Raw genomic sequence first — 60,948 nt, 5'->3', positions numbered from 1 at the left:
CATGCAGCCAGAACGGTTCAGAGGTGGATTATGAGGAGACGTTAGAAGTGAAGACAAAACAGAAAACAAGTGGAAAAGGTTGCTGTTAAAATGACTCTTCTCTCCTTCACAGACTCAGTGATGCACTCTGCTGGTTCTAGTGGGGTGCTTTTTTCTTTTCTTTTCTCTTCTTTTCTTTTCTTTTCTTTTGTTTTCTTTGCTTTTCTTTGCTTTTCTTTGCTTTGCTTTTCTTTTCTTCCTCTTTTTCTCAGTGCAGGTTGCAGTCTGTTAGCCAGATGTAACAGGAAAAAAAAGCATTAAAAATTTGCAGATTGATCCTTATTTTATATATTGACCTAAAATTTGCTTAAAATTAATGTGCATATGATTATAAAATGTAATAAGAAGAAAAATAAAAGATGCCGCCAATGACACCTTACAGTTCCGCGGGCACTGGGTTTCCTCCCACCTCACATCCCAGAGTGAGTGGACGGTCTAAGATAAATTTCCCCCATGCCATGTGTGAATGAGTGTGTGAAGGTTTTCCTGTGTCCAGTATAGTATAGTCTCCGGATCCACCATAACCCTGACCAGGATAAGACTGTTACTCAAGGTGAAAGAATTTCAATATAATCATTTAATGGTCACAACTCCCTAGATAATTTGGAATATCTAAGCATTCTTTCTTTACATTTGACTTGCAGAAATGTAAAACCATTTGCTATAGAGAGTGTCTAGGGAATTAGCTGCAATTACACAAATCCTGAATTTGCATTTCTGGTGCATTTATGTAAATTAGGATTTGTAGGTTTTGATATGATATGATTATTGTTGTTATCACATCACATTTTGGATCCAAATACACTTGCAGATTGCAGGATAACATCAGGCTAAAAATTGTTGTGTTGAATTTATTTTTCTATTTACAACAAACAATACATAACAGGGGGAAACAGTGCTAGCTTAGGTGTTTCAGGAAGGGGTTGGTTTTCATCCTTTATTTGAAGACAGTCTGTGATTCAGCTGTATGGACATCTAGGATAAGATCATTCCACCACCTTGGTGCCAGAACAGAGAAGAGTCTAGATGTATACCTACCACTTACCCTGAGAGATGGTGGGACCAGTCAAGCAGTGCTAGTAGATCAGAGAAAGCGTGGTGCAGTAAAGTGTCATAAAGTGTCTTGAGCAATTGTCATTAAGTTGTTGAGCCACTCTGAGGCCAGTGTGATGATAGTGGTAGACAACGCTGTTTACATTGCTCCTCTGAAATCTCACATATGTGCTCAATTGATTTGATTTGATATATTAAACTATTTACATAATCTATGTAAATGCGAACGATATTACAAAGTTACTGAAACATGCTGTTTATTGCAGCATCCGCCTTTCCTTAGTACACTTCCCTGTACGATCACAAGAGGGCGCCCCAGCATTATATTCTCACCCCACTCTCAGTGACCTTGTTATTCTCTGCATTATCTCATCCTCTGTAGGAGTGTCCTGTTCAGCAAAAGTGCTGATTATATAAAATTATCCACTGGTGTACATTAGAGAGGAAGTGAGAGTGATGTATAATGTGAGGGAGTGTGTTTAAAACCAGTTACTCAGAAACATACTGTTCTTACATGCTGGGTGGAACAGTAGTTTCGTGGTTAGCTCTTCTGGGGTTCGGGGTTCGAGTTGCAACTTTGCCCTGTGTGTGGAGTTTGCATGCTCTCCCTTTGCTTCAGAGGTTCCTCAAGTTAATAGACATGCATTATTGGTTGATTGGTAACTTTAAATTGTCTGTAGGGTGTGAATATGTGTGTGTGTGTGTGTGTGTCCAGGGTGTCCTTCAACTTGTGCCCCTTGTGTCTCCAGGTTTCCTGTGACCCTTTGTAGGATAAGTGGTACAGGAAATATAGATGGATGGATTGTTCATGATTATATAGGATGTCCTGCATGTCCAGAATAATAATAGGAATGTGGTAGCTTAGTGGTTAAGGTGAATTTGAATCCCAGGTCCACCAAGCTGAAACCATTGGGCCCCTGAGCAAGGCCCTTAATGCTCAGTTGTATAAAGTGAAATAAATTATACGTTTCTCTGGATAAGGGTGTCTTGAAAATTCCAGAAATTTAATTAATAAAAAAAGCAAAACAATTATTTTGTTGTTCCTGTGATCATCTTCTTCCAGCTCTCTTAGACTCTTGGCTGCTTCTCTGATTACTGACATTTGGTGGATGGCCTCCGCTGATTGATTTGCATGTGCAACTGCTTGCACTGAAACACATTTAGGGGTTTTATGGAAATGGTGGTGAATGTTTATGCAATGACAGAGTTTGACATTTTTTAGAATGTGCAAATAATGTTGCAAACTATATTGATTTGTTGGCTGACTTTAAACCTATGAGCTATGGGATTTTGTGTAGATGTATGAATATATCACTTTATGTGGATGTGCTTAGTGACCTCTGGATAAGGCTATCTGCCAAATGCCAAATGCCATGAATTGTACAAGTATTCACAGCCTGTATTCAGCAAGCTTACTGATGCTCTTGACCATTTCTAGAAACACCAATCAGGCATAACATTATGATCATTGCCAGGTGAAGTGAATAAGTGAATCTCCTCATCATGGTACCTGTTAGTGGGTGGGATATATTAGGCAGTAAGTGAACATTTTGTCCTCAAAGTTGATGTGTTAGAAGCAGGAAAAATGGGCAAGCGTAAGGACTTGAGCGAGTTTGATGAAGGGCCAAATTGTGATGGCTAGACGACTGGATCAGAGCATCTCCAAAACTGCTGCTCTTTTGGAGTGTTCCCGGTCTGCAGTGGTCAGTATCTATCAAAAGTGGTCCAAAGAAAGGAACAATGGTGAACTGGCGACAGGGTCATGGGTGGCCAAGGCTCACTGATGCACGTGGGGAGTGAAGGCTGGCCCGTGTGATCCGATCCAACAGACGAGCTACTGTTGCTCAGATTACTGAAGAAGTTAATGCTGGTTCTGATAGAATACACAGTGCCAGGTCAGGGCTGTTTTGGCAGCAGAATGGGGAATGTTATGCCTGATCGGTGTATGACACTGTGTCCAGCCTTGTTACATATTGCAGAGAGATTCTCAATGCTGTTATTCTCTTCAGGTAAAAGAACACTGCTTTGTGAAGAGCAGACACACATAATATACCCACACATATATTTAGGAATTTTTATTTGATGTTACTTAAAATATCAACTGATTAAAAGTATTACAGATCATAACTTAAAAACTTGGCCACTCTTACTCAAATATTCTCCGCATTATGAGTCTGTAGCACCATTTGGGACATATACAGCGCTGATGGGCAGAATAACTGAAATTTATTTATCTGTTCAGCACTCATTCATAAACAGTACATGCATGAAGTTCTATGAGACACGAAACACAACATGAGGACACATTATAAACAGAAGGCTGTCTGTAATTTAGGCTGAATGAAATCAATCTCACTCTCCTCATCACTATTCTTTCCATCCTTTCATTGTTGTTCGTATCTTTCCTCAGATCCATCTTTCACTTTTCATTTCCTCTCATGCACCTTCACTACCTTTGAAGCACTGCCATCTTAGATTTTTTTTTAACCCTTTCTTGTTTTGGATATAATATACAAAAATTATGAAAAGTAAATATGTGACACTCGTATATATTTTTACTACATCAGTGCAATTGAAGGGCATCTCTGCTGGCTTAGATACTGCTTTCCAGTACAGAGACTTGAGATTTTAGTATCTGCTGCAATGTTTCTCCATTAATTCATGTTACACAAATTGATATTTTATTGTCATGCATTAATCATACACAATACTGAAATGTTATAAAGAACTCTTAAGTGGCAAAACACAGTCCAAAATCCTATATGCAAATCATTTTAAACATAGAAACGAACTATACATGACAGGACACTTGACAACCACAAGGAACGCGAACGATACCCAAAAATACATTACATTTACACGAAACAACCTGGAATCATTCCTCACAGTATTATATTAGGATTAGAGGAAAGTATCAAAGAAAAAAAACAATGCACGTCGTGTAAATTTCACATGGAGAAAAGACAAAGTGATTGAAAACAAACTTTAATTGTAAAGAGACTATTGATTACTAATGTAGCTACTGCATTACACTTAAAATTAAAATCAAGTAGGAGGTGGCTTTATATCGATTTATATTATTTTTATTACTTATATGAAGTGGACTTGTGTGCTGTTATGGAGGTTGCCATTTTGGTAGGATATCATCATTTGCGGTGTGAGGGATAGGAACAAATCGAATTTCTTTTTCATTTATGAAGTTATATCAAGGCACTTGAAGTGCTCAAGTAAAGCCAATATGTCTAAACACTATAGAAGTCACATGACCACTCAACCTCACCAGCACACCCCTCATTCCCGTCACTCTATAGGTAAATAATTTCTGATACCAGGATTGTATCACTGTCTAATAAGCGGAGGTGGCCAATATTAGTCTGTTAAACGCATAGCAAAGTGTGAGTCCACAAGGCAGAGTCCCTCTGCTGTTCCTTCCTCCTCCACATCCTTTCATTTATCTTCTATCTGGCTCGTTCTCGTGTCGGTCGAGGGCTCAGAAGATGGTGCTCCAGCGTTTGGGTGGAGAACGAGATCTACTTTCTCCCTGCGTTCAAAAAGAAATGCAGGTGAATAGACGTTATGGGTTCTTGATTGCGTCGTATCGTGCAGCCTTTGTCCAAAATCTGCTGTAAAGTGTATGATTATGCTGAGCAGGAAATGAAATATCTGAATGATAATACGTTCCAGCTAGCGCTAACAATTCCTGAGGAGCACTTGAATAGGAACATAAATAGAGGTAGAAGAAATTACAGCCATCACTTTGATCACGTACTTCCTTGGAGTGATGAGTGCAATTTGGGGCGCTGCTCATTTTATAGCCTGAGATAAGTGTAAAGGTACAAAGGAAGATTGTTTTTTTTCTTGTAAGGATTGTCATGTACTTCAAAGGAGGAAATATGTGCATTAAAAGCTGAGGTAGGTCACAGCAATTATGTAGACTTGCATTCTATAACATAGTGGAATAAAAATATATCTGACTTAATGCACAGTTTAGATATAATTCATGACAAGGATTTTATCCCACTAATTGAAATGAAATGAAATGAAATGAAATTAAATTAATACACAACAGATAACATAATGGATTTCATCTGTAATACATAAAATATATATATACATTTCAAGCCTTTTTAGGAAAATTATCCAATAAGGCATAGTGTATTGTGGCGTAACACAAAGCTGAGTCACCGTTACCATCCCCAAAGTTGAATATTTTCCTGAAACAGCATGTCTTGAAGTGTTTTATTTCACTTATACTACAGGAATTTGCTAACAACTATGGTTATTAATTTACTAAAGAACAACATAACATACCTTTTTATCCATTTATAGCTACAACTCAGTTCTGAACTGTCCACAAAGCTAGTTAGTTCCTGTAAACACTTTCAGCAGCTGTAAATAGTGCTTCCCTCAGTAGCCTCTCTGTTTTCTCCTTCTCTAAAAATGTCATGCTTGCCTTGTTACTGAGAAGATTTTGCAGATGAAAAACTTCCTACTCTAAAGACTCCTTCAGTAAATGTCAAATAAAAGTGAAACTCCTTACAGAAAACTCCACCATCTGGAATTACATGCTGGATTAAATTATTTCTAAGCTAAGTATCACATTTTGTATCTGTTTATTATCAGCCTCGGAATTCCGAGACCCTGTGAATTAGCTGTTATAGGAAATAATAAGATATTGGATTGAAGGCAACATTTCGCAAGCCATTGTCAAAGCTGCTATAATAGAAAATGAATCAACACCTTCTGACCAATCAGATTTGAGCACTCTGGTATTATGTTCTGTATTTAAGAAAAGACACTGTTTTAAAAAGTAGACTCCAGTAATATAAGGATCTCTGGTGAAGCAAAATCACCCTAAAGCCCTAGCAATCTAGATATAATTTAAAAAATCAATAAGCTAATTAAGATTAGCTATTTTAGTTAGAGGAGAATCCAGAATATTAATTTAGATGTTTTAAAACAAGACGATTAAAAGACAGTTAAAGCTCAGATAAGGAGGAGTCGTACATAATGATACCATTATAGTTAATAAGACAGACTCGCAATCAAAATACACAATTAATGAATTAATATGAAGGAGAGTCTGAAAAAAGAGAGTTGAATTAGATTTTTCCTAGAATGAATAAATCATCAGGTTGGACACCATGTAGAGCAGTGTTTCAGCTTCCAGAGCAGGTGTCCAGCGTGTCCCTGGAGGACCTGGAAATGCCATTTGTGTTAGTAATGGAAATGTGAAGATAAGCATCAATGATCAAGGAACAGTGATGCAGAATTCAGTGGAGGGAGGAAAAAAAATTAAATGCAGAGACTGGTTGAAGATATAATGAATAAGGAGCTTGGGGATTAGTGTCCAGGGCTTAGGGTCGTGCAGGTGGACATGCAGGCAGGACCGACTGGTGATAGACAAGGAAAAGGAAAGTCAGGACAAAGGGGCTCTAGGGACAGAGAGTCACATATAGGCACTTTGAATGTCTTTGAATGATGAAAATATATTTACATGAAATGTTAGGGTTGTTGTTGTGGTGTTTAATAGGATATCTAGCATAGTTAATGTTAGAACCTAAAAACATTCCTTAAAAACAAACAGGACTTATTTTCATTTCATGTGAGTTGAGTCTGAAGAAAAGCTCCTCCCTCTCTCCTGATCCCTAGCTATAATCTTAATCGTTATCCTAATTTATCCAGCAAGTCAACTCATGCAAACTGTCATGAGTCTGCGGTCGTGTTGTTACAGCAGGCTCACCAGGTTGAAGATTCTGGAGAGTGTGTTCTGTTCTCTGCGGCGTCTGTGGGGTGATCTGATACTCTCTGAGCGACGTGCTGATGGTGAAGCCTACAAACATATCTTACATCAATACACTGCGAGCCCAAGCTGGACACTCTCTTCATTCTTATTGTGATTTTAAGTGTGATTTTAAATATTCTACAATTGTGTATGCTCTGTAATTACATCATGTTATACCATGTGATATAAAACTCTGGGTTTCATAACTATCCTTAATATGTTCTGTAATTCTACACTCTAAGGTGTTTTTAATGGTTAAGTGGCTACAATGACACCTGCATTAGCCCTTCATAACAATGGAAATAAACCTACATAAACATTTATAAGGGGCAACTTCAACAAGCATCAGCTGTCATAAACACTAAGAAATTTGGCGTCAAGAAAACTGTCAGGTAATGTGGTCCTGATGGAAATCAACTTAACCTGAGGCAACTCAGAGAGCAGAAATGGGTTTGATATCATTATTTAATTTGAAGATCTATACATTTCTTCGAATAAATACTAATCTTCTTTATTTTTTAAAAACTTTTTTATGGATATATTGAGCCTTTTAGGCTAGATAAAAACAGAAATACTTATAAATTCAATGCTGAACACAAAAAACAGGCCCAAATTCCATTTTTTGGCCTCTGGGGCGAAGAGTTAAAAGAATAAGAGTTATTTGAATTTATCTCTTACTTGCAAAACTGTATTACATCATCATCATCATCATCATCATCATCATCATCATCTAATATAGCAGAAATACACTGGGCTATTCAGGATATTCTAACACAAGTCAGCCCCTAAAATGTCAACAGGCTTAAGTTTGACATCAACTAAATGTCAAAATGAATGAAAGTATATTCTTTATCTCAGCTGATGCTTATTATAAGCTTTTGAAAAGCAAATATTTCTGTAGGTTTATGTCAACTATCTTGAAAGGCTAATAAAAAAAATTAAATAGTTAACAAAGTAATAAATGCTATTTAGAACTATTTAGAGTTTTCAGACATTAAAATGTTTTCCAAGGGTGAAAAAAAGCATAAGAAATTATACATGAAATAAAGACATTAAAATATAATAGAAATTCTAAAATATGAATATGAATAAATAAAATAAAATATTTAAGATTAAAATTGTATTAGTTAAATAATCAAACAGAGAATTGCTAAAAATGTAGCTTGAAATGTTAAGATTAAATCTAAAATACAGGGGGAGTGTAATTAAGATAAATAATTGCTAATAAAATGCCAACCCTGAGCTGCTTACTGAAGATGATTGCCATATTGCTAGTCCATTTAAAGCGTTAAAACAAACACCAGTACATTACATCCTATTCTATATTTAACAGTGAAGTACTATCAGAAGGTCTTTTATGGATATAATAACTATTAGAGTTTGTATGTGTAAAAATGTGACCGTGATTTTGAGTAAGTATTGAATAATATCAAATGAAGGCTTATTGTGCTGTAAATGGCTTTGATGGTGAAAAGCTGGAAGGAAAAAAGGTAACGTTAAGAAATGAAGAGATGAAACATTCTTGACTCGTCGTTCATTAACAGTAGAAGGAAACGTGACACACAAGTGCTGAGGTTATCACGTGTACACAGAGTAAACACAGAGCTACGTTAGAGACGTGATGAACGTGGCATAAGAGTAAAATGACGCTCCATAGAGATTTTATCTTGCATTTGTTGTTCGTTTAGGAAAGTTGCACCGAAACGTCTCTTTAACAGCAAGGGTTTTAAGATAGTCAATAGCTACGAATCCATCCTGATAAGTTTGTGCATTTTTCTCTTTTGCCACACATTTCCTCTGAAAGAAGGCTTATATAAAGGAAAACTGTTGACTCAGGCAGCACATGACTAAGCCAGAAGGGGGTGCTGAGGAGTAAATGATTAAAACAAGACACTTCCAGACACAGATGAGAAAAAAAGCAAGGGAGCGTGAGCTGTTGGATGACTCAGAGATTGAGCACTGTCTCTAGGTCCCTAGAGGAGAAAACTGCTTTACTGGCTTCACCTCAGGACAAAAATAAAAAAAGCTGTGCTGTCTCAAAGTCATCCAGAAGCAGAGAGCAGCTCTGGATCAGAGTGCCAGAAAACAAATTCAATTTGAGCAAATATTGACCCTCATACTGCAGAGTAACAGTGTTTAACAGAAGTGACTCTGATGCTTAGAGCTAAAGGATACAGTGGACTGACTGTGGGGCACGTAGAATAAACCCTACATACTCTTTATATACGTATATGTCTTTTTTTTTTTACATTGTGTCCCATCAACATCCAGTCATATATGTAAGGCAGTGAAGGTTTTTTATTTCTCATTTAAAACAGTATCTCTGAAGCATTTCTCTCCTCTTATACAGCAGAAATTCGCCAATTTATTTCTTAAAGAACGACCTATCATATTAAGAGTAAGTCAAATAAAAGTTCCTTTTCCTGTTCCTTCCTTTTTATCATTTACATTATAGCAGCTATAAGCAGAGGCTCCCTTACCACCCTTTTTTCCCCTCACTGTTTTAATAAATAAGAAGAAAATGCTTGTCATGTTACCAACAAGCTGCAAAGTCCTTTTTTTTTTACCTCTGACTATTATGAAGCACTAACAGTGGAGACAACGTCCTTCTTCACAGAAATGATTACATAAATCTTTTGAATATGTTAACACGATCCCTGTGTAAGTTGCTACTATAGAAACAATAAGATATTAGAGCAAAAGCATTAATATAAACCTATGATTTGACTGATAGCTGTCACTACTGTCAGAGCTGCTGTTAAATTGCTGACTGATTGGGATCGTGTTTTATATATATATACATATAATATGCTTTTAGTTGAATAGCGGAATAATAAAACAGGGGTTTATTCCCATGTTTCATGCATTAGATCATATAATGTGGTTTAAACAGTCTCAGTAATAGTGTACAAAGGCCAATATTAAAGCTATCTCTGCCGATGAAGAAGCTGTTCTACAAAAACAAAATCATTTTGTTCCAATCATTTGAAATCAGCAACACAACAATCTCTGTTTTGGCGATTTGCTCCCTATAATAAATGAATAGAGCACAATAAAGCTGATGCTCTTTCCTCAAAAGATTATGAATAACCCCAAGCTCATAAAGAGCTCTGGAAAGCATGTGTCAAGTTGACAAGAGCACCAAAAGGCAAAAAGCTGCAATTATGAATAAGTCATTTAGTTATTTCACAGGGAAGAAAAATGGCTGTTAATGAAGAAGACACATTAGAAACAATACAGAAAGGAAAGGAAAGCTGACTGCTCAAGCCATGAAGGTCTGCCTATAGAAATGACTGTGAACGCAAACATGACTTAATTTAAAGCTGGAGACATACCAGGCCCAAGAGTTCTCTCCACTGCATATAAAAAAGACAGAGAGAGAGAGAGAAAAAAAAAAAACAATAACAAGATAGAACAATTAGGTTTCCACATAGCAGGAAGAAAATCTCTTTAGAATTATACGCTGTGTCTACACTGTCTGTACAAAATCTGCAGATCTGGGATTTGAAGTCACGTGCATTCACACACATGATGTGGATTTGGAAATGAATATTAGGAGAGGTTTGATGATCAGTCATAAGAAATATTGCAAAGACTTTTAGGGAGAAAAGCTTCGATCTAGAACCCTTACATCCTTACTCTGGGTATCTGAGTGAATATAGGCTTTCAATGTAAGAACAACCCTTATATGTCACAATGTTCACTTTATTTGTTATTTTTTATTGAGTGTACACTAATAATTCTTTATTTTATCCATAAACTCAATAATGGTTATTTGGCACATGGACCAATGTATAAAATTTGTTCATGTTACTGGTAAATTTCACTCATTCTAAATTGTGAACTCAAATCAATCAAATCTGCATTAGATCAGACACAGTTTTTGTAAATATTTGATGGTATGATTACAAATGCATTTGCAACATCACATCCTAGTGGCATGGATGGCTTATATTATTTACACCGACCCTGGGTAGGTTACATAAGTAATGGAAAAAGTAATGGAAAAAGAAACTTACCCTTGACTTAGGGCGAGGAGAGGACACCTGCGGGGTGATAAAAATCAATGTTCGGTTACTCACTGATCACATAGCAGAACACTTGTATCTAACATATCTAACGAAATACACGGTGCCTAAAAGCAGTACACTTGCTTGTTTAATCCTATTGCATCCACTAAATACAACAACCTTTGGAGATTTGCATGCAAAGTTTTGTTGTTTGATGGAATATAAGATCAAGGCTCGAAAAAAAATCACCAGAGATAAAACACTGGTTAAAATCTTGCTTCCCAGACAGAACTTTTCATGAATATAACATTTTTCCGACATTAATTATTAATGTATATACCACAGCACTGCTACAAACTCTATTCTAATTGGTGAGATAGTTCCGATTTATTTTCTATCTCAGCACCATCAGCAGCAGTAACGATGTTCAGAGGGACTTGTATGGCAGACGGAAAATGAGAAAAATAACATCCTCGAATAAGTTAGAAGACATTTATTTAACATTTTGGGAGAGTAACTTTGTGCTTTCTAACAAAGGAAATTCTTCAGGATTCTGTACTTGGTGCTTACGGGTTTCTCGGAAGCTGTTAGAGATCTTTTATGGAATGTTGAAACGTTTTTTAATGGTTGTTCTGTAGCATTAAATACAAGTGTAAATGAATAAAACGCTTGATTTGCCATTACTGTTTGGTGTTATTGCAAATTCAGATTGATAACCTTAACACTAACCCATGGTTGATTGTTTTTCTATAAACAACAGCTTGCCGCAAGAGCAAGATCCTTATATATAAAACCACTACAGAAACCAAGACTAGGTTTAGTCTGTGCTACATCACAGCACATTACTCTTACTACACTACTTCAAGCATTCACAAAATCCCCTTTCAAAAACCCACGATCTAAAGCATCTGCATAGCAACAAGACATGAGTGTGTGTAGTCATTTCTGTCTGGTTGGAAAAACAAGCCTCCAGCACTGAAAGTCTGCAAATACAAGCTATATGTTCTGACATAATGACAGCCTTTGGACTGTTAATGTTACGTAGGCTGCAAATGGCTCATGCACTCACAAAAAGAAATGCACTGCCAGTGGTTGTGGTTATGTGTGGCTCTATTTTATTTTTTTTTCAAATAGAAGGAACTCAAGGTGGCTGAATCGTCTCACTGGAACAGTGAGGAATACATTTTCAAGGCATGTAAGAAGACTAAATTCAAAAGACTGACGCACCAAAAGGGCATGGTTGAAACACAAAAGCACAACATGAAAAAGAACCGAATGCCTTTTCAATGGAAATATAGGCTGCTGCAGTGGCTTGTGGAAGATTTTCCCCCTTTTTTTATAAAAGATAACTAGCCAAGATAATTCTGCTTTTAATATCAACCTGTTCCCAAAGTACGCAATCAAATGAGCATGTGATTTATGCACTTACAAAGCTCCTGAAGAAATGGAGGACAGGGTTCACATCTCCACGGCGTCGGGATGAGGAATGCTGAGGTCTTGGGGGTGAGGAAGACAGGTGACCACGGAATGAACCCTAAACATAATGTCATAGGTATTTGTTATAGATTAGGTTTTTTAAAATGTTTCCTCAGTGAGTCTTTGGATACATTAGTGTAGTGTTCTTGAGTACACAAAAACAGAAAAAGTAAGGTTTGCAAGGTTCTAGATGAATCCCTTAGACCAAAAAAATATATATTTTTTAGGGTGCATAAATATGTGCATAAATAAAAGGAAACTCACTAGAATAGTGAATAAAGTGGCACAATAAAAGAAAAAAGCACAGAAACAGAAACTAATTGAAAATGAAAACTATTGTATTAATTAAAAAATATTTAAAAAATTACATTTGTTAATTAATTAATTGATTAATTAATTTATTTATTTAAATTAACAAATATATTCAGAAATTTTAAAATATTTTTAAATTATTACAGTAGTTTAAAATAAATAAATAAATAAATAAATAAATGTTTTCTATATTTTTCAGCTGCAAATCAAATTAAGGAATATTGAATTATTTTTTTTTAATATATATATAATTTTCTTAGATCTTTAAATAAGCACAAGACCAAATACAAAATGCTGCTTCTGCTTATTCGAGGCCATCAATGAATAACTCCCAGATGTAAATAACAATCCCAACCTGAAGACACCAGAGTGCAGAATCTACTCTAAACACTACAGACTACAATAAAAAGGCTGAGGAATAATAGTAAAATATGCAGAGCTTTTGCTACTTTTAAGGCGTGTTGCATTATTAGGGCACTTCATCTAGGGAATGTAGATTTCGAAAGTACTTTTCTATGCAGTTATTGAGACACACCCAAATTACACACCCACAGCATGCAATACTTTCAACAACAGAGTAAATTCATGACATCATTGTATCTTACAATACTGTTCAGTTCGATCAGATCTTTCTTTCTTTTTTTCTTTCTTTATTTCTTTCATTGAAATTGTCCTACACTGAAGCATTCTGTCTTATACTATAATTCTGATTGCATTCACAGCAACAGACAGCATTACTCATCATACATGAAACACTTAATCTTGAAATTCCCAGTTCTTTGTCAAAACAAGGTGTTTTCAGCTTCATAAAACTTGACTTCATCAAGTTTTCTTCATTGGCAACAAAAGCTGTCTCATTCTGATATAAACTACAATTGCAAAAAAACAAAAAAGCAATATGCATTTCCACTTTCTATATCTCTGCAAAATGCATGCACTGATGCATCTGCCCTCATCACTCACCTTTCCTCTTTTCTTCTTATCTCCTCCAAAGAACTGGCCGATCTGATCCATGAGACCAGGAGACTTCTTCCTGCGTCCCAGCCCTGAGGTGCCTGCGGTAGCCATTCTGGATGTAGATCTTCTGAGCCTGGGTCAACCTGCCAATGTCCTTCTCAGTACAGCCCTGTCTCCGCTCTGAGGACACCACAGCAAGCTTCTGGATAGTCTTTGGTGCATATGAGGCGGATGGGCTGGCCTTTGAAGGTGTGGTTCTGTCAGTCCCGGGCAATCATTGGAGATAAGGTGGGTCTGTAATAGCGTCAGTGATTCTGGTTCTGTGCCAGGCATTCTTTACAGCCTGTGTACCCTTGGAGTCAGTCACTGCCCTACTCTCTGTTCAAGGAGCTGCCATTGTTCTTGACCACATCTGCCCTGGTCCTGTGTGGCCCACAACAAGGCCTGTGTATGTGAGAGCTACAGCGCAATGCAAAACAGCCTTCAGCACAATCAAACGATTGTTATAGTGATTCATATCCTTTATACAAATAATTTATGTTGAAATGACATGTCTGTGCCCTGTATCATTTTGAAATCTTTTAATTGATTCCAAAATCTGTTTCGTGATATAAGACAATGTCAAAGGTATTCCAAAGCGTAGACATTATTTGAACAGTTGAGCAATTTTCATCTGATGTTTTTGGGATATATTTACTTATTGTTTAAAGTCGCAGATGATTTCCGATCATTCCCTTGCGGTGCTAAGAAATAAAGCCACACCTTAACATTTGTATATGAGCTGTAGAATTCTAAAGCAGACTAGTATAATTCGTAAATACTTCATACTTTGTCCAGAGATTTGAGAGTTTAACTAAATAAATAGGAACAAATGCCTCAAGCAATGTTAGAAATGCTTAAAGATGTGTTTATTATATTGGAACATTTCAAATCTTACCTAATCAGAAACCTTTCATGAATCATACTGGGAAATTTAGACACGCTACATATTCATGTTTTACAGCTAATACTAACATCATCTCTTTTCTATATAGGTTTTATGTTGCACTTCCTGCATGGCAGCTGATAATAAAGCTCTTACTCTGCATTTTATTAAGAACATCAAGCACTTAATACGGTTCACAACCATACAAGTTTCAGTATTTCATTTTTAAATGATATTCTGTACAATAATAATAATTCAATTGTATTAAGACATCCTCTGGGAGTTCAGAAACCTGTGACTGGTGGTGTACCGAATGCATCTGTGATATGAATATGTTGCCTGAAATGCTTTTTATGTCTTTTATGCTTTTCTTTAAGTTTTCAAAACTGAATTGTGTCTTTATTTCAAATAATAATGTATAAAACACGTTGTATTTTTAACAGCAGGCAACTCTTTAAACTCCCAGAACCTTTATAACTACATGCCTACTATACTGCTGCCTGGATTAGATCAATAACTTTTTAAGAAGCCCAGAGCTGAAGATAAAGATGTATGTTCCATGGATTAAAAAAATCATTTTCAAGAAACTATATATGTTCTATAACTGCAATTACGGTAAATATTGTAGCATGTATGTAAAATATACATACAATATACCATATATTGCCTATCAAATAAGACCTACAGCAAATTTAAAGAGTCTCTCATTAAAAAAAACCTATAAAAAAAAAACATTATCTAGACAATATCCGTCCACAATGAAATGGAAATATCCTCGTTTAGCAGTCTGAGCCAAAACTTTCTCTCTCCTTTTATAGCTTCCTCACTGGCTCTATAAATGGAGCCCAACATGGCATTTGTTCTTTCTGTCATGTCTACAGAGGCTCATCTGTTGGGTGAAGGGCTTGCTATCTCTAAATCGCCCACAAATTCTTCGAAGATAGGGAGCAGGAATGCAGGGAGTGGGTAGCCTGCATTTCAAGTACCCTTGTACAATGAAGACGGCAGGCTTTGTTGGCCAGAGAGGGGTGAAAAGGACAGAAGAGGAAACAATACCAGCCATGGAGTAACGTTTGTTAGACACAAACACGGGAGAAGGCCCAAAACCATGATAAGCATGTGCACCATAACCATAACACCCACAGAGCAGCTCTAAAGGGTTTCACAAGGCAGTGTGGTCTCCAGACGCCAATACAGAATGTTGTATTGGAACTTATAACAGACTCTATCTATCTGAAAGGGTTCCAATTAGACCAATTTTTAGAAAATGGGAGCATTAATTAATTAATTAAATAAATTAATTAATTAATCCTAGGAACCACTAAAGAGCATTTTTCAGAGTATACAACTGACTGTTTATTATTAGACATCAAATCTATGGCTAAAAAGCAATTATTACAATATTTTCTCATGACTTTTTAATTTGACTTTTTTGAGCAATCTTCCAAAATAAATCATTAAAATGCATACAAGTAAAAAGAAATGATGCTGTTACAGTGTTAACACTTCTATGAAATCTCCATGCAGATTCCTACAGCCAATGGAGAGGAATGATATTGTTGAAACATGAAACAAACGGTGGCATTATGCTGACATCCAGCATAGAAAGTGTTTGCCAAGTGTTGATGGAATCGCTGGCCCTCACTAGGGAATTAGCATTGCCTTGTTTACCAGTCTAAGGGGACAATAAGGACAGCCGCACTGACCTCAGGCACCATAATAGCAAAGTATATTTTGAGCCACAAGGATTCCAACATGCATAGTCACAACTATTTTGTGTGAAAAGCTTTTTCATTCATCTGAAACTGAATGGAGTTTAATCACGTCATGCTTTCTCGTTGGGAATTCAATTTTGTATCTGCTTGAATCTTATTAGGTTAATTAGGTTGATTACTAATTACATGACTTGTGCATATATTGTGGTTGTACATTGATGGTTAATTCATTCGTAATTATGGTCAAATTTCAGAATTATACAGTTATAGTAAGGATTTTAATCTGATGCCCTTGAGAAAAAAAAATAAATCTACCATTAAATTAAGTCCTGGGAGATTTAGCTGATCTACAGTTATATTCTTGAACTCTAATTATGTTAGTTTCACTAATGGATATAGACTGTAGAAGGAATTTCTTAGTTTTTGAGTGTAAATAAATTCCACCATGGCCTTGTGAAGGGTGGACTTGTGTACCAAGTTAAAGAGTTTCTCAAAGCACCTTTATCCAATATCCCCAGTCATTTTTGTTCCCCTCATGAGGCCCCAGTTTTGCCATGAGGTTTGCCAGATCATCTTATGAGCCACTCAAAATGCCTTTTTTTCCATGGTCTCTCCATCTACGTGATGGGAGCTCTCTTGCCAGGCAAATGATGGACACAGTCAAACCAGCTGAGCCTGTCAAGTGTGCGTGGCCTCTATTGACCATGCCAGCCCACTATATCATTCTTGTCAAGGGCCTGCTGATGTGAAGGCTGCATGTCCCTCACTGTTTGGCCCCCTCATCATTCCTCCACGGGTTCACTATCATAGCAGTAGAATGCTATGTTACAGCCATATCATGGACTGCTGGCTAAACCCAGCACAGTGTACCTCCTTTTCACTCATTTCCCCATTATCCCCTTCAGCCAACAAGACCAGCGCTAGGTCTAGCTCATGCTGTACCTCTTCAGAAAGGTCAGGGTATGCCTGCCTCACCAAGGTTTTAAGCTCAGCAACCAAAATCCAACATCTTTCCTCTTGAACTGAACTAGTAGCAGGGGAAAAAACTTGTCCACTCTAGGGCCTTGAGAGTGGACAATCTAATCTTGAGTACACTCAGCTGCCCATACCCTGCTTTAGAGATGTCCAGCAGTCTCTGCAGTGCCTTTGCATCTGCTCAGCTGCATCACTGTCACCTCAGTCGACCACCAGTTGCATCACACCACTGGGTTCAGTTTGACTGATAGGGATATTGCCATTAGCTAGTCAGGTATGATATCTCTGTGGCTAATCCCTGTGGTGTTTTAAAAAATGTAATGCCTGACTTCATAAATCTTAGAGGAAACATGTACTAGTTCTCGCCCTGCACAGATGGTATGACTGATGAGAACAGGCTGGTCATTGGGAATTTTCAAATGACCAAATTTCAGAAAAATTGGGGGAAAAAAACAGCACAGACATGTTCAAAAACTTGCTCTCTTATTGCCAAACACATGAGTAGTAGAAGTTTGGTGGTTAGCCACAAATTAATAAACAATCAATAAATAATTAAATGAGATCACAATATTATATTCCTAAAAAGTACTGTGCATTATTTTAGCCTTGTACATTATCATTAACACCTCCTCCAATAAACAAACAAGGTTACCAACACTCGGTTGAGCCGCTTTAACATAAATCATGTATATCTCATCTGCAACAGTGTTTACTAAAGGACACAGAGAGTGATTGTGGGACTGTAAAATGTAAGGAGAACTACTGAGTACTTGGACTGGAATTCTGTTCAGCTTCTGATTTGAACTAGATAACCATCACCACTAATGACTTGGGTAGGGGTTGATAAATAGTAGGGAGGAGAGGGGTGAGGTGGTGGGTGTGGAAACTTCACACTGGTGGGAAAAAATGGAGAGATGGGAATTTTTGTAAGTTAACTATGAAAAAGGCAGCGATTCAGGTGTGGCCTTTATCCCAACATTTATAACTCTATACTGTAAATGGTGAAGATGATATTTATAGAAGGATTATCAAGGTATGGATTGCAATAGTCATCTTATTGAGTAAACCGTGATGCTGTAGACAGGATAAATGAATATGTACAGAGGGACCAAAATAACGTGATACCAAAAAACCTAAAAAGCTGTCCTGACCTTGTTCCCTCAATTACCTTATACCGTTTTGTTACTAATGCTGTGTCCTCTAATCAGGATTACTTGGAAGCCACAGATCCTACAACATACTGCCTGTCAAAATAATATGTCAAGGAAGTCTAGAGGATTGCAAAAACTGTAGCCTTTGTCAAAGAAGGAAAGTGTCTCCCTGCAGGCTGCATAGGACCCAGGGTGCACAGTGTGGCCATTGTGATGCCATTCATGTCCTTGTTTGTTGCCCCATGCTTCAGAAACCCTCTCAGAAGAATATAATATGATCCCGTGGGATAATTAGATAGTTAGGTATATTTTATGTCCAATTGTTAGCTCTACCATGATGAGTTGCTTTTTGAAAGCAGCATTGTGAAAGAGAGTATGCTTTATAATTACTAAAAGCATTGAAGATTCAGAATAAAAACACCACTTGCTTGCTTTTTTGAAGGTATACAAATTCTTATCATCATGTTCATCATCATGTTATGAAAAAAGAAATCCAACAGTAATTACCAAAAAGTATAAGACATGACACACTGTATAATTAAAATTTTATATTTAGTCAAATATTTTGGCTAGTTTGTGGTCCAAAAGTGCTTTGTATAAGAACGAATCCAGGATGATCTGTCTTGGTAATGTTACTTCTACATAAACTAAGAAACCGAACTGTAGTGTGCTAAACTAATTTCTATTTGACTGTCTGATATGTCTGGGTCCTGTGGGTCTCTCCTGTGCATTAATCAAATTTTCCTTAGAGGGAAAGATACATAGCCGCAGAGGGTGAGCTTCTGTGGGTTCAAACATAAATCCATTTGATGTAATCAGAGTCAGACCTGTTTCAGCTCCATACACACTTGTGAGATTAACCCTTTGTATAATGCTATTAAATAAACATTTGGTATCACTCGTTATGTAGCAACAAGCTATTGAAGTATGACAAGCTAGAAAGAACAATTGCTCGTCTGTTTCTCCATTTTTTTCTTCTTCTTCTTCTTCTTCTTCTTCTTCTTCTTCTTCTTCTTCTTCTTCTATCTTGGCATGAAACAGAATCCAGAACAATAGAGCATATAGTCTGAACCCTGCTAGTTGATTGTAATGCACAGAGACTCCCTCACTCCCTCATCTGTTCAGCAGAAGTTCTGCACCATCACTTCTCTACAGTATGTGCTCTCCTTAGAAAACACTCCAACAGGTAATGAAGCAATACCCAGCATTCATCCTGAGACCATTTTAGAAGCTCTGCTTGGAATAGAAAAGAAAAAAATTACTGAAATCATAGAAGAGACCCTTAGGAATAGATTATTTTCCATTGCAAAATTGGAATATCTGAGGCAAAGGGTTTTAGATTAGTAATACTGTCATTAAAGTATCACCACTATCTATATATGTATCAGTATTAACTCCAGAAATTTCTATCTGTGTCTGAATTTGGAATTAAACCAAAAATTAATTGGTTTTCTTTTATAGATTTGTTCCTTTATCCCCAAATATAAATAAACTAGCCTAAAACAAACCATCAGAAACCTGACCAGGCAGTTACTCAGAACAACTAATGCTGATTTTAAGGAACTTGACGGGCAGCACGGTGGCTTAGTGGTTAGCACAGCAAGAAGGTCCTGGGTTCGAATCCCAGGTTTGAACAGGCACGGGGCTTTCTGTGTGGAGTTTGCATGTTCCCTGTGTGGGTTTACTCTGGGTCTTCCGGTTTCCTCCCACAGTCAAAAAGCAGGTACATTAGGCTGATTGGTAATTCTAAATTGTCCATAAGAGTGAGTGTGTGTGGTTGTCTGTCTACATGTGTGGCCCTGTGACCTATCCAGGGTGTACTGCTGCCTTTTGCCCAATGTGTGCTGGGATAGGCTCCAGCAGACCCTAATTAGGAACAAAGCGAGTATAGACAGCGGATGGATGGATGAACATCTTTGTCAGTCAAGTAAGTCTCAAACATTAAATATTTAATTTTGAGAGCATTAGCTTCATATCTGACCAGCGCCTGCATGAAAGTCTATTTTCAACAAGATGCCAGCCAGAAACAAAAGAAAATCAAATATTTTATCTGTATAAAATCTGTAGAGGTGTATGTTGATTTTGAATAATATATTTGTGATTTTGTAAAGATTGTGCATTGTGGTTTAAATTTTCACACAATCCTTAAAAAAATGTTATACTGTAACTGCAATAGAGTTTTCAGTAGTTACTAATATGAAATTAATATGAGGGATATGAAGTTAAGAACAACAACAGATTCTGGAAGTTTACAGGGTTAATTATCTTCATCTTACAACATGGTTTTTGTCATTGTGAATTTCTACCAGTACCTGCCTAGTCCATGGTTCATTCCCTCAGGTTTTCAGTGAGGTTTTTGGTAAATGTAACTGCTGTTTTTTTGTGAAAAAACTACTTGAATTATTGAAATTGCAAGCACAAGATTCTTCTTTTAAACCCCTACCACTGAAGACACATATGTAATTATTTTTGTATGATACATTACATTTACATTTCTGGCATTTGGCAGACGCCCTTATCCAGAGCGACTTACATTTTATCCCATTTTTATACAACTGAGCAATTGAGGGTTAAGGGCCTTGCTCAAGGGCCCAGCAGTGGCAGCTTGGTGGACCTGGAATTTGAACTCAACCGTTCGGTAGTCCAACATCTTAGCCACTAAGCTACCACTATCCCCTAATGATAGCTGTACTCATGTTTAACACATGTGAATCAAAGACGGTTTTGGCACAACGTGTCTTGGCCCAAATCTGCAGAAAATCTGTGGCAATTTTGAAAAATTGCAATCTCCTCTAAATACTTAATTCACTTAATTTTGCTTTGATTGTAAAAATGTGAAAAATTCTGGTTCAATAAAGTCTTGAAAATTGGTCCAAATTTTTTTAACACCAGATTTATACAACTATTTGTCCAGAGAAAAAACACATACCTAAAAACAATTACTGGTTGTGAATTAAGATTAACCACCTCAGAGCTTTAGTGCCATTGTGTCCAAATTCTTTTGCAGTGAAAGAATCTTTCTTAATAAAATCTCAGCAGATGATTACCAATACAACATTATCTAACTTACAACACAAAACTGAATGCCACTAATTCAGTATACCACAGCTTGTTCCTTTTTTATGTCACCCCATTTTCTGCACTAGCCAGGATTGTGCTGAGTGATGTAGGCAATTTTCTTTCTATTGGTAGAGGATCTTCATCATGCAATCTGCCATAGAGAGCACATGCTATAGTGTTCAATGGAAATCTTTATTGTGATTGTCTCAGACAGTGTGTATTTAAAAATGTGAATTTTAGTCACACAGTGTTTAAGTTTCTTTAAATATTGTATCAACGGTTTTAAAGTTAAAGGTGTGAGGTTTAGGATAACGTTGTCAGAGAGGTTAGCTAATCTTACCGATTCTTACTATTGTACTCTAATAAGCTTCCAGGTTTTCAGCCACTAAAAGAGCAAACACACCAGTGGGTCAGTATGAAAATAGAATATGAGCGTGTGGAATAAAGCGACCTGCTTTAAGAGTTTTAAAAAAAGAAAAGAAAACAGGTACAGTAAGCACAGTGACTATTGAATTTGCATTGTACACCATTGTGCCTTGGGGCTCGGATGCAGAGCCATGTGAAGTGCAGGCAAAGCAGATGTATCACTGTCCATGGTGCTGAAAGTACCGTTAAATAGAATACATCCTTCTATGAGTAATGACCTATATAATGAGCATGGATGAATTCTCTGTGATTCACTTGACCCAGAAAAACAGGATCAGCTTCTTTAGCTGTGATCTATGACACAGTTTCTTTCTTTTTCTGTAACACACAAACACACGCACACACACACACCCTGTTCTGTTCTCAGGGAAGAGGCAACTGGTCACCATGGTAACATCACTACCTTAAGCCCAGCATCAGTAACATGTGGAGTCAAAGTACAAAAGAACAAAACAGGAGACATTCTCTTATTAACAGATACATCAGTCTGGCAGTTTAATGTTTCTAACTGCAAAGTCTATATAGTATTTCTCTGTATATTACATTTTCAAGGTTAAAAGCAAAAGTAAAGAAAAAGGCTTCATACTGAAAATAATGATTAGTCTGTATCTAGTTCTGCTATTTAGCCTGTGGCAAAGATCTTTAGCAGGTATTATGCAATTTTGTTTTTTCATTTTAAATGCTAATTTGAGTTTAGTTTCAGTCCTAGCCTGCTGAAAAATCCAGATTGGTCTGAGCAACTACCAAATGGCAAAACACAGGCTATGTTGGTAGATCATCTTTGCCAGCTGGTGAATATGATGGACTTCCTTTTTTGTTCTGAGATTTAAGCAAACTGACTTTTTTCTCAAGCACTCAAGGGAAGAAGAGAAAATTACACAGCATGCTCAGTGCAGTCTTCAAAACTGTCTTGTGCCTAATAGCTTTTTTTGTATACCATGTACCTAGTAATAGCCATAGTGGAGCCAATTAACATACTCGTCTTCCTGTTATTCAGCTTTTCTCAAAAGCTGCTATGTTTGAAGTGGAACATACATTCAAAAAATGTTCATGTTAGCTTTTTGGTCTCATGTCTTTATCTGTCTTTATATAGAAATTTATAGTTAAATAGACACGGCAGTTCAAAAGATAAAGTCATGATTGGATGATGTTGAAAAACAAAATGGTCTTTTCAGATAATAAAGTTGTCTTTCATTCTTTCATTACTTCAATGATTGATTTACATATACGGCAATTGGCAGGCACTGTTATCCAGAGTGACTTACATTAATCTCTTTTATACCTCTGAGCCGTTGCTCAAGGGCTCAGCAGTGGCAGCTTGGTGGCCCTGTGATTTGAACTCACAACCTTCTGATCAGTAGTCCAACATCTTAACCAATGATTCATTCATTCATTCATTCATTTATATTCCTTCTATTAGTTCATATCCATCCAGATGTCTCTATCTCTAGCCACAACTCTGGCATACAGTCTCTCCAGAAGGTTCTGGGTCAGCACACAGACTATCTGTCCAGTGGGACATACTTAATCTTTATTGAGAACTGACAGGAGGTTTCTGTCTGAACCACTTCATTTACCTCCTCTTGTTTGGGACAAGCAGTGGCTGTATGTCAAGGCTCCCCTGAATTATAGTTCCTTGCATTATCACAAACAGTAATAACCTCATTTACATCAGCTATACTGGTTTGCTATGGACATTAATTCATTACATTTTATTAGAGTAAATTACATACAAATTAATAGCTACCACTATGTTATTTTCCAGCTTCCTTATTAACTTGCTCAATAAATGGGTGAGATTTTCTAATTGTCTCACTGTTATTTTCTTTAGGAGCAGTAAATCTGGCAAGAAGCTGGCAAAGACTTACCGGCTCAGGCTGTGGTTTGGCAGCTCGTAGCCAGTCAGCTGGATTTTGCAGCAGTTTAGTCTTTTGTTGGACCTAGTATTATTATTTTAGACATATTTCAGTCCTTAGGGTATATTATTGACATTAGTTTAGATGTTATTGATGAAAACAGCAATTTAGGAAAACAGGATGTAGAAATGTGTTTAGAATATTGTTGTAGAACCTTTCTAATGACATCTTTTAAAACACCTTAAAAGACATGTTTTTTCCACATAATTAAAATCAATTCTCAGTTATCAATATAATCAGTTATCAATGTAAAAACTTACTCTTTATGCATAGACAGTAGTGTTTCCTCTCCAACTTCCAAATCTTTATATGCACTTTATTGTGGAGTAGCTGACCTCATCTGGACTGTCTAGCTATGCACAAGATGATACCAATACTGTCATGAGAAATAAACAGAGTAACAGAAAGAACAGGCTGAGATAACAGACCAGGAACACCCCACAAGAGCTGTAGTTTTGGAGATGCTCTGATCCAGTCGTGTAGCCATTACAATCTTGTCAAACTCACTTAAATCCTTACGCTTGCCCATTTTTCCTGCTTCTAACACATCAACTCTTTTTGAACAAAATGTTCCTTTGCTGCCTAATATATCCCACCCACTAACAGGTGCCATGATGAGGAGATCATCAGTGTTATTCACCTTCATCTGTGTCAGGAAATGCCTCTTGTGAATAAGCAAGTTCTGATGTGTATGATAACTCCAGCGCATAATATGCCAAAACATTTTGGTTAGAACATCATTTGGGGTTCCACTCCTGCTAGCCAAGAACAAGACACTGAGGCTACAGTGGACACAGGCTCACTGAATCTCTGTACTTAAAGATTGGACAAAGTGTAGGTGAGGTTGGATAACTGCATGAAGTGTTCCTAATAAAGCAGACTGTTGAGTTGCATTAAAAAAATGTTTAGGTTATTTGTCATGCTGCAAGGTGAAATTTCATCTACTGAATTCAGAGGCACTTTCTGGGCACTGAATAGATAATATTCTTCTAAAAATTACACTCATCAATGTGGGCAATAGCAAAAAAAAGAACAGTTCACTACATAATTCATCCTGCTCCTCCCTGGATGTCCCTCGCTTAATAAAGAGGGCAGTTCCACTGACAGCCTATACATACTCTTTCCACAATGGCTTTTAGATGAGGTGATGTGCCTTGAATCATGAGTAGCTCTTTTCCCATTTTTTCATCTTTCTTTGGTTCCTTTAACTCTGGTACATGTTGAGGCATAATGTCAAGTGTAAGTCTACAAGTTAGAAGTTGATCCTTCTGTTCTTGAGAGTTGCTAATGTTTGAATCATATATAAATCATCTCAGTTCATGCTGTGTAATCCTCTCTCTCTCTCTCTCTCTCTCTCTCTCGCACACACACACACGCATACCTATTTCTAAATAATGATTATCAATAATTCTTCCTTACACAAAGTCTTCAGCCATAGTCAAGCAATGTCTGCTCATTTGATTACAACTCCTCAGCATACCAGCAACTTCCTGCTCTTTAAAGCTATAATAAAAGGTTTATTTTCACACAGCCCATGCTTTGGTTCATTCGAACCCTCTCATTTACTCAGATTAGTCATCTTAGTTCAAACCTGCTTTGCTGGATTTGACACATCACACTTGTAGAAAAACAATAGCAGTAACAATAAATGCCAGCTTAGAATAAACTCTTTTTAAACACTTTGACTTGAAACATGAAACAAATAAGTAGCTCAATGTCTAATTATCCATGAACAATGAAAATGAAACAGACTCTAATGAAATAATTATATTGATGTAGGAATTAGGAAATTGTTAAAAGGTTTAATTATAACATTCTACATTTAAAATTCCAAACAGAAGAAAGTTAATGGAATAAAGAGTGGGGAAATGGTTCAATATCACAAAACAAAGCAGGTGAAACAATCACACACTACTAGATTTATGATTAATGTTTACAATCAAATTGGCTTACAGTGCAGAACTATAATAACTATAGTTATTACTTTTACATGCCAAATAGAGGAATGTACCAATCAGTATATAACAAATTATTTGGCCAAATGACTGGGTCTGAATGTCAGTCACTCGATATCAGTGTCTTATAACATTATGACCACCTGCCTAATATTGTGTTGGTCCCGTTTTCTGCCAAAACAGCCCTGACTCGTCATGCACTGTGTATTCTAACACCTTTCTATCAGAACCAGGGTTAACTTCTTCAGCAATTTGAGCAACAATAGTTCGTCTGTTGGATCGGATCACACATGGCAGCCTTTGCTCTCCACGTGCATCACTGAGCCTTGGCCGCCCATGACCCTGTCACTGGTTCACCACTGTTCCTTCCTTGGACCACTTTTGATAGATACTGACCACTGCAGACCAGGAACACCCCACAAGAGCTGCAGTTTTGGAGATGCTCTGATCCAGTGGTCTAGCCATCACAATTTGGCCCTTCATCAAACTCGCTCAAATCCTCACGCTTGCCCATTTTTCCTGCTTCTAACACATCAACTTTGAGGACAAAATGTTCACTTGCTGCCTAATATATCCCACCCACTAACAGGTGCCATGATGAGGAGATAATCAGTGTTATTCACTTCTCCTGTCAGTGCTCATAATGTTATGCCAGATCGGTGTATAAAAAAAAGTGGTGTTAAAGCAAAATAGCACTCACAATCATACAGCTATACTGAATATCAGCAGTGTTACTGCACACTTGACTCTGTGTGATGCTTAAATAAACTTCATAACTGCTCTGAGGAATGGACAGTAAGCCTGCCTTGGCTAAATAGCAGGGGTTATGTTGTTGCAGAAGTTCAGTAAGCTGAACCATTTCAAGCCTGATGAATTATTAACACTGCTAAGAAGCTAAAAATGGCAACCTGTGTAAACAAATTCAAATTAGACTGATGTGATCAGAATAAACTCTAGAATATACACAGTTTCATTGATAATTTATTTGCTTATTATGATTGGGCAAGTTTGAGGCCATGAGAGGTCGTGTTACTCTGCTCGCCGTCCTCTTGGTAGCGCCCATATTATGACATTGGACTGCGCTGTTAGAAGTGCACGCATCCAGAGCGCACACCAGCGAGCAGCAGACACGCACGTGACCGTGCATTTATGACTGCTTATATATATATATATATATATATATATATATATATATATATATACATTGTTCTTGTTTGTTTGGGTTTATTTGATAAAGGAGAGCTATTTGGAACTTCTAGAATAAGCGTGAATGCACGCGAGCGCATTGCTCGGCATCTGCATCTCCGGCGTGCGCATCGGGGAAATCCACAGACAAAACATAGACAAATAGGGATTTTTTTGCTTTGTGCAGGACAATCATGAACATATATAATCAAAGTGGTGGTGGAGGTGGTGTGTCGGAGGGTCATGCAGACTCGGAGACGCCGGCTAAGTTGCTGTTTGGTATTGGTACGGACAACCTGGTGACGCTGCTGGTGTTCGGGCTGATCTTCGCGCTCGGCGTGGTGGGCAACTCGCTGGTGATCGCCGTCCTGGTGCGACGCAGAGCAGGTCAACGCCGCGGCACCACGAACATTTTCATCTTCAACCTGGGCGTGGCTGACCTGTCCTACCTGCTTTTCTGCGTGCCCTTCCAGTCCACTGTGTACATGCTTCCCACGTGGGTGCTCGGCGCTTTCATCTGCAAGTTTGTTCACTACTTTTTTACCGTGTCCATGCTGGTGAGCGTGTTCACACTGTCCGCGATGTCCGTGGACCGTTACGTGGCCATCGTGCACAGCCGGAAATCCTCGTCTATCCGCGTGGCGCGGCACGCGATGCTCGGGGTGTTGGGCATCTGGGCGTTCTCGCTGGCCATGGCCGCTCCGGTCGCTTACCACCAGCGCATCGTGGAGACCGAGGACAACAGCACATTCTGCTGGGAAGTGTGGTCTAATCCCAAGAGGAGGAAAGTCTACGTGGTGTGCACGTTTGTCTTTGGCTACCTGTTGCCCTTGATCCTTATTTCTTTCTGCTACGCAAAGGTAAATTATTCTGGAGAACTTTCAGAGTTGGAACAGTTTAATATACACTTCATTACAGCATTTTAGTTTATAAATTTCTCATAGTTGTTCTATTAAATACAAGTCAGGTGATCCTAATAGAGTACCATTCTGCATTCTCAGATGATAAAAAAAGCACTAAACTGTACCTTTCTATGTCACAGTCATGGTAGTCTATAGGTTACATGTACTGTACCTGTAGCAGGCTTTTTTCATAGACTGTAGCGTACTCTTTGTACCTTTGAAACTGATTTGCATAATTGCGCCTAAAGTACCAATGATGGAGTAGAGAATGATTTAAAGCTGCACAACCTGCAGATTTCCATGTAAAAGATGTACACTATAGGTACAAATGATGTGACAAGTAAAGATGCAGCTTAGTAGAGTGTATGTTCTTAGATAATATGAAATAATTTTTTTAACTCATGGTCATGTATGTCTTCATGTGATTGTCAGCAATATGTGATCACCTTAAAAAATGCTGTCCTGAATTGCCAAAAAAAAACAAGTGCCATCATGTGATTAACATGTGATCACTGCTGAAAAACAACATGCACATGCCCTACACATGAACGAATGAATAAATAAATAAATAAATAAATAAATAAATAAATAAATAAATTAATTAATTAATTAATTAATTAATTAATTAATTAATTAATTAATTAATAACGTGAAAAGAGAAAACCAAATTCAGAACATCTGAAAAGACTTGGTGTGTCTAAAAATGACGTGTGTAAAATAAAACGTGAATCATGTGATTTTCTATACAGCTTTCCATACAAGCATGTGACTTTTGTGCTGCAATTTCATCTAATTTCATAGAACAGACTTGGGAGAAAGTTCAGCTCTAGATTGTTTACAAGTGTTGTTACAATGCAGAACTTTAAATATCTAGGCTACCTGACATGAGATAAAGAATATACGATATTTATCAATTTAGTTCTATTTAGCCATATTTTTTATCAATTAAATAAATGTATTTAATTGATGTGCATGCAGGTACTGAATCACTTACACAAAAATCTGCGAAACATATCTAAGAAGTCAGAGGCATCGAAAAAGAAGGTAAGAACAATTCTATAGTTTTTTTTCCATTTTATTACATACTATAAAAGCAAACTATTTATGATACAAAGTTAAATTAGTAAACATGTGCAGGAAATATTTGATGATGTCCTGTCCTTTATTTTCCACTTTATTGTCCACAGACAGCACAGACTGTCCTGGTGGTGGTGGTGGTCTTCTGCCTGTCCTGGCTTCCCCATCATGTGGTGCATCTCTGGGTGGAGTTTGGATCGTTCCCTTTGAACCAGGCGTCCTTCCTTTTCCGTGTGGCAGCTCATTGCCTGGCCTACAGCAACTCCTCGGTCAACCCCATCATCTACGCCTTTCTCTCTGAGAACTTCAGGAAAGCCTACAAGCAGGTGTTCCAGTGCCACGTGGCCAGTGAATGCCCAACACCAGATGCTCGAGAAACGAGACACAAGATGGAGAAAGTTACACCCACTAACTGCACCACGGTTTAACTTACTACACCCACTGGCTTGACTTTTCGCTCGTTTAGCATTGGAGATTGCTTCAAGTGGCAGATGTAGTGGAAAAGCTGTTATTTTCTTTCTGTCCTGTAATCAAGCATGCTATCACAATTCAAGCTGCTTTCTCATTTTCTCATTACGGTCATTAATAAAACACAGTATGAAGGCCGGGAGGAAAAATGATGCTGTATTAGGGTAATAAGTGTTGTGCAAAGATGTGAATATGTTTTTTTTTTATGAATCCATTTGTTTTGTGGAATTTTTTTAAAAGTCTGAACTTATCCATGCCTTGAAATCAATGTTTTTCGAGTTTCAGATTTTGGACCAGAACATTTCAGCTTGCTTGACATGTAATGAGTCTGTGTAGATAATTGTTTCAATAGCATTAATTAGATTATACTTCTACAATCTATCACATTTCCTCCACCCACCAAAATGGATGCGGAAGCGTGTATGAGCTTTTGAACTATAGGAGCATCCAACATCCACACACAAGAAGCTGGAATAGACAAAGATGCTACACTGTTAAAAGTCTGGAAATACAAAGAAAAAAAATAAAGAAATAAAATTGCATATTTTCACTCTGTTTCAAAGAAATGGTTTATGATAGAAAATTACTTTTTGAGTTATGTAAATGAGTTAAAATGAGTTCACCAGGATTTAACCCTGGTGAGAATCATACATTGTATGTTACGGTAATTTGATGAATGTTACATAAGCAAAGTGGAAGAAAAAACGCAGGTGAGAGCAACCTTACAACCTTTGCTGATTCAATGCTCGTACGCATTCACACAGTAGTGACGCACATGAGGACCCGTTTTGGACTGGTTTATACAAGCTCTGCCTGTCAAACATTGTGCTTCCATAGAACAGGTTGGTGTTTTTCTCTTTTATACTGTATCTTCGTAATGATTTTATTCTTCTTTCTTCATGAGTGAATTAATTCACTAACACTGTGCAATAATAAAAGCATTGCTGGGGATTAAGTGCTAGCTGGTTCTTAGCCAATCTCAATTAGCTTGTGCTTGAGACAGCTGAGTAAAACAATAATGCTTGGTTTGCAGTTTGATTGTTAGAGAATATGAAAGGCATCATATTGTGACTCAACAAAACATTTATGTTGCTTTTAATCACTTCCACAGGTCCACAGGAGTCACACTCAACACCATTCACCAGTGCTCTAATCGGGATGTTCATCTTCTTCCACTGTCTGATCTGTTTCCATTTCAGCTCACTTCACTTTCTCAAACTTTTGTAGGTAATAATTGATTTTGTTCCAATGCATCTTTTAAGGGAGCATCACTATGACACTGGACTATATCCAGCATAACAATGTGAAGTGTAAAGTGTTTTATTAACATTAGCTTTTTTACTTTGGTGAATTTGAAATAAATAAATTATTACATGAATAGAAAATATATAAAATCTCTGTGTACTTTAATGCCTAGTCTATCTATCTATCTATCTATCTATCTATCTATCTATCTATCTATCTATCTATCTATCTATCTATCTATCTATCTATCTACCTACCTGTCTGTCTATCTATCTATCTATCTATCTATCTATCTATCTATCTATCTATCTATCTGTCTGTCTGTCTGTCTGTCTGTCTGTCTGTCTGTCTGTCTATCTATCTATCTATCTATCTATCTATCTATCTATCTATCTATCTATCAGCAAATATGAGGAGGATATTTAGAAATAGATTCAACCCTAACAAGGGAACTAGTGTTTAGAGAAAAACATAAACAAAATCACAAAAGTAAAGTGTATTCAAGTGAAATATGTGTGAAACGTACATACACAAGTCACCGCTATTTATTTCTTTACTTATTTAATTCTTATTACATTCATTATTTACAGCATTTAAATTGCATTTTTTTTTTTTTTTGCGATTTTGAGTTCTATAAAAAGCAAAACGCCCTCAAGTAGCTCCATGAGTATAACTTATACCCATGGTTGCTATTACACTCAAAATGTGTATTATAAATCTTAAGAAGAGGCAGCAAAATCGAAACACAGCACAATTGTATCATGTATTTTTTCTACATTTAAACATTACATATTTATTTATGTACACCACTTCCTGTCTGTCTGAAAACAAAACAGAGGGCTTCCTAATGTCTGCCTTATACAGCTAAAGCCGAGAAACAGCAACTTCTTCAGTGATTCATCGGTGCTTGGACCCCTAATACACACCACACATTACATATTACATAGAACTGAATACAAAATATATATAGTGTAAAGTTATCATGGACTGGGAGACAAGATCACTTCAAGCCACACCAATAGCACCAGAGCCAAAATTTATATAAGTTGAACTCATTAATAATAAACAGTTAATGATCAGCGCTAGTGATATTCCATCATGACCTAATTCCAGGAGACATGGGGATCTAATTGTTCTAGACTGCCCACTGCCGGACATAAGCAGTCTCTGTGTGTGAGTGAGTGAGAGAGAGCCAGAGAGAGAGAGAGAGAGAGAGACAAGCAGACAGAGAGAGAAAGAGAGAGAGAGAGAGAGACAGGCAGACAGAGAGAGAGAGACAGTGAGCAAGAGAGAGACAGAGAAAGAAAGACAGAAAGAGAGAGACAGACAGACAGAGAGAGAGACAGTGAGCAAGAGCGAGACAGAGAGAACGACAGAGACAGAGAGAGAGAGAGAGAGAGAGAGAGGCTATACTATTAATATTATCTTACAATTGTGCCTTGTATTATATAAAATTCAAAATCATTTTTTTTAATGATTTTAATAATAATTTAATAAATAATTAAATTAAATAATTGATAATGATTACCATAAATTATTATCATTAGAGAAAACACAGAGTGACAATTATCTGAAGAAAACTCTGATGTTTGTTTATTTCTTTTGCTCATTTGTAAATTGGAGTGTTAATAAACTATGTGATGTGCATAAAGCAGGAATAAAAGCAAGCTGTTTATCATTTCTCTGTCCATCTTCATGCAAATGTGCAGGAGAAAGTCTAGAGGGGTTTCAGTCTAACTCTGCTCCTAAAAGCATGCTGAGATGATTGGGGATGAATGTAATAGCTTTCCTCAAAGCCCACTGCATGGCTGTGTGTGTGTGTGTGTGTGTAATGTCAGTAAGATGTGTACCAGCTGAACCATGTTCCAAGGGCAGATAATCATCAACTGTGAGATTTGATTAATATAAATTGACACATTGTTGTCAGGTGCTGTGTGTGTGTGTGTGTGTGTGAAAGAGAGAGAAATTGTGTGTGTGTGTGTGTGTGTGTGTGTGAGAGAGAGAGAGAGAGAGAGAGAGAGAGAGAGAGAGTGAGTGAGTGTCTATGTGTGTGTGAGATTGTGTGAAAGTGTGTGTGTGTGTGTGTGTGTGTGTGGAAGTGAGTGTGTGTGTGTGAAAGAGAGAGAAATTGTGTGTGTGTGTGTGTGTGAGAGAGAGAGAGAGAGAGAGAGAGAGATTGTGAAAGTGCATGTGTGTGAGAGATTGTGTGAAAGTGTGTGTGTGTGTATGTGATTGCGTGTGAAAGTGTGTGTGTGTATATGTGATTGCATCTGCAAGTGTGTGTGTGTGTTTGTGTGAGAGAGAGAGAGAGAGAGAGAGAGAGAGAGAGAGAGAGAGAGAGAAATTGTGTGTAAAAGTGTGTGTATGTGATTATGTGTGAAAGTGTGTGTGTGTGTATGTGATTGCGTGTGAGTGTGTGTGTGTGAGAGAGAAAGAGATTGTGTGTAAATCTGTGTGTATATGATTATGTGTGAAAGTGCGTTGGTGCGGCCGGATTGTGAGGACAAAAACCATGAATACATACCGACACTATAAGGACACAACGTAACTATAAGGACATGGCTGATGATCTCATAAGTCGAGTAAAATGTAGAAAGGCTTATTTAGGTGCACTGAACTACCTCTCCCTTTTTTGGGAAAAAGTCTCAATAATTCCGCTCCACCCATTTTTTCAGTGTATCAGTGTATGCTCCCAGTGTATATTCTGAATCTGCAATTCGCGCTACTGCAGCTTCATTTGCATATCAGCCGGTCAGTGCACGCATTTCATTGGTTGAGCTGCGGAATCCTCATCAGCGATTGGCTGCTTTTGATGTCCATCAAAGTCAGCGACCTTCTGAACCTTCGGAGGTCATTGGTCGAGCTGCGGAATCCTCATCAGCGATTGGCTGCTTTGTTGTCTGTCAAAGAACATGCGGACTTGATGTGTGGTACAGAGATTAATAATAATTAAGCTAAATTAGCTTAATTGCAGCAAAGTATTTACCTGTAATAACGACAGAAGAGTGTCATCTGCTCATACTGAAAGTAAGAACATTTTTTTATCTTTATGGCGGTGTGAGTCAGACAGATTTTTAGGCTGGATAGCTTTAAACTGTATGCCGGTTAATAAGGCTAATATCTGTCACAACACACCCAGAGACAGAGAGCAGATCCCACACTTGTTTATTTAACTCAGGCAGGCAGGAGTCAGAACTGAACTTGCAAATAAAGGAAACTAAGGCTGGCAGGCACGAAGCAAAGGAAATAGACAGAAATGCTTAACTAAACTTCTCTTAGAGGAGACTTGAAAAAGAGGCATCAATAGTACTAATACTCGCCGCTGCCCTCTGAGAGTGAGGGCTTTAAATAGGCACCGTGAGATTGAGTGCAGGTGGTGCAACTAAAAGTCCAGTGATTGGGAGCGCGGAGGCGTGGCTGAGGTTGCCGTGCCCGTGACAGTACCCCCCTCCCCATGGGCGTCTCCAGACGTCTAAGAGCGACGACGGGGGCGGCCGCGGCCTCTGGGAGCGGGTCGATCTTGGCGGTGCTGATGGAATTCAGTGAGCAGCGTCGGATCGAGGATGTCATCCCGGTCCACCCATGATCTTTCCTCAGGACCATAGGAGATCCGGTAGTGCGCAGGGAGGATGAGTTTGTAGGAGAGCGTTAATGCACCTCCTGACATTGAAGGGACCTATATAGCGGGGACTGAGCTTCTTACAGGGGAATTTGAGACGGATGTCCCGAGTATAAAGCCAAACTCGATTGCCCGGATGGTAGCACGGTGTGTCTCTGTGCAGCGCGTTAGCTTGGCGCTTCTGCCAGCGAATAGCGCGGCGCAGGCAGACATGCGCCGATTCCCAGACCCTCTCACTCTCTCGGAACCAGTGGTCGACTGATGGTACTTCGGATGGTTTGCTGGACCACGGGAACAGAGGTGGTTGATAGCTGAGTATGCATTGAAAAGGGGTGAGTCCAGTGGTCTCCTGCCGAAGTGAGTTTTGTGCATACTCGTTCGTGGCAGTATGCTCGGCGGTAGCGCCCAATTTCCTGGATTTTCCGCTCCATTTGGCCATTAGATTGACGGTGGTAACCAGAAAACAGGCTCACAGATATACCCAGCTGTTTTAAGAACCCCCGCCATACCCTGGAGATGAACTGAGGCCCTCTGTCTGACACAATGTCCTCGGGAATGCCGAAGTGTCGGAAAACTTGATGAAAGAGGGCTTTAGCCGTCTCCATGGCAGTGGGTAGGCCCTTGAGGGGTATGAGCTTACATGCTTTAGAAAATTGATCTACCACCTTGAGGACGGTGGTGAAGCCGTCTGATGCGGGCAGATCGGTGAGGAAGTCAACTCCCAGGTGGGACCATGGTCGGTGGGGAATTGGGAGCGGCATGAGTTTCCCTTCCGGTAAGCGGCGAGGTGTGGAGATCACGGCACAAACGGAACAGCCCTTCACAAACTGACTCACGTCCTTAGTCATATTTGGCCACCAATACCTGTTTCGGATGAGTGAGAGGGTGCTCTGTCTGCCCAGAGCCCAGGGAAGAGTGCACAGAGTCCAAGAGGGTAAGACGGAGGGACATTGGGACATAGGTTTTGCCCACTGGACCTCCCGGCATAGCGGGTTCTTCCTTGGTGGCAGCACGGATATCCTCATCAATGGCCCAGAGGATAGGGCAGGCAAACAGATCTGGAGGAAGTACTGGTTCGCATTCATCCAATTGGGGATCTGGCGAGTACATCCCGGATAGTGTGTCAGCTTTTGTGTTCTTACAGCCAGGATGATAGGAGACTGTGAATCGAAACCTTGTGAAGAAGAGTGCCCAGCGCGCCTGTCGCGGGTTTAAACGTTTGGCTTCCTTGAGGTATTGCAGGTTTTTGTGATCTGTGATGACTTCAAAGGGATGGATAGCTCCCTCCAGCCAGTGCCGCCATTCCTCCAGTGCCAATTTGATCACTAATAGCTCACGGTTTCTGATGTCATAGTTTCGCTCCGCTGGGGTTAGTTTTTTGAAAAGAAGGAGCATGGACGGAGTGCCAAGGGCTTACCTCCCCATTGGGATAGCACCGCTCCTACCCCTAGAGCCGACGCATCTACCTCTACTACGAAGGGTTGGCTAGGGTCGGGGTGTAGTAGAACAGGAGCGGAACAGAAGGCGGCTTTCAGCTGCTGGAAGGCTTCGACTGTGGAACTCTTCCACTTGAGTGTCTTAGGCTGTCTGTATAGTAATGAGGTAAGGGGACCAGTGTGTTGACTGTAGTTGCGGATGGAGCGGTGGTAGAAATTCACAAACCCCAGGAAGCGTTGCAGCTCTTTGACGGTTTGTGGCTGCGGCCAGTTCTTTACTGCTTCTACTTTAGACTGGTCCATCTTAATGCCTGCAGAGGAGATGATGTAACCCAAAAACTGCATGACAGTTTGGTGGAACTCGCATTTTTTGAGCTTGAGAAAGAGGTGGTGACGGCGGAGGCGATCGAGTACCTGCCGGACATGGTGGGTGTGCTCCGACCGATTTGGAGAGTAGATCAGGATATCGTCAATATATACAATGACGAACCGGTGGAGCATGTCACGGAAGATTTCATTCATAAAATTTTGAAACACCGCCGGAGCATTTGTGAGCCCGTATGGCATGAACAGGTACTCGTAGAGCCCTGATGGTGTAATGAACGCCATCTTCCACTCATCTCCTTGCTGAATGCGGATGAGATTGTAGGCGCTTCTTAAATCCAGCTTGGTGAGGATGCGAGCGCCACGTAACTCCTCGAGTGCAGCTGGGACCAGAGGCAAGGGGTAGGCGAATTTCACCGTCTGGGTGTTAAGATTCCGGTAATCGATACACGGTCGAAGCCCACCATCCTTCTTTGCCACAAAGAAGAAGCTGGATGCCACCGGGGAGGTAGAAGGGTGAATGAACCCCTGGCAGAGCGCCTCTTTGATGTATTCGTCCATGGCCTTACACTCCGGGACAGACAGGGTGCAGATGCGCCCTTTGGGTATCTTAGCATCGGGCAGAAGGTCCACTGCACAATCCCAGGATTGATGTGGCAGCAGCTTAGTAACGGCGGCTTTGCGGAACACATCAGCGTAATCCCGATACTCTCCTGGGAGGTCCACCTTGGTGCATGTTGGAGAGCTCTCGATGTTCACTGACCCCAGAAGAACAGGTTTAGGTGTGGGGTGCGGGAGCAAAGGAAATAGACAGAAATGCTTAACTAAACTTCTTTTAGAGGAGAGTTGAAGAAAAGGCATCAACAGTACTAATACTCGCCGCTGCCCTCTGAGAGTGAGGGCTTTAAATAGGCACCGTGAGATTCAGTGCAGGTGGTGCAACTAAAAGTCCGGTAATTGGGAGCGCGGAGGCGTCGCTGAGATTGCTGTGCCTGTGACAATATCTATTAGGAACTCCATTAGCATCATCCACAACTCCATTAGTGTCTCCAACACATTTATTTTATGTGCCACGTGCGAGGCAATTAGAATAATTTGTATTAATTAATTTTTTGGTACAGACGAAATTCACAAGTAGTTCATAGGCATGTTTAATGACATATTTGTGAACCATAATATAGTGATGAATGCTTGAGTAAATTAATTTTGTCATAAATAGTTTATATGAACAATTTATACACTTTTATACTGCTTTTGATATCATCATGACGGCATGTCAAAGGGTTGAGTGGGATGTTTATATGGTTTATATGTTTTATATATATATATATATATATATATATATATATATATATATATATATATATATATATATATATATATATTTATATACATATATATATCAGATTACAATCATCATAATAGTTAGCCAAAGAGTTGAGTAAATGAAATTACAGTTTATTATGATGTAGAAAAATTACAAGTATATAACAGAAACTTAACTAAAGCAAAATATCTATCTGCATTATCAACTATTATTTATATGTAAAATTGTGTAATTAGAGATACAGACTTCACTACAGTCTGACAATAATGTGAAGATATAATGTTATTTAACTAAAATTTATAAAGACGTTATAATTATTATGTTCTCTAAACTTTTTCAGTCAACATGGTAAGAAAAAGGAGAATAAAACCTGAAGAGGATGCAAAAGAACACACATTGTCAGGCAAAGACAAGGCCTTCATTGAGGGACGAGAAATCAACACATTTAAAGGTACGTTATGCATCACAATAGTACTTTTACATTCACATATCTTAGTCTGGGGTGAGCCACATATTTGTATAGACTTTGAAGAGCCAAACATTAAAAAAAAATGTCAAGACAATTTCTTGTGAGGTTACAGAAAATAGTGTAATCAAAGTCATAGTGGTGAAAACTGATGCTTGACTTCCACAGTTACTGCACCTCATATTACATTCCACATTTTTACAGAATTTAACTCTTTGAAAGTATAAGTTGGTAAATTCTGTAACAGTTTTTTATTTTGTCCTTTTAGGGAGAGGTGTGTTTGCACTTGAACACATTGAACCATCCACCTTTGTTGTTGAATATCGTGGGATTCTCTCTCAAAGCATGTTAAAGACATTCAAAGCAACTACTTGTTCAATTTCACATGGAATGGAAATTATTATTGGTAAGTTGGCTGGTTTTTGTTTCTTTAACTTTGAAAACTTTTTTCTGTCTGTTTCAAGTCATTCTAAAAAAGCAACAATAATGAATATTTTTGTTACTATTATCATTCTAATGATATCCTAATATAATACTTAATGAGATGGTGGTCAGGTGGACAAGAGGGTCATTGTTAAAGGGGTATTATTTTATGACTTTGAGTGGATCATCCTACCTTTTAAATTTACTAAATTGATTGTTAGGAAGGGATGTTAATGGTCATAATATCCATTAACATCCCTTCCTAACAATCAATTTAGTAAATTTATATCCATTAATATTTATTAAACACACAATTAATATCCATTAAACACACTCCTAAACCTTGTGGAAAGCCTTCCCAGAAGAGTTGAAGCTGTTACAGCTGCAAAGGGTGGGCCAACATCATATTAAACCCTATGGATTAAGATTTGGATGCTACTCAAGTTCATATGTATGTGAAGGCAGGCGAGTGAATACTTTTGGCAACATAGTGTATATTTGTGTGTGTGTGTGTGTGTGTGAGAGAGAGAGAGAGATTGTTATTATTATAATTATTGTCCCGCAGGAAATCAGTGTAAATGTGGTCCTGTACATGTAACTCATGACCAGACTAGTCTTGTCTGCAAATATTTTTAGACACTTTGGACTGTAGAGCTGGAATACATTTTGAGTGTTATTATATATATATATATATATATATATAATTTTTATATATATATAAACATGCATATGTGTGTGGTCTGTGTATATAATTTTTATATATATATAAACATGCATATGTGTGTGGTCTGTGTATATAATTTTTATATATATATAAACATGCATATGTGTGTGGTCTGTGTATATAATTTTTATATATATATATAAACATGCATATGTGTGTGGTCTGTGTTTATAATTTTTATATATATATAAACATGCATATGTGTGTGGTCTGTGTATATAATTTTTATTTGTATTTATTTATTGTATTTTATTTATTATTTATTTTGCAGAGGCCAAATCACGGAGAACTGTTAAAAGCCCAGATGAAGTGAATGCTGTCATGAAGCATTTCAAAAGTCATATTGCAAGAGGGCAGGGGGCCCTGTTCGAAAAGAAAGAACGATAAAAAATATAAGGGATTTTGTGTGGAACCGAGGTGTGCAGTTCCATAAATGTTCTTAGGCCAGGATTAGTGTCGCCTTCCATTAATGCTTGTGGCTTTTGTTCAAGTTGTTGAACCAATGATTTCACAAGAGAAAGAGTTCAAGACACCATATTTACTTTTGTTAAAATGCTGTTTTTACAGAAATTTGCAAACAAATGTATTTTATTGGAGAATACAGAAATTTGGCTTTATTTCCACTGGTACCATGTTTTAAGGCACACTCCCTGATGCAACTTATTCCCATGAAGGTCAGTCTCATTGTTGAGGATTTTTTAATTTATACTTTATAATTAAAAAATCTTTAATTTATTTTATACTATTTACCTTTTCGTTGGTCCTGTTTGAAGTGTACAACTTGCTGATTTTTAATCATTTCTCCACCAAGGCTAATTTAACATAATTTGCATTTTGCACCAAATGTATGCATGTTGCATGATATAGCAGCGGCTCTGCACTGTCCTTAGGTGTGCATGTTTCTTCTGCAGGTTTTTGTGGCAGCAAAAAGATGCACAATTCTTTTGTGAATTTACTTTTCACTGTAGAAGATCTGATTTGGTTTAGTACTGTATTTAGTTTGACTTAGTAGTTCAAATTCAACTACTTTTAAACATTTGAAACAACCTTGTGTTCTCAGATTGCAGTCAGATTGTCCTCATAATCAAGGGTTAGTTAGGCTTGTATGTGTGTGTATATGAGTGATGTCCAGTGAAACCCAGATTGTCCTCATAATCAAGGGTTAGTTGGCTGTGTGTGTGTATATGAGTGATGTCCAGTGAAACCCAGATTGTCCTCATAATCAAGGGTTAGTTAGGCTTGTATGTGTGTGTATATGAGTGATGTCCAGTGAAACCCAGATTGTCCTCATAATCAAGGGTTAGTTGGCTGTGTGTGTGTGTATGAGTGATGTCCAGTGAAACCCAGATTGTCCTCATAATTAAGGGTTAGTTGGCTGTGTGTGTATATAAGATTAAATGTCCAAATTAGAACCCGCCTACTCCCACCTACTCCCACCCACTCCCACCCTGTTCTTACAGTGCTGTAGAATGTCAGGTCTTCATATTTCTAGACTGTTTCACTAGAACTGAATTCTGAGCAGTCAGACTTTTACCCCATGCCATAAAGAGCAGTTTAATATTACCTACTAATCTCTATGACAAAGGATAATGTGGGTCCCCATAACTCAGTGTGGTACTTTTTACAGAAAAAAAGTCCTGATAAACCACCCGTACCTGTATAGATGTGTGTGTGTGTGTTTGTGTGTGTGAGAGAGAGAGAGAAATTGTGTGTAAAAGTGTGTGTATGTGATTGTGTGAAAGTGAGCATGTGAGATTGTGTGTGTGTGTGTGTGTGTGTAAGAGATTGTGTGTGAAAGTGAGTGTGTGAGAGATTGTGTGAAAGTGAGTGTGTGAGAGATTGTGTGAAAGTGTGTATGAAAGTGAGTGTGTGTGTGTGTGTGTGTGAGAGAGTTATTGTGTGTAAAAGTGTGTGTGTATGTGATTGTGTGTGAAAGTGAGTGTGTGTGTGTAAGATTGTGAAAGTGTGTGTGTGAGAGAGAGAAATTGTGTGCGAGTGTGTGTGATTGTATGTGGGTGTGTGATTGTATGTGTATGTGAGTGTGTGTGTGTACTGTATATGTGAGTATGTGTGTGTGTAAGTGAGTGTGTGTGTGTTTGTGTGTGTGTGTGAGATTGTGTAAAAGTGTGTGTGTGTTTGTGAGTGTGAGGTTGTGTGAAAGTGAGTGTGTCTGTGTGGACGTGAGTGTGTGTGGAAGTGAGTGTGTGTGTGTGTGTGTGTGTGTGGAAGTGAGTGTGTGTGGAAGTGAGTGTGCCTGTGTGGAAGTGAGTGTGCCTGTGTGGAAGTGAGTGTGTCTGTGTGGAAGTGAGTGTGCCTGTGTGGAAGTGAGTGTGTCTGTGTGGAAGTGAGTGTGTCTGTGTGGAAGTGAGTGTGTGTGTGTGTGTGTGTGTGTGGAAGTGAGTGTGTCTGTGTGGAAGTGAGTGTGTGTGTGTGTGTGTGTGGAAGTGAGTGTGTCTGTGTGGAAGTGAGTGTGTGTGTGTGTGTGGAAGTGAGTGTGTGTGTGTGGAAGTGAGTGTGTCTGTGTGGAAGTGAGTGTGCCTGTGTGGAAGTGAGTGTGTGTGTGTGTGTGTGTGTGTGTGTGTGGAAGTGAGTGTGTCTGTGTGGAAGTGAGTGTGTGTGTGTGTGTGTGTGTGTGTGTGTGGAAGTGAGTGTTTCTGTGTGGAAGTGAGTGTGTCTGTGTGGAAGTGAGTGTGTCTGTGTGGAAGTGTGTGTGTGTGTGGAAGTGTGTGTGTGTGTGTCTGTGTGGAAGTGTGTGTGTGTGTGTGTGGAAGTGAGTGTGTCTGTGTGGAAGTGAGTGTGTGTGTGTGTGGAAGTGAGTGTGTCTGTGTGGAAGTGAGTGTGTCTGTGTGGAAGTGAGTGTGTCTGTGTGGAAGTGAGTGTGTCTGTGTGGAAGTGAGTGTGTGTGTGTGGAAGTGAGTGTGCCTGTGTGGAAGTGATTGTGTGTGTGTGTGGAAGTGAGTGTGCGTGTGTGGAAGTGAGTGTGCGTGTGTGGAAGTGAGTGTGCGTGTGTGGAAGTGTGGTGTGTGTGTGGAAGTGAGTGTGTCTGTGTGGAAGTGAGTGTGCGTGTGTGGAAGTGAGTGTGTCTGTGTGGAAGTGAGTGTGTGTGTGTGGAAGTGTGGTGTGTGTGTGGAAGTGAGTGTGTGTGTGTGGAAGTGTGGTGTGTGTGTGGAAGTGAGTGTGTGTGTGTGGAAGTGTGGTGTGTGTGTGGAAGTGAGTGTGTGTTTCTCCTCATAGACGTTCAGCTTGTGTTAATTCGAGTTAATTTGAGTTAATTAGAGGCGTGTCTGAGAGTAAAGGTGTAAAGTGGAACTCTTTTATTTCTGTCCAAGTCTAAAGATCAAACCTCAAATTGTCCCCTGGGGATAAATAAAGTTTTTGAATTTGAATTGAACTGAATGTCCACCGTCCCTGCCCTGTTGTCATGACGATGCTGCCGAAGTTCCTGAATTCCAGAACATTACAGTAGCTGACATTCTGGCAACGAGTTCAAAGTTCAACACAAACCACGTCGCCATCGCTCGAGACACACGCAAACTGACCAGTCGCTGGAAATCTTTTGGATTATCGCTTGGAAACGTGGAGAAATCTTCAGGACATGTCGAGGACACGAGAGAGGAACAAGCCCCGCCCTCTGCCTCAGGTACAAACTCTCCTCTCTCTCTTTCCTCTGTTCACTGACTCACTGTCTGACTAGACCTTTTTGTCGTGTTGTTCATTTTTTCTGTAAATTTTTTGGTTTAGGTTGTGAGGAAGAGGAAGAGGGAGGAAGAGCAGCAGGAAGTTGGACAGGAGGTGACCAAACCTGAAAAAAAGCGTTTGGTTGAAAGTCCTGCTCCGGTGTCTGACCTCCAGCAGCAACTGTCTGCTTCTGCTGTGAGTTTGTATTATTATTTATAAAAACACAGAGCTGGATCATGAACATGTGAGGAGACCATTAAAGAGGAAAAGGAGAGAGAGAGAGAGAGAGAGAGAGATTTCTCTGAGGGAGAGGAGGGTGGGTGTTTTTTCTTGACTCATGTCTACACCGGGCAGAGGTCAGTGACTGGTGGAACAGAAAGACATGGATGAGTGTGAATGGAGTGAAAAACAGTGAAGAAAGTGAAATTAGATTAGATTTTGTTGTAATATTGTCATGTAGAGAGAAAGAGAGATGTACACAGAAACCACGTGACCATGGAACCCAGACCATCTTTTATCTACCTTTTTATCTATCTATTTTTTTATCCATCTATTTATCAATCTCTCTCTCTATCTATCTATCTATCTATCTATCTATCTATCTATCTATCTATCTATCTATCTATCTATCTATCTATCTGTCTGTCTGTCTGTCTGTCTGTCAATCTATCTTTTTATCTACCTTTTTATCTATCTACCTTTTTATCCATCTATCTATCAATCTCTCTCTCTCTATCTATCTTTTTCTATCTATCTATCTATCTATCTATCTATCTATCTATCTATCTATCTATCTGTCTGTCTGTCTATCTATCTGTCTGCCTATCAATCAATCAATCAATCAATCAATCAATCTATCTATCTATCTATCTATCTATCTATCTATCTATCTATCTATCTATCTATCTATCTATCTTTTTCTATCTATCTATCTATCTATCTATCTATCTATCTATCTATCTATCTATCTATCTATCTATCTATCTATCTTTTTATCTACCTTTTTATCTATCTATTTTTTTTATCCATCTATTTAACTAACTATCTATCCTTTTATAGATAGATAGATAGATAGATAGATAGATAGATAGATAGATAGATAGATAGATAGATAGATAGATAGACAACCTGGAAAAACGTCTCTTATTTAAAGTTAGAATGCAAAATCTGCCCACAGCTTGAGCCCTTATGCAAAACCCTTAACCCTCTGTTCAGCTGTATAAAATAAATAAATAAATAAATAAATAAATAAATGAATGAATGAATAAATAAATAAATAAATAAATAAATAAATAAATAAATAAATAAATGAATGAATGAATGAATGAATGAATGAATGAATGAATGAATGAATGAATGTAAGTAAATGAAAGACCCGGAGCTGCTTGTAAAAGGGGGTTCAGTCTGCATAGGAACAAACTGACTTCCAGACTCTTGTTATGTTTCTTATTTCAGATGCCAAGCAGGAGGATATACAAGGCAGCTCAGAGGGAAGAACTGCGGAAGCTGAAGCCGTCTCTGGAGCAGCGTTACTATGTGAACACCGCAGTGCTTCCTGAATGTCGTCCCCTTCCTCCCAAGTTTGCTGCTGCTGCCCAGAAGAGGCGCTTGGCCATCCTGCCGGATCAGCCCCTTACGATCCACACACTCAGTGTTCCAGAGTACCAAAGTCTCTATCACTCGGTGGTGGATCCGTATCTCGTGATGTCCACCGGAAAGCCATACCCCTACTCCCTGGCGCTGGGACGCTTGATCAAGCAGCGTCTGTGGGATAAGCTTGGGTGTCCCTCCGTAATAGAGAAGGAGCATGTGCAGGACTGTGAGGAGGTGCATTATGCTGAGAAATTCAGCACTCCATCACTAACCAACTTCACTCCTCATGTCCATGTGGACATTAGTGGTGAGCCCAGGCCTATCAGTCTGAACTGAACCCGCCAGGTCCACCCTGTTCAACTGGAATGGATCCATTCCAGTTCATTTTATAGTTAAGAGAGGATCTCTAATCTGGTGTCACCCAGAAGAGGGTTTCCTCTCACATAATTAAATCTGCACATAGAAATTTGTTTGTACATAGAAATCATTAAAAATCATTTGATTTGAATTATTTCAATTTTATTATCAATAAATTTGTCGTTCACTTTCTCTTTCTGCTTCTTCATTAATACTTCCTGCTCAAGAACTATACAAACACACATATACAGTCTCCATAAAGTTGTGCCACTACCTCTAACACTCACAACGCTTTTTGTCTACAGGTTTTTGATCATGTTACACAAAAATGTGTTAAGTTATAATTTAGTATAGTATGGTTATAGATTCAGAAAAAAAGACAATAAATAAAAAAGTAAATAAATATCCAAATTATTATTGTTTCAGAATAAATAAATAAATACCGCTTTTTCAAAACTGAATCAAAATAAGATCTGGAGGATCTAGATAGGATCGAGGGTAAGATGAATGCAGCAATGTACAGAGACACACACACACACTTTCATCCTTGATGAAAACGTGCTCCAGAGCACTCTGGACCTCAGACTGGGGCGATGGTTCATCTTCTAACAAGACAACGACCCTAAGCACACAGCCAAGATAACAAAGGAGTGGCTACAGGACAACTCTGTGAATGTCCTTGAGTGGCCCAGCCAGAGCCCAGACTTGAACCTGATTGAACATCTCTGGAGAGATCTGAAAATGGCTGTGAACTGATGCGCTCCCCATCCAACCTGATGGAGCTCGAGAGGTTGTGTAAAGAAGAATGGGAGAAACTGCCCACAAATAGAAACACATATACATTACAGCACAGGGAAATTCTTTCTTCACATATCCCAGCCTTGGAGGTTGGGGTCAGAACGCAGGGTCAGGCATGATACAGCACCCCTGGAGCAGGGAGGGTTAAGGGCTTTGCTCAAGGGCCCAACAGTGGCAACTTGGCAGTGCTGGGGCTTTAACCCCTGATCAGAGCCTTAACCACTTGCGCCACCACCACAATAGGTGTGCCAAACTTGTAGCATCATACTCAGAAAGACTTGAGGCTGTAACTGATACCAAAGGTGCTTGAACAAAGTGTTGGGCAAAGGCTGTGAATACTCATGTACATGTGATTTCAAACAAACTTCTTTCATCTTGTCATTATGGGCTATTGTTTGTAGAATGTTGAGGAAAATAATGAATTTAATCCATTTTGCTGTAGCATAAGAAAATATGGAAAAAAGTGATGAGCTGTGAATATTTCCCAGATGCACTGTAGTAGCTAATGCTTTGGTGTGGGATGGACAATTACAGTATTTGTGCAGTAATCTTATTCTGCCTTACATATAAATGAGATTTTCCTTAGTGACTGGTCAAATATCAGCAATCAAAGTTGAGCTGTGACTGTGTTTGTGTATAACATCAGTAAGGTTGATATACACTGCAGCTCCAGAGTTAGCTCCACTGATTAGCTTACTTCGCTAACTAAAGCAGAACTAGCCATACACGACATCATTAAGAAAATGACAGATTTTTTTTTTTTTACATACACAATAAAATCCTCCCTAACATTAGATTCATATTAAAGTAAATGGCTATTATGATTGCTCACCTCGACGTTTTCGCAAATATGATGCTGAATTCTTGTAAGGAGAAATCGTATGTTCCTGATGCAGAGCAGGTGTCTGAATATGGAAGAGTCTTGCTTCTGGTCTTCTTAAAACAAATGCAGGTCAGATCACGGGTCAATGGACAGGTCAGGGTTTTCTTCCATCGTACACTACAGTATTTAATGAAGACCAATAGGATACGTTTCGTTGGTTCAAAATATAGTGCGCGCGCTGTAGCTCGGTTTGCTGCGCTGTGATTGGACAATATTATTTTAATTACCCAGCAAGGAGAGACGCGGGAGAGATGTGGAGTAGAAAGTACGACATGTGACTTTAAAATGGAGTGGAGTGAAAGTAAAAAGTCTCAAAAAATATACAGTACTTTAATGTGTGCAAGGGTTTAGTAGTGTGTGTGTGTGTGTGTGTGTGTGTGTGTGTGTGTGTGTGAAAGTATAGTTGTATGTGTGCAAGGGTATGATAGTGTGTGTGTGTGTGTGTGTGTGAAAGTATAGTTGTATGTGTGCAAGGGTATGATAGTGTGTGTGTGTGTGTGTGTGTGAAAGTATAGTTGTATGTGTGCAAGGGTATGATAGTGTGTGTGTGTGTGTGTGAATATGATTGTGCAGGTAAGAAGGTTTAGTAGCATGTATGTGTGTATGTGTGAGAGTATAGTTAAATGTGTGCAAGGGTTTAGTAGTGTGTGTGTGTGGTGTGTGTGTGTGAAAGTATAGTTGTATGTGTGCAAGGGTATGATAGTGTGTGTGTGTGGTGTGTGTGTGTGTGTGTGTGTGTGTGGTGTGTGTGTGTGTGAAAGTATAGTTGTATGTGTGCAAGGGTATGATAGTGTGTGTGTGTGTGTGTGTGTGAAAGTATAGTTGTATGTGTGCAAGGGTATGATAGTGTGTGGTGTGTGTGAGTGTGAGTATGATTGTGCAGGTAAGAAGGTTTAGTAGCGTGTGTATGTGTGAGTGAGAGTGTATGTGTGTGTATGAGAGAACAAGAGCGAGAGAGAGAGTGTGTGTGTCCAATTATTTCTTTAAAATGTAGATAGGTAGTACAAAAAGAGTCTCTTATAAAAATTCTCATAAATAGCCCGTCCACAGGAAAGATGTGAATTAGGTGTTATTACAGTATTATTACCAGAGGACATTAACAGTCTGAATCGTCCTGGCTACCAGATTGTAAAAAAATAAACATTCATGTGTCATTTTCTAATAACTCAAGCACAAACCAGACCTAGAGACAAAAACAGATGAAGGAAGCTAAAACCTCACTTTACTAGCACCAGAAAGCTTTATGATAGCTAGTTGAAAATAAAATAAATAGACAGATTAAATAAATAAATAAATAAATAAATAAAAACTTTGTTTTTTGTGTGCTTTTATTGCAGATGTTGAGCTAATTTATGAGCTGCTTAGGAGCTCCTGGTTACACAACTCTAACTGTCTGTATATAACTGCAGAAAAGACAGTTTTCATAATCACACTCTCCGGTGTTTATGGTAATTCATACTCTCCAGAGTTTATAACAATTTACAATCACACCCTCTGGTGTTTATAATCATTTATAATCACACTCTCCGGTGTTTATAATCATTTATAATCACACTCTCTGGTGTTTATAATCATTTATAATCACACTCTCCGGTGTTTATAATCATTTATAATCACACTCTCTGGTGTTTATAATCATTTATAATCACACTCTCCGGTGTTTATAATCATTTATAATCACACTCTCCGGTGTTTATAATCATTTATAATCACACTCTCTGGTGTTTATAATCATTTATAATCACACTCTCTGGTGTTTATGGTAATTCACACTCTCTTGTGTTTATAATCATTTATAATCACACTCTCCGGTGTTTATAATCATTTATAATCACACTCTCTGGTGTTTATAATCATTTATAATCACACTCTCCGGTGTTTATAATCATTTATAATCACACTCTCTGGTGTTTATAATCATTTATAATCACACTCTCTGGTGTTTATAATCATTTATAATCACACTCTCTGGTGTTTATAATCATTTATAATCACACTCTCCGGTGTTTATAATCATTTATAATCACACTCTCCGATGTTTATAATCATTTATAATCACACTCTCCGGTGTTTATAATCATTTATAATCACACTCTCCGATGTTTATAATAATTTATAATCACACTCTCTGGTGTTTATAATCATTTATAATCACACTCTCTGGTGTTTATAATCATTTATAATCACACTCTCTGGTGTTTATAATCATTTATAATCACACTCTCTGGTGTTTATAATCATTTATAATCACACTCTCTGGTGTTTATAATCATTTATAATCACACTCTCTGGTGTTTATGGTAATTCACACTCTCTGGTGTTTATAATCATTTATAATCACACTCTCTGGTGTTTATGGTAATTCACACTCTCTGGTGTTTATAATCATTTATAATCACACTCTCTGGTGTTTATAATCATTTATAATCACACTCTCTGGTGTTTATAATCATTTATAATCACACTCTCTGGTGTTTATGGTAATTCACACTCTCTGGTGTTTATGGTAATTCACACTCTCTGGTGTCACCCAAATGAGGATAAGGTTCCCTTCAGAGTCTGGTTCCTATCAAGGTTTCTTCCTCTTACCATCTAAGGAAGTTTTTCCTTGCCACAGTCGCCTCAGGCTCACTAATTAGGGATAAATACAAATAAATCTAAATATAAGTTTAATATTAATCTTGAACTTTTTGTCTAATATTAATTTTTGTACTATATTTCTTATGTTATGTAAATCTGTTTTAAGACATTGTTAAAAGCTCTATACAAATAAAATTGAATTAAATTGAATTATTGCTGTAATGGCTACTGATGTTAGTCTTAGCCTGTGTCCTAGTGAACCAGTATCCGGATGTGTTAATTGATAGAGAGGTGTTCCGGACCTTTACCTTCTGAAAAACATGTTTTTTAAAACATATGTTCTAGTCAATACGATGAATCACGAGCAGGTTAGGTGTTTTCGTTAACCTGCTCTTAATGTGTGTATCGTGTCACGTCACTAGGGGTCTCACCAGATTAAACGCTAGGCCTACATGTGATCTGGTGAGTGCAGATGCTAGGACGGCTCCCTGATGAGGTCTTACAATATCGCCTGATGTGTGTGATTCTATATGAGCAGCTCCTCCTCATGGGCTTTATATAGAGTTGGCACTCCAGGAAGTCTGTGCTGCTGCCAGCTAAGCATCATACACTTTCTCCAGATTCTACAAGGTCAGCATCACTTCCAGCTAGCTAACAGTGGCTAACTGGCCAGCGAAGAACTTTGCTAATGATTTATGCTATGATATATTAACAATATTGAGGTTAGTTTGCTTGCTAGTGTTACTTGGCTTAAAAGAGAAGCCCAGCTTCCCCATCCATCACTCCTGATGAAGTTAAAAATTTTAGCAAACAAAATGACTACAATATCAAGCCGATGTCAAAATCTTACATGAAGCCTTGGCTCCTTGCCTTAGCATGATATTGCAAACTCTACTAATTTTGTCTACCTGCTTTTGGAGAAGTCTTTTGATGCTCTTATGAAGAGTGAATGCGAATTAAACAGAAGGCCAGGCCAACAGATGAAACAGATAAACATCCTTACCTTACTTTGAAAATAACTAGCTGCCACTGATGTCCAGGTGATACACCTCATCCCGGCAGCTATCCTGCGCTCCTAAAACCTCCACTGCATTCAAAACTAGCATTATCAGGACACTTGTATTCTTACATTGGACACAGATTGATGGAGATATTTTTGTCGAATGTGTCAAAGTTCATGCATCATGTCAAGGTCATGTCTTGAGATAACCTGTACCATGTTGTCATGGAAACATGTAATTCAGTGGAAGTGGCAGCCACATCATCATGGAGTAAGCAGCAGGAGAGATAAAAGAGTTCACAGAATTGTGCTGTGTGTGTGTGTGTGTGTGTGAGCGTGTGAGCTACTCAACATCAAACTTATGTAAGCTTCTTGCTCTTCAGTTCCTGAGTACTTGATAAAGATTTATTCACCATCAAAGTCGAGCACCAAATTTAGGAATCGTGAGCACTGGGAATATATCAGCACTTTACCTGTGACCTTCAAGGTGTGACCTGGTGAGAGATTTCAAAATAACTTTCTGTCACGTTCTAGATATTTCTTTAACCTCTATAGCACACAGGCTGCCATCTTGTTAACTACAGACAGCACATTTTTTTCATTTGGTTCATTTATATCAACCATTTTCCTGTTAATGCTGCGAAATCTCCTGTATTACAATGAGCCTTGAACATTCACCTGTTTAATTACTGAGCAGAAAAACAACTTCACATACTCCATGAGTCTAAAATGACAGCTAATTACTTGTCACCTTTTTTCCCCCTCACTCCCTGCTATTAAGGACTTGATCTGCACTTCTCACTCAGCCATCATTTCATTAATGTTCCCTGCACATTAAAATAAATTACTCCAATAATTTTCATTCAGCACGCAGAAAAGGCACAAACAAGTAACCTTAAAAAAAAAGCACTTAGCAGGACAGAAATTTCACAAACAAGAAGAGCTCAAAAAAGGGGGCTATATTTTTCTCACTTTCCTGTGAGCGAGTATAATACGTTATCTAACTCCTGGCTCTGAAATGTCTGAATCAGTTTCAAACAGGGACACTCTGATTGCTGTGACATTGTGGTGACCTACTGATAAACGACAAGAGGAGCCACTTTCAGCCCTGTTAAAAATCCTGACCACATACAGAGGATTTAAAAAAAGTAGCCCCCCTTAGATACGGTATATAATTCATATAATGTTTATTATTTATTTATTTACTTGGCAATCCAGAGCAAGGCACAATCACATACAAATTCACACACACACACACGCACTATGGACAATTATGAGATGCCAATCAGCCTACAACACAAGTCTCTGGACTTGGAGAGAAATCCTAAAGGAAAAACCTGAACATGAAAACTCCACACATGCAGGGTCGGTGTGAGAACTGAACCCCTTATATACACTATATTGGCAAAAGTTTTGGGACACCCCTCAGGTGTTGTTTTTCAGGGGTTGGGCTCGGCCCCTTAGTTCCAGTAAAAGGAACTCTTAATGCTTCAGCATACCAAGACATTTTGGACAATTTCATACTACCAACTTTATGAGAACAGTTTGGGGATGACCCCTTCATGTTCCAACATGACTGTACACCAGTGCACAAAGCAAGGTCCATAAAGACATGGGTGAGTGAGTTTGGTGTGGAGGAACTTAACTGGTCTGCACAGATAGTCCTGACCTCAACCTGATAGAACAACTTTGGGATGAATTAGAGTGGAGACTGCAAGCCAGGCCAAAACTGGGGCATCTGCCTTTACATGCACACAACTGTAAAAGCTTAGAGGTGAATTGTTTTTCAGGTCTGATGAGTCAAAAATGTCAACTCTTTTGGCTGAACTCCGATTGCACTATCCAACAAAAATCAGTGTGTCTGCCTGGAAAACCCATTCACATGATGACGTTTTGACATTTTGAAATGAAATATTTTTTCCCCTTTGTAGCATTTGAGTATAAAAGTTATAATATTTTGAGGTCTGAAAAGGTGAAAAAGGAGAAAATTGGATTTAAAGACTGAAAGCCATGCCACCTGCCACTACATATATATAATCTAATCTACTTATGAAATGACAAGCAGTTCCTAACAGGAAATGACGCTGAATGTTCAGCAGAACTATTTAAGACCTGTCATTCATTATCTAACTGTATTATGGACTTGTAATTTGTTAGCTAACCTTATTAAAAGAACATGCACTTCGTAGGTGTATAATTACTGACTGTAAGCCATCTGTTGCCAAGGTTCCCACAGTGGAAACACATGACTAAAGGACCTTGGTTGAACTGCTATTTGGAAGACAGGCTATTATCAGCTTTGCAGTATTGACTTTTTCCATGTATTCATGTTAATACTAATCACTGTACAAGTCATTCTTTACTATTCTTACATGCTTTCAGTGGAAACTTAGGTGTGTGTGTGTGTATACAGCTCTGGAAAAAATAAGAGTCCACTGCAAAATAATCAGTTTATTATGTTTTTTTCTTCCAGGTGCATGTACTGGTCAGATGAACAGTTTTGTTTCATTTTTTTGTGAACTGCTGACAATATTTCTCCTAAATTCATAATATAACTATTGTTATTTAGAGTGTATATTTAAAGGAAATGACAACACATCAAAATAACCCAAGATCATGCAGTATTTGCAGAGCTTTAATAACTCAAATAAAACAAAATGCAAGAACTTTATACCACTCTTTATGCTAAAAAGCAAACAGCTCAGCTTTGCTTGATGGTTTGTGACCATCCATCTTCCTCTTGATGACATTCCAGAGGGTTCAAATCTGGAGATTGGGCAGTGGTCTCTTATTTTTTTCCCAGAGCTGTATGTTCTTTTTCATTCCACTGTGGCCCACTGATATCCTTGAAACATTATTGTGTATTATTTTGCAGCAATGTGGTTCTGAATTGTCTACAGGAGGAAACAGAAAGTTTTCTGCTATCGGGTTGAGGAAGGAGGGACTGATAGATAACAGTTTGATTCTGAATGGCATCTATAAGGACAAGAGTGAGAAGGTGGTCAGAAGGCCATGTGAGCTTCATGAGTGTGTATTAGTCTGTATTAGTGATGTAACCACGTTGTCCTTGTGTGATTGATGGATTTCCATTTATTTATATATATATATGTATATACATATATATAAAACAAGAATCTTCATTCTTGGTTTCCCAGCACCACTAAGCTCCACTGCTGGGCAGATAAGCAAGGCCCTCTGACCCCAACTTCCTCAGCTGGGATATGCAAAGAAAAGAGTTCCACTGTGCAGTAATGTATGTGTTGCAATAATACAGGCTCCCTCTAAGTTGTTGTTGTTCTTTCAGCTGGTCCCTGTACAGGGTCGTCACAGTAGAACATCTGGCCCACATGTCTGATTTAGCACAGGTTTTACATCGGATGCCCGTTTTGACGCAACCATCCCTTTTTAACCGGCCTTGGGTTATCTCCCTGCCCGGGAATCGAACCCAGGTCTTGGTGGTGAGAGCCTAGCAGAATTTAAGTACAAGGTGTAATTTATACTCTCCACCAGCAGAGGTCAGGCATATACAAAAAATCCATTCTGAGTGAGTCTTACATGCTGGAAAAAATGTCATATTTATCTAGTATTTCCTATTACAAGGTTGCAATAAAATAAATATATTGAATGATATTTCAAAACATATTAGAATATTAAGAATAAATATATGAGCGAGTTTGACAAGGGCCAAATTGTGATGGCTAGGTGACTGGATTAGAGCATCTCCAAAACTGCAGCTCTTATGGGGGATTCCTGGTCTGCAGTGGTCAGAATCTATCAAAAGTATCCTTTAAGTCCTGTTATTACTTTAGGTCCTGTAAGTTGCAGGGTGGGGCCCATGGAGGTGAACAAAACAGAACAGAGGTGCAGAGGGTACTGATGCTACTTCAGAGCTCCAGGTGTAAAGCTGAACTCATGTAGATGCATGTAAAACATTCATGTAGGTGGACCGGCTACTCTGACTTGTCAGTAGGTGTGAATGAATGTGTATCATCCAGTGTGCGTTAACACCTTGCCTCCAGGATAGCCCTGAGATTGATAAAACAGTTGCTGAAAATTAAAAAACAAAAAACAAAAAAAAACATGCATGAATAATGAAGTATTGCAATAGTGTTTATGTTATAAAGAAATACTGTTGGGATATTTATTTATTCTTATTTTTATTTTATTTTTTTAAATCAGTCTGTATTAGTTGGTTTAGTTATTATGATGCTGCTCCACAACTGAGCTCTACATTCTCATCTCCTCCCCAGCAATCATAAATAATGTGCAGTAAAATATGAGTGTATTGCATGTGGGAGGATGGTATTTTCTTTCTCCTCATTAAAAGCTACTGTATAAATCATTATAAATCACAGGATAATCAATTCCCAGATATGAGGATGGTTAAAGCTAGAGAGGCTGAAGTCCTCAGAAATAAATGCTCTATTAATCCCTGTTGGTTGTATAACACAATTATTTCAAGAGATATCATTTTTAATATGAACATGACAATAAAAAAGGGGATCTAATGAGAGAGAGAGAGAGAGAGAGAGAGAGAGAGAGATGGCTCTCAAAATGAACTTTGAAAGAGATAAATAGCAAATATCGATTCCTACAATGAAGTGTCTCTCTCCCTTTGCCGAGATTATGCCCATCATCTCGTGGCTAAGAGTTGGCAAATTGAGTGCTGACAAAGTGGCCTGGGTGGGATTTCCTCTCGAAACTACTCTAAAGAGCTACATTCTCCCATCACAGGTATCAAATGTGAAACATGAAACCACCAGTGACCCTGTAGATCAGCCTCATCTCTTCTAAAAGGATAGAGACCATGTTGCTAGGTTCTCAGTGTATCTATTACAGAGGGGGGCAAGGAACACACCATTCTTTTCACTTCCAGGTCAAGCCTACGGCCTTGAGGTGCCACAAAGAGCTATGTTTTAGAAAGGAAACATCTAAGGGCCAAGTTAGATAGAGCTGTGCTCTTCAGTTAGCAGTTAGCTGAGTGAAGGTAAATTCACCACATTAGAGAGAACTAGAATCATTTAAATTGTGAGATGATGTTATTAATACAAATTTGTACATAGATATTTGCATACAATTCATTTTAGACGTTTTGGTGGGTAAGAGATTATATAAATAGACTTGAAATGGAAGTGAGTAAAGTGGAATCAAGATCTTCATGCAGAGTATTTTAACCTAAAGCAGAGTGGTGGTTGTTTTAGAAAATGCATCAACACCTTCTGACCAATCAGATTGGAGAACTCAACAACACTCTATAATAATAAAATATTCCCACTTGAATTTATCATGCTCATATTAACTAACTACTAGGAATAGAATAATTCCATCAGTAAAGTACTTTATGTTTGATAACACTGTTATTCTTGAAGATGTCAATAAGTCACTTTGAAAGATTCAGAGAAAATTTAATCTGAAGGTTTCTGTAATCAAATTGTTGCTTGTTCTTGGGACTTGAGAAAGCACGCACTTCTTATTGCATGGCTGTTAAATTTCATTTCAGTCATTCAGTTGTGGAAACAAAAACAAAGCAAACATCCATTTTCCACCTCCGCTCTCTAGTCACGTGCCCGTGTTTTCCTGCGAGCGACAGCTGAAGTGCCATTGTTAGCACTTTGTTTTGTTAGCATGTGCACATCCAGGTCTCATAACATTAGGTCCGATCAATGCACTTCCCTTTTGAATTACTGCTCGTGAGCTGCGCTCAGGAAGGCTCATTTGTGAGGAATCGATACAGCAGAGGGATTGGGTGCAGATGGAGCAGTACATCAAGCCACTCTTGATGGGGAAATCATTGGGGTCAGTGCTGAGGAGGCTGCAGGTTATCAAAGTAGTTACACTCCTGCAATGCCACAGCCTCTGTAACAGCAGAAATGAGGGAGAACTAGCTAGCACTTTCTGTGCGTCATCTTTTACAGAGTGTTTGGTGCTTTTATTAAGATTTTTCCTACCGACTTGCACATCTGCATGTCAAATACACCACCAGCTTTTCTCTGCTATATTTAAAACATATAGTGAGGTCTAATATGTGTGTAAATTGCAATATTTTACCTCACAAAATGCCCCATACTCAACTACCACCTTTAGCCATGTACGTCTAACACATTAAAGTGAAAATATTATACTCAATACATATACAAGTGCTCTTGTAGGATTACTGCTGCTGTCTGGCAAGACTTCTGACTAAATACACACATAAATGGCATGATAAGAAAACTTGTTTTATATCCAAACAGTTTGGAAAGTAGAGCTAACACTGTGTGACATTTAAAATAAGGCAAGCTAAGTATAGTTTAGCCACCATCTGCTTGCTAGCATTTCTCTATTTAATAAAACTAGTCAGCTTTTCTGACTCTTTAAAGTAGTGAGTGAGGATTTCTTAATTTGCTGTGAATTTTCATCTTAGATTAATAAAGTGATTTATCTGTCTTATTCTTTGCTACCTGATGTTATCTAGCTAGCATCAGACTGCAGCTAACATGGTCTATCGCTAGCAGGGTAAATACAAGGTTGAAGCTAAGAGTGCAGAGGGGTTTTAGAAAGGCAAACGTAGCTAATATTATCTATTAAATCCTGGACTGTAATCATCTGAACAATGTGGAAAGTTCTCTATCTATAATGCCATCAGTTTCACTCTGAGACACATCTGGACACAACTGCTGTTATGTCAGTTTCATGATAAGACGTGCACAGTGATTACATGACTATCGTCCTAACATCAGGAATTTTATGTATTTGTCAATTTCAGTGGCTCAGATGATTTTCTGGTGCTTAAGTATGAATTATATACACTCACCGTCCACTTTAATAGAAACACCTGTACTGCCGCACATTTGCAGCACAGTGCATAAAAATGTCAAGAGCTTTAGAAGTTGCATTATACAGTACATGAATGTATAATGTAATCTATCTATCTATCTATCTATCTGTCTGTCTGTCTGTCTGTCTGTCTGTCTGTCTATCTATCTATCTATCTATCTATCCTAATCTGAACAGCCCAGGTATAAGGGTAAACATGACCCATGTCTGGGTCAGAACCAGTTTTTGCGAATCTAAAATAACCCAGCATCTTTGGTAACCATGGTAACCTGGCATTTCCATAACCCAGTGCTGGCTCAAATTAACCCAGTGTATGTTCTGTTATATTTTGTTCCATCACAAGTTTACATAAATGATCTCAAATATCTTACATTTGACATTCAATTTAGATTGATGTCCTCGTTAATAAGGAAGCTAGTGATGTTTTTTTCATTAGCTATTGCTTCCACAGTGCACACAATGACAGTTTAAAGATTTCTTTACAGCTAAATGGATTCATTTGGACAAAATGACATTGCATAGGTCACTTCCCTTACTTATGCACTCACTTGCCAAAACACTTTGTCCATTATGCAGCATTGATTCGATTGCGTTGGCAGGATTTAGGATGGATTTTTTCCGATTTTGGTAAATGACTGCGCTAAGCAGCTGCGTTGGGCTTCTGCTCAAATCATTAACATGAGCACAATGCCTGAAGCGCTGTATGTCCTTTAACATTTACATATGGATGTCATCATTTTTGGGCTCTTCTTGATTACTGGTGTCCCTCAACATCCTAAAGTAGTTCTGATGATCATCACTGTTTGATTTGTAGGCAGTTAATGCTGTGAGCATACACTATTTTGCTGAGTATTACAAATTTTATTTTACATTATTATTTACAGTATACCAGTATATTTATATTCTACTAATTCTAGTGTATAACTAACATTTAACAAAGAAATGTATTAAAAATTAATATTTTCCAAATGGATAAAAGCTATACTGTAATAATACTTAGTAGTAAATGAATTTATCTTTGTATTATTCATATTTTTTGTCAGTTATTCCAGGTATGATGCTAAAAGTCTGTAGCTGTACATAACATGCTGTCTTCCTCATCCGCTCTATAGTGCCGCGTTTGCTGTTTTTTGTAAAGAAAACAATATGTGTCTGGTTTATGCCCTCCTCATCTCCTAAAACAAGCTGGCCTGGGTTTTTGGGGGTTTTTTTTTATTTGTTGCACTTTCTCAGCACATAACAATGATAAAGTGAGAATGTTTACTGGCAATTAGCAGAAAGGCCTGTCACTAATTAGTCAGATCTACCTTTATTGTTCCATTTGCACATTTCAGGCAGACAGATCGTTGTTAATTAGGGTCACCGCTGAAGTAAATGAAGTGAACAAGAAGCCCTACAGCTATATGGAGGATGCTGAAACTAATCTCCCATTGCTCCAGTATAGCATTCAGTGCAGTAAAGTATTGGCACCATTTAAAAGCTGCATTAGATTTGCAGAGGCAGCTCATAAACTCTCTGGTCAGAGCTTTAAAAAGGTCTGCTAATGCATTTACAAGTGGTCTTTAATGACCTTTCGACCCAATACAGTGTATTAACTGGCTTAAATACCCCTCAAAGGCAAATAGCAACCTTAATAGCAATATAATCTAAGATTAACACTGGTAAACTCAGATATATACATATATATATATATATATATGATATATTGATATATCTATATGATATATCTATGTCTAAATCTATCTATCTTTATAGATAGATAGATAGATAGATAGATAGATAGATAGATAGATAGATAGATAGATAGACAGATGCCCCATAATGGTTTCTTACTTAAAGCTGCAAAATATATGGAAGGATATTTTAACAAGGTTAACAGCCAAACAAATTTAAAAGAAATCTCCTAAAAATATTCAGTATTGATGTTTTAGAATTAGAGGAGGCATGTGTTTTAATTTTTTCGTGTATGGTTGTGTGGCTGCTACACTGGCCAGGTCTATCTTATAATAATAATAATAATAATAATAATAATAATAATAATAATAATAATAATATCTGTGATAGTCTTGTGTGTGCCTGGGACCCTGGGATATGTCCTGGTATTGGCTTTAGGTTCCCATGACCCAGTAGGAAAGGTTGTTTAGTGGATGGATGGATGGATGCATAAATGGATAATAATAATTTAAAATAATAATAATAATAATATTAATAATAATAATAATAACAACAACAACAATAATAATAATAATAATAATAATAATAATAATAATAATAATAATGAATTCCCAAGCAACCTACATGCACTGTTTTTTTAAACAAAGGATAAATCATGCTTTTCAGCCATTTACAGTTATATTTAATTTTGAGGAATGTCATAATAGCAGCTATAACAAATTAGTTCTTTAGCTTTCTGTCAAAAAACTAGCTGACACTGGAGACTCCTTCTTCAAACATTAAATAACAGAACGATTTACCATATGAATCAATACATTTAAAGAAATCCACCATATGTGTATAATAATAGAATAAATAGAAACATTAACATGCTTGAAGTAGTGCATTAATGTGATTTGCTGTGCATACAGAGCTATTGTCAGAGCTGCTGTTTATAGAAACTGAATCAACACCTTCTGGCCAATCAGATTCGAGAAAATGATTTTGAATTGATCCGTTTATGAGATCACATTGGAGGCTGACAAGCTCCGAAGAAGAGTATTTCACAGGGCATCTGCTGAATGCAGAAAATCAATTCAACAAATCATGGAAAGATGAATCAGATGCTATACATCTGGCTGTATGGTCATAAGGAATCAATCCTTTAGTTGAATAAAGACCTGGGGTTTGTCAAATTCCTCATGTGATCAAGAGATTGCTGTTAATTAAGCCTAATTATAACGCCATCTTTATTTTCTTTTATGAAATAAAGCACAGACTGCTGTTTAATGTAATCATTTGGTAGTTGGTAAATAAAAACCTAGCAATATTTAAATGTAAACAAGCTTGATGCTTAGGGAAATAATGCTAAAGTGTGACTAAAGTAATCACTCCACACATTTCTAGACAGCAAACTATTTTAGTTTTCTTCTAAATAGCTGACTTTCTGTTCACACTGCATTTAAACAGAATCAAACTGAATTAAATCCCTTTGCGGCAGAAATACTGCTATCTCCTCTGTCCTCAGGTAGCTCTAGTCTGTAGATAGATGAAGGCCACTGTTTTCTGACACCATGAGGTGGTGCTACAGTCTCATGCTTACGTCCTGTTTGTGATTTTGATTTCATATGGAAAATCTGTGATTATATGGACATCATGTGATGTTAACCAGCTACTGTTTAATAAATGTGCTTTATAAGACTGCCTTATATGCACAGACATGTCAGTTTTGTTTCATTCAGTTTTAATGGCCTTCTGTAGATGCTGGACACACTGTCCTAAAACTGTGTTAAGGGCATTAACATCAAATAGGAATTTAAATGAGCTCCAACATTTCTGTGCAACCTTTATAGCAATATGATCTAAGATTAACACTGGTAAACTCAGATATATATACATATATGTGATATATTGATAAATCTATATCTACATCTATCTATCTTATACAGTACATCTTATAGATAGATAGATAGATAGATAGATAGATAGATAGATAGATAGATAGATAGATAGATAGATAGATAGATAGATAGATCCAACATTTCTGTGGAAAAAAAGAAATGTAAAAATGGCTTTTGTTTATTTATTTATTTATTTGTTTATTTATTTATTTTCTGATACAAGTAAAGCAGATCCTTTACAGAGAAGTCACACTAATTGTACATCAAGCTGTACACATTAGTCAGATATTTCAAATATAGTGCTTATTTATTTATTTATTTATTTATTTATTTATCACATCTATCATTTATTCATCTATTACATTTGCACAATCATTTTTACATATTATTATTATTATTATTATTATTATTATTATTATTATTATTATTATTATTATTATTGTTGTTGTTGTTTTTGTTAGTTATTATTATTATTATTATTATTATTATTATTGTTATTATTGTTATTATTATTATCGTTATTATTTGTACAAATTATTCACATGACGTTTTTTCATATTGCTTATATTACTCACATAACACGTTTCTGCATAAGAGATGAGGGGTGAGTATCTGGGGTAAGTGGTTCTACAGCAGCTCTCTGGCACTCCTGAATGGCATGTCATATATTTTATCAATTTATAGTCACAGTTAAGGATGTAAAACATTCGCAATATGTTATCTTACATTCAAGCAGCT

At 37.9% G+C, this 60,948-nt stretch overlaps 3 protein-coding genes across 3 annotated transcripts; 2 read left to right on the top strand and 1 right to left on the bottom strand.

Moving 5' to 3' along the window:
* Positions 1–3,152: 3,152 nt before the first annotated feature.
* Positions 3,153–13,870, bottom strand: mbpa (myelin basic protein a). The gene is made up of 6 exons (XM_058378003.1): positions 13,639–13,870; positions 12,317–12,421; positions 10,897–10,923; positions 10,213–10,233; positions 6,836–6,925; positions 3,153–4,633 (listed from the first exon to the last, which is right to left on the bottom strand). Exons 1-6 carry the CDS (start codon positions 13,741–13,743, stop codon positions 4,583–4,585), a joined length of 399 nt encoding a protein of 132 aa, XP_058233986.1. The 5' UTR covers positions 13,744–13,870; the 3' UTR covers positions 3,153–4,582.
* Positions 13,871–26,919: 13,049 nt separating this feature from the next.
* galr1a (galanin receptor 1a) lies at positions 26,920–29,937 on the top strand. The gene is made up of 3 exons (XM_058377493.1): positions 26,920–27,800; positions 28,821–28,886; positions 29,030–29,937. Exons 1-3 carry the CDS (start codon positions 27,135–27,137, stop codon positions 29,345–29,347), a joined length of 1,050 nt encoding a protein of 349 aa, XP_058233476.1. The 5' UTR covers positions 26,920–27,134; the 3' UTR covers positions 29,348–29,937.
* Positions 29,938–42,546: 12,609 nt separating this feature from the next.
* LOC131345365 (uncharacterized protein C22orf31-like) lies at positions 42,547–44,558 on the top strand. Its single transcript, XM_058378217.1, has 3 exons — positions 42,547–42,591; positions 42,693–42,824; positions 44,085–44,558. Exons 1-3 carry the CDS (start codon positions 42,547–42,549, stop codon positions 44,556–44,558), a joined length of 651 nt encoding a protein of 216 aa, XP_058234200.1.
* Positions 44,559–60,948: the final 16,390 nt, after the last annotated feature.

The sequence above is a fragment of the Hemibagrus wyckioides genome, linkage group LG24 (assembly GCF_019097595.1).
Source record: "Hemibagrus wyckioides isolate EC202008001 linkage group LG24, SWU_Hwy_1.0, whole genome shotgun sequence".
Classification (NCBI taxonomy): domain Eukaryota; kingdom Metazoa; phylum Chordata; class Actinopteri; order Siluriformes; family Bagridae; genus Hemibagrus; species Hemibagrus wyckioides.
This window is presented reverse-complemented; position numbering and strand designations above follow the sequence as displayed.

Bases quoted from the DNA above. Each gene is read 5' to 3' on its own strand.
- galr1a (XM_058377493.1), top strand. From the start codon at position 27,135: ATGAACATATATAATCAAAGTGGTGGTGGAGGTGGTGTGTCGGAGGGT. The intron at 27,801-28,820 runs GTAAATTATTCT...ATGTGCATGCAG, and splicing joins TTTCTTTCTGCTACGCAAAG to GTACTGAATCACTTACACAA. The intron at 28,887-29,029 runs GTAAGAACAATT...TATTGTCCACAG, and splicing joins CAGAGGCATCGAAAAAGAAG to ACAGCACAGACTGTCCTGGT.
- LOC131345365 (XM_058378217.1), top strand. From the start codon at position 42,547: ATGTCGAGGACACGAGAGAGGAACAAGCCCCGCCCTCTGCCTCAG. The intron at 42,592-42,692 runs GTACAAACTCTC...TTTTTGGTTTAG, and splicing joins AGCCCCGCCCTCTGCCTCAG to GTTGTGAGGAAGAGGAAGAG. The intron at 42,825-44,084 runs GTGAGTTTGTAT...TTCTTATTTCAG, and splicing joins AGCAACTGTCTGCTTCTGCT to ATGCCAAGCAGGAGGATATA.
- mbpa (XM_058378003.1), bottom strand. From the start codon at position 13,743: ATGGCTACCGCAGGCACCTCAGGGCTGGGACGCAGGAAGAAGTCTCCT. The intron at 10,234-10,896 runs GTAAGTTTCTTT...TTTTATATGCAG, and splicing joins CTCCTCGCCCTAAGTCAAGG to TGGAGAGAACTCTTGGGCCT. The intron at 6,926-10,212 runs GTATGTCTCCAG...ATATGTTTGTAG, and splicing joins GGAGAGAACTCTTGGGCCTG to GCTTCACCATCAGCACGTCG.